The sequence below is a fragment of the Choloepus didactylus genome, chromosome 8 (assembly GCF_015220235.1).
Source record: "Choloepus didactylus isolate mChoDid1 chromosome 8, mChoDid1.pri, whole genome shotgun sequence".
Taxonomy (NCBI): domain Eukaryota; kingdom Metazoa; phylum Chordata; class Mammalia; order Pilosa; family Megalonychidae; genus Choloepus; species Choloepus didactylus.
In genome coordinates, this window is record NC_051314.1 from 73,856,312 (window position 1) to 73,928,400 (window position 72,089).

The 72,089-nt window shown below is 38.4% G+C and overlaps 1 pseudogene; it reads left to right on the forward strand.

The window, feature by feature from the left end:
• Positions 1-5,555: 5,555 nt before the first annotated feature.
• Positions 5,556-50,129, forward strand: LOC119542681 (annotated as a pseudogene).
• The last annotated feature ends 21,960 nt before the right edge of the window (positions 50,130-72,089 follow it).

The following is a 72,089-nucleotide window of genomic DNA, read 5'->3' on the forward strand; positions in this document are numbered from 1 at the left end:
GGGTTTCCAGCATGCAACATACACCCTAATCTCTCTAATTTTGCTAAATTTAGGGAAAATTTCTGTGAATTCAGCAATAATGCTATAGGAATAAAAAAAGTCCAGGAACCAGGTTATGAAAAATAAATATGATCTTGTGAAGAGATTGTGACACCACTTTTCAAGGCTGCAGATAGTAAAAAGGGGATGAGAGGGAAAGATGAGGGTTTCAGAGCAATATCAAATTTAGAGCTTCCTGGTTTATAGTCAAATGAACTTATGATCCCAGTAGGAAAGCTAAGGACCTTGATTATCATCTTGCTTAGGCATTTTGGCTGTTATACTCAGCATGCATCCTATTAATATTTGAAGACTATATTTCCCTTTTCTAATTCTTAATATTTCATCATTTTTCAAATAGAAAAACATAGTCTATATCCCTGTTGAATTTATCAGAGAGAAATTCTTTTAAAGACACAGAGGTATATCAGGAGAATTTGGTTCTCCTGCATTCACCTTAGAAATGGTCCCTATGTGTGCACATCCTTGTGTTATTAATTGATTTTAATACTTCATTACTGAAAAGTTCTTCTAGAAGCCATATTTCTGTACAGCTAGGGGAAAAAAAGTCAAAAAAAAAAGCTGAACTAGAAATAGAAAGGGTTAGTCCTCTGTTATTCTCACATCATAGAAAGCATGGGTTCAATTCTGTCTTAATAGCAGAATAAATGGTATAGTGATAATGTTTCACACTAATAAATTAAATTTGGGTTGCCAGTGTAAAATAGAAATGTTTCTGATAGTTATGACCTGGAATGTGGAATTGTAAAAGAAGTACAATTGCTCTGGAAAATGTTTCTTTGTACTTAAAAAAAGAGGCTATCATTTTAACATTTCTCTTAACTTTGCTAAAAATAATAACCGTGATATAATGCTTTTCCCCCTACTAAAAGGGAAGGCAAGTGAGAAAAAAATAACTGAAGAACCACAGTGACCCCTAGTGGGAAGAAGTAGACTCGGTCTTCAGGCACAGTAAGCAGTAATTACACAGAGCTTTTGTGAGCAAAAATATTATCTTCCTACAAATAAAACTGGAAGGAAATCTTAATATTCTTGGTTCCAAAAAATAATTCAATATTCATGCTTGGACCTGATTCCCTTAGTGATCAGCAGTTTCATATTCTTTTTTTCAACTGCGTTTTATATATTACTGTAATCGTGCTTTATGCACAATTTTGCAATCTCTGATTTAGTTCACAACACAGCATTTCCCCATATTATAAAAAAAGTCTTCAAAAATATCTTTTTTTGCTGTGCCATAATTTACTTAAACTTGTCTTTTTTTCTAAGAAATATTAAAAGACAAAACAAAATTTAAGAAACAATTTTGCGAAGGAATCCAAATATGATTAGCAAAGCATCGGAAAGGTAAGGAAGGTGCTTGAGCAATTGCTTTAGTAAACTCACAGAGATGATTTGTAATCAAAATATTGATTATTTAGAGAGCACCTACTATGTTCAAAGCGCTATGTTAGACAGATACTGTGAAGGATTCAAAAAAAATAAGTGATGGGGGAGCATACAATCAAGGTGATCAAAAGTCACGTGCCTGTAAACAAAATCTGACCAAGCACTGCAGTGGCTACTAAAACCCATCATAAGCTAAGATCTGAAACAGGGAATGCACCAGCCTTCTAGAAAAGCAATCAGGGACGCTGTCCAGGAGATGGAAACCAAGAAGAGATGGGAGACTCAAGACGGGGAGAACAGCAGCCAAATTACACAAGCAGGAGCGCTAACCGTATTCCCAAAGGATGGTGCATGGCGCTTTCTTGTAATACAAAGAGAAGGAGGTTGAAAGAGCATGTGCTGAGCGCCCTCCATGTCGCAGACACAATGCCAGGTGGTTCTGTGCATCACCTCACTCTTCAAAGCCTGGCACTGATGACAGCATCGTTGACCCCATTTCAGGATGAAGAAACTGAGAGGCTCAGAGGGGGATAATTCTTGGCCAGTAAGTGGAAAGTACAAGACTTGAACCCAGTTTTCCTGCATGGATTGTATTTTCTAAAGTGAGAAAATCCAACCCCTCATAATCATGTTTAACCTATTCACTTACTTAGAAGAAGAACACCCTTTTATCACAGAAAGTGAGGTAGTGCCCTTCAACCAAGGTTCTGTCCCAGTGATCACAAATTTAGCATGTGTGGCTTCCGAATTAATCATTAGAGCAATTAAATGGTTTAAACTCTTTCAGACTCCTCAAACCCCCAATTTTCTCTTGTAGGTGGAACTTGTGAAGGCTGCAGACTGTGAGACAGAGGAAGGCTGCTAAACCCACCTTCATGAAATTGCAGGGACAGCATGCCCTCCCTGTCCCTCCCAAAGCCTGGGGGGTGGATGGGTGGAGTGAGAACAAATCAGCAAGGCAGCTACCCACAGTGGCAGTCGCTTATGCTGGGCCAGATCTCAGGCAGCTGCGCACGCCCACAATACACTATAGAGAAGAACACTAACATCTGTGGCATCCCTACCGATTGCCATATGCCCTTTACATATGTTACCCGCTCTTCAGGGTCACACAGGATTTAAAAAGCTGTGACCTGTGGAGAGCCGTCTCCCGGGACGGGCATAGCGCATGCGCTGTAAACCTGCTCCAAAGTCCCCCCGCCCATCGAGTGGTGCCAAGATGGCGCCCACATCCTGCTTCCGGCTTCTGATGTATGTAACCACCCGCTGTATTCACCAATCATGCTTGTGTGCGTGGCGTTAGCCCATTGGATACACGCAAGGTTTATAAGAAAGTTCCCGGGCAAAGCTCGGGGAGACAGCCCACAAGGAGCCGTACCTGACGGCCGCATCGAGGTTGTTCTCCCCCGAGGTGTCTCGCCCCGGGTGGAACCTGTAAAGATGATGATTGCCTAGTCTCATTAAAAGTTTATCTGCTTTACCACCGCGAGTCCTGAGTGATCACAAGTGCTCCGGGTAAGACGTTGTCCGCACCCTCTCTCCCCTTATCTCTCTGGTCCCCATCGCCGGCCGACCGAGGACTCGAGGCGAGGCGGAGAAAGCGCCGGACAAGTGGTGGCCCGTACGGGGAACCTCATTCGCGTTCCCCTCGACCCGACGGAGACGTGCTCCCGGGATCCGTGGTTTGACCTCCGCGACTGATCACCGCGAGAAGGTAAGCACCCCCTTTTTTCGTGCGAGGACTAGGGCCCGTGGGCGTTCAGGTAGCCCCGGGGACTCGGAAGAGCTCTCCGAGTGATTAAGAGATAGTGCCGACTGCAAGCATGGGGCAGTCTGGGAGTTCACCCCTATTAACCCCCTTAAAGACCCTTTTGAAACAGCGGGGTATCTCAATTAAGAGAAGTTCTCTCCAGCGATTTCTTGATGATGTGGCCACTTTTGCCCCCTGGTTTCCTTGTTCTGGCAGCCTTAATCTGCCCTCTTGGCCTTATATGGGAGACTGTTAAGGGCCATATCGCTCCCTCCACGTCACAGTGGAAAGGCCCTGACCCGGTGCTCGGCTGGGCCGGAGGCTCTGTTTGTGTTTTTCCCCAGGAACCAGGACGTCAACCAGTGTGGGTTCCGGAAAGACTGGTGGGAACCGTGGCATCACCTGGGGAGGCCGGGGAGCAGCTGTCAGAAACGCCAACGAATATACGGCCTGGGCCATTGGACCAAGCCTCCGGCCTTCAGGGACTTGAGAACATTAGGGAATTGAAGCCTGTTAGTTTCGACCTTTCCACACTGGGCGAGACTGTAAAAAATCTGTGGGACCAAGTCACCTCTTGGTTCTCTTGGCCCAATTTGACTAATTGGATTCTCTTGATGGTGGGACCATTGGTGGGATTAGTCATTGTTAAATCTTTGCTAGAACGCCTGTTTCAAGCGCGGCAGTACCGTGTTACCACTATGATGGCTATGTCCTCCACCTTTGATACCCCCAACAGCGACCATTCTGATGGCCATACCCCATCCTGGCCGCCTCGGGCGGGGCACTCGGGAGCGAGGTTTGTAGCTAAGCGCGCAGCTATGTCCCGGGTATAACGGGCGACGCCAGCAGTCATAATTTTTGTCTCAGGTAGGTCCCTAAGGCAGAGTCATAGTTGTGGCCAGACTTGACTCTAGCCAATGCATAGGGACGCCTAGTGACGCCTCCGACTCTGGTTAATGCTATCCCTGCCCCCGCCTTTGTCCCCCAGTTGCAAGGCAAAGCACTGCAGGGAGAGTCATGTTGTTTCCAGCTCACGGACTCTCCTGTCTCCATATGAGGTGAGCATTCTGGTCGGTGCTAGAGGCTCCGCCGCTAAATGGCTGAGACCTAGTCCAGACTCCCCAAAGCACCGGAACAAATTGTGAGCCATCTGGGTTCACGGGAGCACACTCATCACTGGGGACACTGGGTCGATATAAATAATAAAGGGGGAGATGTGGAGAGCCGTCTCCCGGGACGGGCATAGCGCATGCGCTGTAAACCTGCTCCAAAGTCCCCCCGCCCATCGAGTGGTGCCAAGATGGCGCCCACATCCTGCTTCCGGCTTCTGATGTATGTAACCACCCGCTGTATTCACCAATCATGCTTGTGTGCGTGGCGTTAGCCCATTGGATACACGCAAGGTTTATAAGAAAGTTCCCGGGCAAAGCTCGGGGAGACAGCCCACAAGGAGCCGTACCTGACGGCCGCATCGAGGTTGTTCTCCCCCGAGGTGTCTCGCCCCGGGTGGAACCTGTAAAGATGATGATTGCCTAGTTCCATTAAAAGTTTATCTGCTTTACCACCGCGAGTCCTGAGTGATCACAAGTGCTCCGGGTAAGACGTTGTCCGCACCCTCTCTCCCCTTATCTCTCTGGTCCCCATCGCCGGCCGACCGAGGACTCGAGGCGAGGCGGAGAAAGCGCCGGACAAGTGGCAGTCGCTTATGCTGGGCCAGATCTCAGGCAGCCGCGCACGCCCACAATACACTATAGAGAAGAACACTAACATCTGTGGCATCCCTACCGATTGCCATATGCCCTTTACATATGTTACCCGCTCTTCAGGGTCACACAGGATTTAAAAAGCTGTGACCCTCACAGTTCGGGTGCTCAGCTGTCTCACATTCAAGAAGTATAGTCCAGCAACCACAAAGTCAATTCAAACTAACTCAAGTTCTTTACTTGAATTTATTTCTCAGATATTCTGAAGAGAGTATGTAGGTCACAGCAAGTCTTTAAAAATTCCCTTTCTTCTTTTTTCCTCTTCCCTCAACAACCACAACTGCTCCAGCACCTCTCATATTTCACAGCTCCTTGCAAAGGAAAGAAAAAAGTCCTTTTTCCTCTCCACTTAGAAGCAGAGACCCTCACCAGATGTCTTGGGTGCCAGAGGACCGGGGGAGATACGTCATCCTCAAGTGCATTTCTCGTGAGCATCTGATCACATGTTTTTTAACCCTCTGTCCTGCCTCTTCACCGCTGTTCTAGTTTGCTTGGAGTTAATTTTCATCCTGTCTCACTGGTTATTCTTATGCCCATGCCACAGGTAACCCTGTGCTCTGTGGGATGCTAGGTGGCCTCATGAGAGGCCCAGAATGCAGACGGTGCACCCCATCCCCAAGGTGGGTTCATCACGGAGAGGCAGCACTGGCTGGGGGGTGGCAGATCGAGTGTCCTTACCTTCTCAGATGGACATCTTGCCAGAGAGCCCAGGCCTGCTTGGTATGGCCTCCAGGTGCCCACACAGGTTCTGACCTGCAGAGGAACCGGAGGGAGGTCAGTCCCTGGGGAGGACAGTGTAACCGACCCGCCCTGCTCTGGCTGGTTGTTCAGAGAGAAATGGCTCTTCTGAAACTGCCTCTTCCTTTGTGTTTTTGGGAAGTTTTGTCAAAAAATGAAACTCAGAGCCCAGACCTCTCCAAACCTTCTTGAGTCTACTTTGGAAAAAAGTCTTTTAAGAAAGATCTACTTTGGGAATCCCCAAAAACAACCCATGTTAAAGTACTCAGGATTTTCTGAAACAGGACAAAACTCAGAATAACCCACTTAACAAAGTTCTCAAAGAAACCTGTGTAGGAGTCTTGCAAGTAATTACGAAGGAAAGAGGATACCAAACCCTAACCTGAAATGGGTCATCGGTCACCCAAAGTTGGGTTCAAAAATAAAGTGTCTTGTTGGCAGAACTCACTTTTTTTTCTTTCTGAGAGTTAAACATGCAGATAACTTCCTGCCATACTCAAGTTTCAAGGGTTAAATTTTTCCTAAGGATCAGAACACCCTCACTCTTCTTGACTGATAATTGTCAGTCTGCCAAATCACTCAAGAGGAAGCGGTTACAATGAAGTACATACATTTTTAGTTTATTGTTTTGCCACCTGTTCATTGAAAACGATGAACACCAGCACATATACATACATTGTCCTTTAGTCTTCCACTACCTAAACAGTAAATGCCAACAGAAGTTTGGCAAAGACCTATTATCCACAGATGACCTTTTCACTTGTGCACAGAATATTGCCTAGGTACACAGAATACACTAGATTAGATAGATGCCAAGTCAATGGATTCATTCCACAGAGAGAACTGCTTTTCTCATAGAACTCAATTAAAATAAAAATATAAAAATGTAGAGAAGACTCTCTAGCTAAGCTAGTTTGGCAGGTGAAATCACTGCCCTCCCGGCTACGTGGGATCTGATACCCAGGGGTGTAAATCTCTCTGGCAACATGGAATATGACTCCCAGGGAGGAATCTAGACCCAGCATCGTTGGATGGAGAACATTTTCTTGACCAAAAGGGGGATATTAAAGGAAACAAAGTAAGTTTCAGTGGCTGAGAGATTCCAAAAGGAGCCGAGAGGTCACTCTGGTGGGCACTGTTATGCACAATGTAGACAACCCTTTTTAGGTTCTAATGAATTGGAGTAGCTAGCAGTAAATACCTGAAACTATCAAACTACAACCCAGAACCCTTGAATCTTGAAGACAGTTGTATGAAAATGTAGCTTATGAGTGGTAACAATGTGATTGGGAAAGCCATATGGACCACACACTCCCCTTTGTCCAGTGTATGGATGGATGAATAGAAAAATGTAGGCAAAAAAAAAAAAAAAAAAGGCATCCAATGTTCTTTTTTACTTTAATTGATCTTTTTCACTTTAATTTTTATTCCTATTATTTTTGTGTGTGTGGTAATGAAAATGTTCAAAAATTAATTTTGGTGATGAATGCACAACTGTATAATGGTACCGTGAACAACTGAATGTATGCTTTGTATGACTGCATGGTATGTGAATATATCTCAATAAAATTGAATTTAAAAAAAGCAAGGAATGTAAAAAAAGATACCTGTCTGATAAGAAGGTAACTATGATACTATTTAGAGCAATATCTATTCATTACAATATTTAGCATGGACATATTCCCTTCCTAATTTTCAAATTGTTATGTAGAAGCTTCTCTTTACTTTTACCAGTAAGAAGGGGTATTAAATTTATTTAACCTTTCTTGAGTGCCTGTTTTGAGATTATTGCTCATTATATCCTCCTTGTAAATATACGGAGAATTTTATAATCCCCTTAAAATACGGTAACTGTACCACAGAAAGAGCAACCAGTGTTCTATGATAACCCCAATTTAAATTTAAATACCTCTGGGTTTTGATCTTTCGTATTATTAAAGATTCATCTCTTTTGTTATAGATTTGATTTAAAGTTCAGCTGAACTTTTCTGAATTTAAACCAAAGATTGATCTAAATAGGGTTGAACAGAGTACACTTGTGGAATCACTGACCTAGGTGACCCAAGAAATGAGCAAATTGAGAAGAGATGGTTAGTTCTGAGCTTATTGAAATGTGACTAAATTTAAGCAAGTTATTACTTCTCTTGTAATATCTCAAATAAAAGTAAGAATGTGATAAACTATTGGGTGATTGTCAATTTCCTGGGCTAGTTCATTCAGTGTAATAATGAGTGTCTTAATGAGACCTGAGGTGGGGATTTGAACCTCAAATGGACCAGCTTTCTTTGCACCAAGAAAACCTCCTTTGATTACCCCTCTAAGCCTCTCAGATGTATCATTTTGGTTGTCATGGGTACCAGGAAAGGAAGCCTGGGTGGATCTGCACAAATCCATAATCACTAATCACTTCTGGAAAAATCAGCCAAAACTTCAGGCCCTACCGAAAATGATTCATAGCACCATTTTGAATAGAAATAAATGTACCTTTCTCATATGTTGAATCAGAAATTCTGAAAGCTGAAAGTCACTGTCGCATGTGTCAGGCTTTGCCTTGCCCACCAACACAAACGCACATTTATGGAAGAGAATAATGTCAATCAATACTAACTGTCTTCACTTTCAGTTCTAAATCCAACTGAAATAAAATTATGGCAAAATGTAATTTTGCATTTTCTAATATGTTGGGCACCTACCTTGATTTTAGCCAGAGACAAAAGAGTAAAATTTTGAAATTAGATTTTCTTTATAATCAAGCAGAGAAATATTTCCCCAAATCCCTACAAGATAAAGACAACAGCAGATGATTCATATGAAGTCACCATTTACAGAAAATCGGAACATCAGTAAGCTAGTCTAGACTTTTAAGCCCCAGCCATGAGCCAAGTATTGAAGTTATTGAAGAAAATTTAAAACTTGCTATTTTCAAAAAGCTTACACTTAGCTTGGGAAAACATGGCATGTGTACGGAAACAACTGACAGCAGCACAAGACTGTGTCTGGACATATTCTAGAAAAGAGGGCAGGCAGGCACTATGGGGGTCAGGAACCAGAAAGATCTTGGTGGAAAGAACTAATCAAAGACAGACAGATATGGTAAGAGTTGAGGTAGCCATTATTTGGCTCGAAGGTAGGTAAAAGACAGGCACTCCAGGTCAGCAGAGGCGGCTTTCTTGCCCTAGGATGCTTAGGGAAGGCCTGTCTGAAGAGATAGTGTTGGAACCGAGACCTAAATTCTGAGGAGGTGTCAATCTGTGGGGAAAATGCTTCAGGCAGAAGGAACAGTAGGAGCATGGGTCCTTAGGGGGGAAACAGCTCATATTCCTTTTCAAAGACACAGAGAAGGCCCATGTGGCTGGGGCACAGGGAGCAAGAGGGAGAGTCGTGCTTGTGGGTAGAGGTCAAAAAAGCAGGCAGGGGCTAATCAAGTCAGCCCTTTAGGGCATGGTAAGGAATTTATCCTTTATTTTAATTACAATAGAAAGTCACTGAATTCATTTAGATTTGAGGCAAGAGATTCAAGCAAACAAGTTAAATGATCTAATTTATATTCCTAAACCATCAGGATGGTAGCTATGAGAAGAGTGGATTGTGGAGGGAGGGGCAAGACTAGAAGCAGGGAAACCAGTTACAAGAGTCCCAAAGCAAAGAGAGAGGCTTGAGTTGGGCAGGTGGTGGCAGGAGTGAGAGAAGCAGGACCTACAGAACCTGCTGATGGTTGTGAAGCAAGAGGAGGGAAGAGGTAAAGGAAGGAACCAACAGTAACCTGTAGGCTTTTTACTTGAGCAACTTGGAAGGTAGTGAGACCCCTTACCAAAATGAGGAAGACTCAAAAAAGAAAAAAATTAGTCAGGGGTGTGGGAAAAATCGAGAGTTCCTTATTAGGCATTGTGCTGGTTTCTATATAATGTGTCCCCCAGAAAAAGTCATATTCTTTAATGCAATCATGTGGAGGCAGATGTATTTAGTGTTGATTAGATTGGTATCCTTTGAGAGTTTCCATGGAGATGTGACTCAATCAACTGTGAGTGAAACCTTTGATTGGATAATTTCCTTGGAAGTGTTACCCCACCCATTTAGGGTGGGTGTTAATTGGATCACTGGAGTCATATAAAGGAATTCACAGACAGAAGGAGCTCAGAGCAACTAAAAGTGACACTTTGGAGGAGCTGCAGCTTACAGAGACATTTTGGAGAATGCAACCCAGGAGCAAGCAGATGCCTAGAGAGGAAAATCATGGGAGGAAGCCATTTTGAAACCAGAACTCCAGAGCAGATGCCAGCCACGTGTCTTCCCAGCTAACAGAGGTTTTCCAGATGCCATTGGCCATCCTCCAGTGATGGTACCCTGTTGTTGATGTCTTACTTTGGACACTTTATGGCCTTAAGACTGTGACCATGTAGCCAAATACACCCCCTTTATAAAAGCCAATCCATTTCTGGTATTTTGCAAAAAGGCAGCATTAGCAAACCCAAACAGGCATATTGGGTTTTTTTTTTTTCCATGCCCGTTGTATGTGTCCGTCACACATGAATAGGAATTACCTTCAGAAACGTAGCTTCTAGGGCCTACCCAATAAGGTTTTCCTTTTTCTCATTTAACAAGGAGTCCAGGGAGGGGTCAGCAGTTCAGGCTTGTATAGATACTCAGGGCTCCCTTTCCCTTCTTGCTCAAGCGTAGTCCCAGGATTACAATATGTGCTTCAGCTCCAACTTCTGTTCCATGTTTCAGACAGGAATAAGAAAAAGGAAGTGAAATGAGGAAGGGTGTATATCTATATGAAGGTGAAAAAATTCCCAGAAGTCCCCAGAAGACTCTGGTTTACAACTCAAATGGCTACCCATAGCTGAAAAGCTGCAAAGAAATCTGAAAAATGTAGTCCTTAGTTGTGCCCGTTGCTATTCCAAACATTAACAGGGTTCTATTGCTAAAAAAGAAGAGATGAGTGGATACTGGATAGGCAGCCAGCTGTGTAAGCTACAATATCCAAATAGAGATGGAAAATAGACAGTTGATTATACGAGTCTAGAACTCAAGTGAGCAATTAGAAACATAAAAGAAATTCATCTGCCTGTGAACAGTGTTTCAAGCCATGGGATTGAATGAAATTAGTTAGACAAAGAGTGAAGAAATAGAAGAGAAGATGACTCCAGACCAAGGTTTGAAGCATTCCTGTGTTCTACGGTCCAATACTGGAGGCAGCAAAAGATATTGAAAGGAGGAGTCTGAGAGGCAGGAGGAACCCAGGAAAATGTGCTGAATACTGTGGAAAGGTCAAGTTAGAGAGGACAGAGAAGTGGCCATTGGATTTGGCAATACAGAAATTGTTGGCAACCATGAAAAGGGTGGTTTCAGTGGAGTGATGACTGAATAATTGATTGAGGGCCATATTGGAGAGGATTGAAGAATGACTAGAAGGGAAGTGGTGACTGAGTATAGATAACTTTTCCAAGAAGTTTTGCTATGAAGAAAGCGAAGAAGTAAAGCAGTAACTAGAGGAAATGTGACTGTAAGAGACATTTTGCTAGTTTGCTTATTTGCTTACTTAGTTGGCAAGTGGGAGATACTACTAAAATATGTTGCTCTGCTAATGGAAGACCTTGAATTCCAAGCTGAGGTGTTAACACATAATCTTAGAAACATTGCAAGTTTTTAGGCAAGAAAATGACAGGATGAAATCAGCATTTTAGAAAGATTAATCTGAAGGAAGATGCCCATAAATTGTGTAAATTGAAAAAGTATACATAGCAATAAATAGTGCTGGATGTTACCCAAAGGAAGCCAACTAATGCAACAGAAAATGTCCTTAAAGAGCATCTGAGGGGAGGTGACATCATCAACATGGCACCATAAACAGCTGCTGAAAACTCTCCAGAGATTTAATGAAATAAAGGACAATTCTGAATTGTTTGAAACTCTGGAGGAGGATATAGACTGGAGAAGGACCCTGCAAATACTGAGTTGAAGAAAGAGAAGAAGTATCAGTCATTTTTTCTCTTTCTTTTTCTTTTTTCTTTTTTCACCTCTTCCTCTTTCTTTATGGAAGAAATGGAAATGTTCTCATGTAGATAGTGGTAGTTAATGCATAACTATGTGATTATACAGGGAACCATTGATTGCTTACTCAGGAGGGAATGTATGGTGTGTGAACAAAACTGCCTAAAAAATAAACAGAGTGATACAAGTGCTGGAGAAAATGTGGAGAGAGGAATGTACCTAATCACCATTCATGGAGAAGCAGAATGGTGCAGCCCACCTGGAGGGCAGTGTTGTGGTTCCACAGGAAGCTAAGCCTGGGGTTGCCATGTCCCGCAACCATGTTATTGAGTATATACTTGGAAGAACTGAAAAGAGGGACATGAATGGACACTTGCATAGTGGGTTATGGTGGCAGTATTCATGATTCACAGTGGTTGGAGGTGGCCTAAGGGTACATCATCTGATGAACAGAATGGCTAACTTTGGTGTATACATACAATGGAATATTGAGCTGGTACAAGAAGGAATGGAGTTGTGAGGTGAATGGACCTTGAGGACAGTATGTTGAGTGAAATAAACCAGAAATGAAAAGACAAACATTATAATGCCTCACTAATATGGATTAACTATAATGTGCAAACTCTGAGAATTGAATCTGAGGGCGTGGGTTGTCAGGGGAAGACTTATTGTAAAGGTTCCTAGATTGTAAGCTCTTACAACAGATACAACTATTTCTGAGTTGTAATGGCTATTTCTAACTTCTGAGATGTATAAGCAATTTGTGTAGAACACGTTCAGTCCCTGGAACTTTGGGTATCTGTGTGACACTTGAGACTCAGAGCCAGGAGCATCAGCATTACCCCACACAGCAAATGTTAAAGAGTCTGAAAGGGGTGATCAGACTTCAATTAGAGATATGAATGAAATGGACTTGGTTAGAACTAAGGTAAATCAGACTAAAGAGTAAAGGACGATAGTGATGGTTGTTTTAGAACTTTAACTTCTGTGTGAGACCAAATGAAGAGATGTTTACTAGCTGCAAAATCTGTATTTTTTGTAAAATACTATATAATTTAACTTGTATGGTCAGTTTATTCAAACAACATAATTACTTGGTACTTTGAATAGGGAGTGAAATCTGGTTGGTTTGTACAGGTTAAGTCCCGGTAATGACTATTTCTAAATTCTGAGATGCTGAGCTCTCGGTGTGTAACCTGGTTGTTCCCTGGAACTTTAGGTATTTGTGTGACATCTGAGACTCAGAGCCAGAGTCCAGGAGCTATGAATGTCAGCATTAACGCATACAGCAACTGTTAGTCTGAAAAGGGGGACCAGACTCCAATTAGAGATACGAACAAAATGGACTTTTTTAGGACTAAGGTAAATCAGACTAAAGGGTAAAGGACAATAGTGATGGTTGTTTTAGAACTTTAACTTCTGTGTGAGACCAAAGAAAGAGATGTTTATTAGGTGCAAAATCTATATTTTTGTAGCATAATATATAATTTAACTTGTATGGTCAGTTTATTCAAACACCATAATTACTTGGTACTTTGAATAGGGAGTGAAATCTGGTTGGTTTGTATGGGGTAATGTGAAGTTCTAATGCATCCCAGAGTAATTTGAGCAGAGAATAAAAACGTATTTGCAAAGTCCCCTGGAGGGACTGGGGGAAAATGTGGAAATATTAAATTTCCCCACCAGAGGAATTACTGATATTCTCACAAGCATTGGGGACTACCAATTTAAAAGACTGAGCCCTCTGTCTTGCAACTTGTCCTTATGAAGCTTGTTTCTGCAAAGAAGAGGCTAAGCCTACTTCTAATCATGCTTAAGAGTCACCTCCAGAGAACTTCTTTTGTTGCTCAGATGTGGCCTCTCTCTCTAAGCGAACTCTGCAGGTAAACTCACTGCCCTCCCTTCTATGTGGGACATGACTCCTAGGTGTATAAATCACCCTGGCAATGTGGGACTTGACTCACAGGAATGAGCTTGGCTCTGGCATTGGGGTATTGAGAAAGCCTTCTTGGTCCACAAAGAAGAAGAGAAATGAAACAGAGTTAAGTTTCAGTGGCTGAGAGATTTCAAATGGAATTGAGAGGTCACTCTGGAAGTTATTCTTATGCATTATATAGATATCCCTTTTCAGTTTTTAGTGCATTGGAATAGCTAGAAGGAAACACCTGAAACTGTTGAACTGCAACCCAGTAGGCTTGATTCTTGAAGACAATTGCATAACTATATAGCTTACACAGTGTGACCATGTGATTATGAAAACCTTGTGGCTCCCACTCCATTTATCCAGTGTATGGACAGATGAGTAGAAAAATGAAGACAAAAAGTAAATGAATAATAGAGACAGATGGGAGGTATGTGATGTTTTGGGTGTTATTTTTTACTTTAATTTTTATTCTTATTCTCTTTTTTTGTGACAATGAAAGTGTTCAAAAATTGATTGTGGTAATGAATGCACAACTATATAATGGTACTGTGAATAATTGGTTGTACACTGTGAATGATTATATGGTTTGTGAATATATCTCAATAAAATTGAATTAAAAAAAAAAAAGAGCCTCCCGGGCAAGTCAGCTGTGGATCTTTCAATAGCAAAAGAATGGGCCCCAGAAGGGGCATTCAGAATCGATGCTTCTCCAAAAGGAGAAATTTATACTTAAAGTCTATCTCTGAGAGACTGCTATAAAAGCTCCAAACATTGTAAAATATCTGAGGATAAAATATTGAAGGCATCACTAAAATATGCTAAATATTAAATGGATGAATGTGTTGAATCAGCACTTATTTTTATTCTGACAATTTATAGAGCCATGTATATATGGTGCTTTATAGAACATAAAGCACAAAAGACAGAATTCCTGTCCTGTGAAGTTTACAGTCTCATTCAGACATAAACTAAAACACTGGGTGATGACCCCTAAAATATTTTTTTAGCCAATGCAATTGGAGAGGATATGAGTGCCTCAAACACAGCCAATAGATATTACACACTTCTCAGTCCAGAACCCCAGTAGAAAACCCTTTTGGAAACTATGATTACATACCAATTTTTTTAATCTGTGTTTCACATACATTAAAAATATTATGAAATGAAAATAAGTTTATTTTCATGGCTCCTCTCTGATACTTCTCTAATAACAGGATTTGTTAGGACTCAAATCACTGAATCATGCATATTATAAGCATGGGAGCCATAACAATCAAGCAACCTAATCGACTTATTTTTCAAATGGAGTGAACAGCCAATAAGGTGAAGTTATTCACCCAAAATCACTCCATTAATTAGCAGAGCTGGGACTCAAACATAAGAACCCCTTTTCACAGTCTATTACTTTCTCTCCTACAGAAACCAATCAACTTACAGAAGTTCCATTTATTTTCCATTTTCCCATTGATTTTCATTTAAAAAATGTGTGACTCTTTTATGCTGTTTCCTCTAAAATTCATCAGCATTTTGCTGCACTTGAACACGAGCTTAGCAAAGGAGATCAGCAGCTGCTTTCTGAGGTCTAAATTCCATATTTTGATAGACCAGAATCAGCAACTAGCCATATTTAACACAAAGCCATCTCTCACAGAAGGCTTTTCTGTTTCTTGGTTCCGTTTTTAAACTATGCTTTCTTCCAAATCGGGTGCCCACTCTCAGCAGTTGCATTTAAATCAATTTAAACATATAGAAAAACATACAGTTTGTGGGATTTTAGTGCCTAAAATGGAAGCCTACAGAAAATGGCATGCAATCTGTGGTAAATTAATTGACTGTGAAATTACAGTTTAAGCAACAAAGCTTTTTAAAAGTGCTAGGAATGTAAAGAAGCATGTAAACAAACTGATTTTCATTTTTTCTGAAGTAAAGAGTTTGCCTTTTCCCCATGCCTTTCTTTCATCCTTTCTCTTTATAAATGTCTTATAAGCACTTGCTCCGGGATCACTTCATTTATAAACCTTTCCTAAACACCACCCCTGGAAAGGGAGATTTATTTGTAGAGGTGCTGAATGACTCTTAGCTAAAGAGATCTGCAGTGGTTTCTGTGGATGTTAAAAGCTACTAAAGCATTGCTCAAATCAAAGGTATTACATTAATATTATTATGATGAATGAGAAAGGTGAATAGTCATTATTGTTGGGCAGCTTAGTGATAGCATGGTACATTACAACTGAAAGGACAATAGAGAAAATTAATCCAGTCCTTTTGTTTTAGGAAGCTATTGCAGATGACGGTGGTTCAGATCAGGGAGATAGCTGTAGAGATGGTGAGAAATTATGGATTGTAGATGTGCCCATTTGGATATACTATGTCCCCCACAAAAGTCATGATCTTTTAACCCAATCTTGTTGGATGGAACCTCTTGATTGTTTCGATGGAGATGTGACTCACCCAACTGTGGGTGGCACCTTTGATTGGTTAATTTCATGGAGATGTGGCCTTGTCCATTCAGGATGCATGTTGATTGGTTCACCAGGGTATTTAAGAGAGAAGCAAAGAGCAGACACAGACTCAGATGCTTGCTGACTCTTAGAGATACTTGGAGATGCGGACAGGACGTTTGGAGATGCGGACAGGAAGTTTGGAGATGCTAAGCTGAGAGATGAAGCCTAAAGTTGGCCCCAGAGAAGCTAAGAGAGGACTCCCAGATGCTTAGAGAGAAAGTCACTGGAATTGGAAACTGAAGGCAGCACAACCTGGGAGAAAAAGACCAGCAGACGCCAGCCACATGCCTTCCCAGCTAACAGAGGTGTACTGGATGCCATCAACCATTCTTCAGTGAAGGTATCCTCTTGTTGGTGCCTTAGTTTGAACACTTTTAAGGACTTAGGACCATAAATTTGTAAACAAATAAACTCCCTTAAAAAAAAAATCCATTTCTGGTATTTTGCATAACAGCGGCTTTCACAAAACACAACAGTAGATATATTTGCAGATAGAACCAATAAGATTGGCAGGTCAATAGGTTGTGGAGTATAAAAGAAAGGTGTCCAGAACCTCAAGGATTTGAGCCTGGACAAATCCTGAAATGTGGAAGACTAAATTAGAAGCAAGTTTGGAATGGATGATCAGGAGTTCAGTTTGGAACAAGTTAAGCTTGAGCTGCTTCTCAGACATCTGAAAGAAGGTGCTGAGTGTAAGATCTGGGTATACAGGTCTACAATTGGAGGAAGAGACTGGTCTAGAAATGAAAATGTCAGTCATTAACGTAAAGTGTTCTACTAGCTGATCCAGCTTCCATGGTATCATGTTCAGAGCTTGATGTTCTCTCATACCCTTTGACTTCAGGGTGCCTACTCCTGAGTAATCTAGTCATCCAATGTTTGTCCTTCTGCAGAAATGTCTTAATTTCATGGCTCACATGAGTAACTTGAAAGGAAAATTTTTATTAGTGTTCAAATTTTTCTAGAACCAGAGATTTTAAGTTTTTTTTTTAATATTAGTCATTGAATAACCTTTAAGGAGACTTTTAATATAGAAAAATAAAAGAATTTCCTGGTGAAATTATTGTAGAATTTAATTCGTGACTCTCTTCATGGTTGGTTGGTGAGATATTTTCAACATTTGTTGACTACAGTGTTGGAAAAAGTCCAGTTTATCCTTTTGTGCAGTGTTATTAAAATGTTGCCTATAGATTCAGCTTCTCAACATGGAATCTTATGCTTCTTTTGAGTAGTTTCTAAAATTTGAGACTGCGTTATGGCTACCTAGGCACTTAGGCCACATCTTTTCCTCCCTTTAGGAATTTGATAACCCAGAAATTGTTCCAAAAATCTTCTTAAATCCACCTATGACTGAATTGTGAAGAGCAGACTCTATCTACACACCAGACTAAAATATGCTGAAGGAGTCAATAAAACAATAGTAGAAACTATTAACCATTTTTTATTGATTCTTTGCAGAATGTTAGGTTGTGTCCATCTTTTATTTAGTAGACACAGCACACCACACAGCGCAGAGAATGGTTGTGTTGTACAAAGGCAAGAATATTCTGCTGGTCTCAGAGTCAGAAGATGTCTGTCCTGGTCACAATAATGTCTCTTGCTTGGTTTGTGACAATGACAGGGGGTTATCACTCAACTCTAAATAAGTAAAAATGGCATTATCCTACCCACTTAACATAGAAGTTGTGAAACTTCTACACGTCCAAAACCAAAGGAATTGATTTCTTCTCACCTACTCCCCATCTGCCAAAAAGGATCCTGTACCTTCTTCTGTAGCCCCTTCCCCAGTTAATTAAAACTACAAATAAGTATAATCAGGTCACTTTCTTAACAAGTTCAGCCAAAATATATCCACTACATATAAATAAAATGTATCTTTCTAATTTACCTTTATTTAGGACTTCAAAACAACATATACAACAGAGGTCAACAAACTTTTTCTGTAAAGGGTCAGGAAGTAAATATTTTAGGTTTGCAAGCCACATAGTCTTTATCACAACTATTCAACTCTAGCATTGTAGGGCAGGCGCAGTCATAGATAATATGTAAATGAATGAATAGAGCTGTGTTCCTGTAAAACATTATCTACAGAAACAGGTGACAAGCCCGGTTTGACCCACAGGCAATAGCTTGTTGGCCCCTGCTCTAGAGCATAGACCTAAGCTTATCTTATTCCTTACCTTTGCAGATATAGAACAACTCTATAAACTAAGTCTTCAGAAAACATACTGAAATCATTTTTTATAACTTTTAGAAAAATTAAAATTCCATATGTGAAACTGTTAAATACGGAACACCAAGATACTCATATACAACAAACTTAATGTTTCTACTAATGGCACACAATCAGTCAAAAAAAAAAAAAAAAGTCATTTACCCAACTAATATCTTGTATCAAACAAAAAGCCTCATTCAAAAAAAAAAAAACAGCCTTTTTTTATGATGTCGTCTGCTAGAATAACAAAACACAATTGCTACAGTTGAAATAGATTTCTGAGCTTTGGGAATTTACCTGCATGCTGCAGTTTCCACTTCTGTTCCATTGCAACACATTATTAGCTCGTAAGTAGAGATATAAGAAACAGCATTTAGAGATTTTAGAAAATATAACCACCTTTCAGTGACCCATCAGTAAGGACTTGAATCACCAGTGAGTGCTTCCAGTTATAATCCTAAAACTTATTGAACAGAATCACAGGATTGGAGCCGCATCTGGAAGATCCTCTCTGAGTCTGTGATTCTTGAATGAGCTCTTCTAAACTAAAACACTGTCTATGCATGCATGCTAATTTGTTTGGGGGTTACAGAAGCAGTGGTAGCCTGTCTCCCAGGTGGCCCCCAGCGATCCCTAACCCTTGGTATCCACACCCTTGTGAAGACTCTTTCTACATTGTGCCAGGGTTGGTCTGTGTCACCAGTAGAATACAGCATAAGGATGGTATGCAACTTCCAATATTAGGTTATAAAAGACACTTCCACTTGCAACTTAGTTGCTCAGTCTTGCTTCCTTCATCTCTCTTGGATCGCTTGTTCAGGGGGAAACAGCTGCCAAGTCATGGCAAGGAACCGAAGCCCCCTTGATTGAGCTTGGGAGTGGATCTTCTAGCCCGTCAGCACCTCTGCCTGGCCAGCAGCTTGACTCTAACCTCATAAGAGACCCAGAGCCTAAACCACCAGTGGAGCTGTCCCCAGATTCCTGATGCTCAGAAACTGTGTGAGATAATAACTGTTTTTTGCTTTAAAATGCTAAGTGTTGAGTAATTTGCTACACAGCAATAGATCATTAAACAGAGATTATCAAATATCTAATATATAAATTAGCTTGCAGAAAAACAGATTATAATCCATTTGCAGTTAGTTTGAAAAGACCGATAATATTCACTCTGAAAAATCTGTGAATGTGAGTTCAAGTAGCCAAAACCTTTGATGATTCTTCCTGCTTAAACCATTTCTTGCCCCTAAAATCTCATCTTCCTTCCTTCCACCTGTGCCAACGTGCAGCTTTTGTTCATACTTAACCCAAGTCAGTGCTCAATTCCTTCCCTAAAATCTTTCCAGACCATTCCAGCACCCGCACATCTCTCTGCACTTTCTTACTTTCCATTGCATTTTAAATCTATACCATAATGTATATGGTTGTGATGGATACAATTTAGGTTCTGCCAATGAGATGCACTTACGTGAGATTTGGAAAGTAGAACAGAGATGGAGTCCCTATTTTTGCAGTTGTGACTGGGGAGAAACAAGCTCCCAGGAACATGTGTTTGCAGCAGCCCATCAGCTTCATGGCTATACGGAAGTTATGAAGGCTGTACTGATGGCAACAGCAGCAGTTCTTCAACCATGTGATCTTCAATCCAAAAATTCACAGACCACTCTCCCTACACCCCCCTCCAGCCCTTCTGATGACTTGGTAAGCACCTGATGGCTTGTAGTAAATCCCTTTCAGCATAAAATGCCAAAATTGTTTTCTGTTGCCTGCGTTGAACCCTGATTAATACATGTACTATGCAGCTTTGTTTTTTTTCAGTCTATGCCGATGACCTGGTAATTTATTTTTTTTTTAATTTCATTCGTTCATCCATAGAACATCTGATGGGCACTTGCTGAGTGAATAAATAAATAAGCAGAGAGGAAAACAAAGTCTCACAGGAAAAATAATTATTTCAGTTTTGATAATATGCTTGTGGGTTCTCCAGGTAGAATCTAAGGCAGTGGAATCTAAGATCTAGCATTAAGGGTAGGAGTCCAAAGTTTCCTTAATACTCTGATGGTGTTAGGGAAATGTCAAGTAAAGGGACTTAACAGCTCTTATAGTTTTCTAATTACCTTAATGGGTCTGAATAAGAGCAAATGCCCTTATTACTTTGAAAAAATAGAGACAGCGGGAGAGGGTGAACAGAGAAAGCAACAGGGGTGGGGGACAGAAGGTTTAACACTAATTTTTTCTTAAATGCTTTGTAGTGAGACAAACAGACGCTTTATTACCATAAAGTCTTCAACAATATTTCAGTAACTACTGAAGTGCTTTGAGGTCAATTTAAGGGAGTAAAATTATTTTCAATGCCTCTGCTTGCCACAGCAAAATTTGGGAAGGGAAAAAAGAAGGCACTAGCACATCTGCCTTGGACAGACTCTTAAGAACATGGGCCATCAAAATCATGCCAGTGAAACTCTGCTAAACTCCCAGAAGGCAGAGGAAATTATTGCTAATTAAATATTTAATGTTAATTAAAGCTGACTTAGTAGTTTTCAATCAAATTTACGATAGAATGGAAATATATTTTTAAGTGTTATGTGTATACTTTATACTACATTAGAGCCTCAACTACAACCAGAGTATATGGCACTTTTATGCCCATTTTTACAGCATTTTTATCACAATCTTATTATTTTAAATGATTATAAATGTATATAGTAGCTGAGTTTTACCATATTGTTAATAATGTCTATAATGCTGCAATGCCCAGAACTGAGTATGAAGCACATTCCCAATTACAACATGTTTTATCTATGTGAAAATATGATTTGGTTTATACACTGGGACATGCTGCAGTCAAACTTGGGGGTGCCTCTACTTTTTGTATGTCTCCCACAGGACTTAGAACAGAACTGTGTACAAAGAAGGTCCTAATATATTCTTTGCTGCTTCACTAGATGTTTCCATGTATGCACATCAGTAAAAACATTCTGTACCTGAAAAAACAGTGATGTCTTGACTTGACACATCTCCTCTCTTCCAACTCTTTCAGCCACATCTTTCTACATATGAGAGGGTTTTCTAACCCCAATGACAATCCCTGATGAATTATAGAAAACTAAAACATAAATCTAGTAGAGATATCAAAACAGCTTTCCCAGAAAATCTTTTTATTCCAACCATCCCTATTATGATTTGAAACATATGGAACTGCTCTCTGAACCCATAATCAGGTCTTACCACTTTGTGTCACCTGCCTCTATCACCCAGTCGTTCATTCAACTGTCATGATCTGAGACCCACTATTTGCCAAGCACTGGTAATGCAGTAGAGTATATGTTACGAGGGGAAGCTCTAAAAACAGAGTTCCTGGGTATTTGTATCTTAGCTCCACTGTTGCACTGTTACTAGCTGTGTGACCTTGCCTAAGTTACTTAATCTCTCTGGGCCTCACTTTCCTCACTGGTACAGTAGAGATTACATACCTACCTCTCAAAGTTTTTTTAATGATTAAAGGAGTTAATATAAATATCTCAGAATAGTATCTGCGATGAATGGACTCAATAAATAGACTCAGTCTTGGGCATGAAATGTTGAATGAGTATTCCTGTCCTCAGTGAACTCACAGTCTAGTAAGAAAGCAGATAGTCAATCAGTCATCACTTTCAGCACGTGTTGTGATAAAGGTAAGCACAGACAGAACGAGGTGTTTAAATGAGACTTCAAGTCTGAATAGCTTCCTACAGGAGTCAATATTTGAGCCACATGCTGATAAAAAAGTTTTTAAGCACAGAGAAGATGCTCCATCTAGAGGCAACAACACACACGGAGACCTGGAGGCAGAAGGATGGAAACGTCCAGGGGGATGACCCACAGTTCATTGCAGCTGGAGGAAGAGCTAAGGCTGAAAGGGCTGGTGGGAGACAGAGGATGACAGACCTTCTGTGCCAACCTAAGAGATTGGAACTTAAAAATAAAAGTCAGGGGTATCATTCAATAATTTGGATTTTGAAAAGATCTTTATGGCCTTAGGGTAGAAATTGAAGTTGTGTCGGGCAGCTCCAAATTTCAAAATCTTCAGAAAAGGATAGGAAACAACCATCTTATCCTCTTTCAGATGGTTATCTGCTATTGTACCAAAGTGTTTAAGTATCTGCTCTGTTCCTCTCACTGAGCCAAACTTAAAACCCTTAGTGAAGTTTAGCCAAAATTAAAATTACACATGGGCTCTAGATTCCACTATGTATGCTATATTAAAAGAGAACCTTACATCATCTATATTTGATCAATTCTACTAGAAAATTAGTAATGTGGCAGCCTCATTGTTTGATGAAATTTCATTCATTCATGAGGTGAATCTGCCCAAAGATATGCATATGGATCATAACTCTATTTTTAACTTCCTATTCTTCCCAAGGGAAAACAGGTTAATTTTATTTCAGAAGTAACCTTTTCCTGCCTTTAAATTGGTAATGGTGTCAAATAATTTCATAATGGATAATAAAATTCCCATTAGTGTTATGAATTATATTAGTATGAATCTTTTCCAAAGTCTTAAAATGCTTTGGCTGATATTTTAACTGTCTTAAAATGATGTTATAACGCACATTTTTTTCTTCTGTCTTGGTTCAACTCCAGCTACTGAAAGCCAGCAGTTTTAACCACTATGCTATATGAGTTCAAGTTCTATATCTAATGCTATCACTACTTCTGTGCTGTATACTGTTAAACAGATTCTTACATTGCAAAAACCAAGACCCAATTGTGCAAGGAGGCTCCGTATAACTCAGAACACTCTATGAAAGTCTTCCAGGATGGTGAATGTTGTGTGGGAAGAGGAATTGCTTCCAGACCAAGTGTTAGTATTTAGTCCTCTCCTGTGTGGTGGTTTCTGGTCTCCCATTATCACTGCTGCATATCACTAAAAGTTATACTTTCTTAATAAAATGCTGCTCCAACCAAACTTTGCTGCTTATGCGTTCCATGCTTCCTGTAAATGTCACAAACACTTAGATGGCATCTAGTTATTTAAAATATTATGAAATCTCTCTTTGGCATTCAAATGAGTAGACTTAGACTGGGACTACACATTCGCAAAACATGTATTTGACAAGTAAAAAAATTCAGTCAGTCCCTGGGGCATTTATTCTCCCAACACAAGTAACAGAATTATTGAAATTTTTACTAATATCAAAAACTTAATATGCTGTAGGTAAATCCTTAATTTTTTTTTTACTTGTCATAGGTTGTATTAGTTTTCTTTTGCTGCATAATAAATTACCACAAACTTAGAGGCTTAAAACAACACACATTTATTATCTCAGTTTCCGTGGGTCTGGAGTTTGGCCACAGTTTTCCTGGGTCCTCAGCTAGAGATCTCACATGGCTGCAACCAAGGTGTCCACCAGGCTGCATACTCATCTGGAGGCTAGGCTGGGGAAGAATCCACTTCCAAGCTCATTCAGATTGTTGCCAGAATCATCACCTTGCATCTATATGACTAAGGACCCAGGTTTGTTACTGGCTGTCAGCTGGAGGCCACCCTCAGGTCCAAGGTCACTCACAGCTCCCTACCACATGGCCCTCTCTATACCCATCTCACAACAGAGATGTTTTCTCCTTCAGGGCCAGCAGGAGAATATCTTCCTCCAGTCTTTTAAGAATGGTGTCTTATATAATGAAAATAATCACAGGAGTGACATCCCATCACCTTCGCCATATTCCATTGGTTACAAACAAGTCATAGATTCAGCCCAAGGGAAGGGGAGTGTAGAAGGGCGTGACTCATTGGGAGTCACTTTAGGGTGCATCTGACACATAGGTGCTTGAACTACTACTTTCTTTCATGTGTGTGATACATGTAGCTTCTGCTTCCCGCCCAAGGGTTGACCTCACCTCTGACCTCACCTCTGCCCCTGTCCCTTCATGTAACACCCTGGAGCACACTGAGCTTTGGCTGTAAACTTGCATGTAGTCCCCCACCCCAGCACACCTTGTTTTGAGAAACGAGCACACAGCAAGATGTTTTCCAAATACTCGCACGTATTCAACACATTTGGTACTTCAGATGTGTTGGTACTTCAACACATTTGTTTCTCAACCATAAATATAATCTGCAGAACAGTTGCCACAGGCGACCTTCTTGCCATCTCAATGTCCACTGTGAGGTAGCTGCAGCTCTGGGTATGTAAAGTCCCCTAATAAATGCTTTTGAACTGATCATCCTGGCATTTAGTGCCTCTTTCTTCAGAATCTCAACTGGTCATATTGCATGGCAGTTTGGGGCAATCCCAGCTCAGTCTTCCCATATTTTTTCTTTTGGGGTGGGTCTTGCTGCTGGTTCAGCAGGACACAGCACCGTGAAATATGTCCAATCTTCCATCTGAAAAGGGATAGAGTACACATAATCTCATTGAAATTTTATTTGCTGTTTGGGACTTTACTAGTGAAAAGCCATTATTAACACAGCACTAAAATAAAATTATTTTAAAAGAAAAAAAAATAACCTTGATTCAAGTACTTCTTCCTTTGTTTTGAGACATGCTGCTGAGGCTTAAAAACATGTGCTCATATAGCTTTAGCATTTTTCTGAAAATAAAACAGGATTTCAAGGTAGAAGAACACCCACTGTGCTTCCCACTTGTCTTACTTAAGGCAGGCTGGTAGCAATTAGCTCAAAACTCCCTATGTTTCTATGGAGTGTATCTTGCAATTCCACCTCATATGCATGCTTACATGTTCTGCATAAAACTACCCCAGGACGTTCTCAAAGGGGCTAATCCTGATGTGGAGTCAGCGCAGCCATTTATCAAGAAATCTCTCACGAGATTCTCTTGGTTAAATTCAACTATGGGCCATGGCAGAAAAAAAAAATTCATTTGTTCTTCACGGTGTAATTTTCCAGCATAACAAATTTATACACTCCTTAGGAATATTTGGGAAGTTTACAATGGCATGTTTGACAATTTCTGCTCTGGGATGTACCACGACTAGAAACCTTACTTTTTCAGATCAGAACTGAAGGTCATTAACAGAGCACAGTGTTCATCCTCATGATTTTTGGCTTTGCCAAATGCAATCTGGGGCAAGAAGGAATCATCAGCAGTCTTATATTGCAGCTTTTAATGTTATTTCAAAAAATTAATGCTTCGGGATATATTCAGCAGAGTACAAAAAGGGCAATGATTCAGTACTCTTTTACTCCTGTCACTTCTTATCACTCGCAACATAACTACTGGCTAGAAGACCTGGTTAAAGAGATACTCAGAATTATCTGGGAAATTTACACAAAGAGTGAAGACCTGAGGCAACTGTCACAATGACTAAATAAAACCAACACAGACCACAAAAATATCTCCTTCTATTAAATCCTAGAGATTTGAAGCTGCTGTGGAGAACAGTCCCACAATTTTTGGTTGTTCCTCAAAAAGTTAAATATAGAATTAACATACGACCCAGAAATTCCTCATATGGATTTATACCTAGAAGAACTGAAAAGAGGGACTCAAACATATACTTGTACGTGCATGTTCATAACAGCATTATTCACAGTAGACTAAAGGAGGAAAAAACCTATGTCCATCAACAGTTGAATGGATAAATAAAATGTGGTATAAGTGTATATCTATATATCATACAATGGAATATTATTCAGCTATAAAAAGGAATGAAGTTCTGATATATGCAACAACATAAATAAACCTTGAAGACATCATGTTGAGTGAAATAAGCCAGACACAAAAGGACAAATATTGTGTGATACCACTTTTATGGAATACCTATAATATGCAAATTTATAGAGACAGAAAGTAGATTACAGGTTATAAGGGGCTGGGTAGGAGGGAGAATGGGAAGTTATTGCTTAATAGGTACAGAGTTTCTGTTTGCTGTGATGAAAAAGTTTTAGTAATGGATGGTGGTGATGGTAGCACGACTTTGTGAATGTTATTAATAGCACTGAATTGTGCACTTAAAAATGGTTAAACTGGGAAATTTTATGCTGCCCCAATAAATTTTCTTTAAACTAGAGAGTTGAAAAAATTTTTTTTGTTTTAATAATGTAGATATATTATGAAAAATTGAGAGGAGAAGCAATTAGGAATATTTTTTTTTCAGATAATTGTCTCAAACGTCTCCCTTACTTCCATATGTAGCTAAGTATAACAGGAAAAAGAACCAAACTCTGAAGGCTGAACATCTATCCTAATGCCTCCATTTCATTCACTTACTCACTCACTCATTCAGTATTCAGAAGCCTGCAAGTTTCTCTGCTGGGCACTTTAGGAAGCACAACAGTAAGTCATGCAGGAATCTTAACCTTACATGTTTATGTAATATGATTTTGAAATATGAGCTAATTTGAAAGTTACTAAATTTTTTAAAAAAGTGAACCAGCAACATAATTCCATTGAAATATGTAGATCAGCATTTACCCATGCACCACTGATATTCAAAAGAAAGGCTCGAACAGGGTTAAATGTGTTTCATCCTTCTCATTTCTTTCTTTGGGATGTACACCAGTTGTGTGTACAGTACATAGCTCAGAATAAATGTTACTATAAAAGATGTTCCCAAAGGCTGAATTCAGCATGTAAAATTTACAAAAGTGGTTACTCTTTACTTCCATACCCTATCTTGTGTTATTTTTAAAACTAAGGATGAGCTCTTGATTTCCAATAGCATAGAACAGTCAATATATAGTCTTTAGATAGAGGGCTTTTAGTCAGAATTCTGCATGCAACTGTCAGGCAATTCAGAGACAGCCTGGGTCCTTAGCCTCTTGTACCTGTGTTTGTTGGGGTGCTGGGACAGAAAGGAAGGGGCACAAGCAAGGGTCGCAAAGAGACACCAGCTTGGAGCACAACACACAGCAGGTGAGACCAGTTCCCTCCACCTGACAGGTTCCCCTGGCACGTGGCTTACCCTCTCTCAGGTTCAGCTTTCTTTCATCTGTGAAACGGGGTGTAAATATTGCAGAGGTAAGTACTAAGTGTGATAATGTATCTGAAGCACTTTGTACATAGAAGACACTCAAAAATGACTGCAACTTCAGCAACTATAAATTGGGAGTAAAAAATACCCACCTTACAGATTGCTGTGGGAATAGCATTGGTTAATGTATGAAAGAAATGCACAGGCATAGCACCTGGTGCTCAACCAATATCAAGAGACATTTACTTTAGGTGAATGTGTGTGTATGTATGTACGTGCACTTGCACAGGTAAATTTGCAAAAGTGAGCATCGTTTTATTTTTTTATTTAATTTTATCTATTTTATTTTATTTCATTTTATTTTATTTTACAAACCATTGGAAAATTGGAAAATAATTAAATTGTTACTTTGGGAAATGCACAAAATTGAAAAGCTAGTTCTACCCCACGTCCCACCGCCTACACAATTGGCACAACCTAATAAGACCCTATTTAATTAACAATGAAAACAATGCCCTAGGAAGCTGTGAAGTTATTATCATCTAGTGGGTAAGTCGGCTTTCATTTTGCCCCTTTACAGGAGTCTATTACTTCATCGTCACACTTTGACTCACTCTCCCTGTCTGTGGTATTCAGGCTTGCCTACTGTTATGGATGAATTGAGTTCCCCAAAAAGATATGTTCAAATCCTAACCCCCAGGCTCATGAATGTGACCCTGTTTGGAAATAGGATCTTTGAAGGTGTTATTAGTTGAGGCGAAACTGGTTTAGGGGTGGGCCCTAACCCAATGTGAGGTGTCCTTATAATGAGGAAATTTGGACACACGGAAACAGCCAGGTGATGGAGGCCGAGATCGAGTTCTGCCAAAGGACACCAGAGCACTGTAGACTTCAGAGAAAGCACGATCCTGCCAACACTTTGATTTCAGACTTCCAGCCTCCAGAACCGTGAAACAATAAATCTCTGTTGTTTAAAGCCACCCAGCTTGTGGTATTTTTAGTAAAGCAGCCCTAGGAAACTGAGACACCACACTGGCTCCTAATCTCCTCATGTAGTTTTCTTTCCCTAAACCTTGCAATATAACCCCAATTTAAAATGATGCATGAGCATGTGTTTAATTTGAATAATAGGGTTTGAGATTAACTACAACTTCGAGGTTGGTTTAAAATCATTTCAAACTATTAACATGTCAGGTCTTCTAAAGGCCTTCACTTGAGAAGGTCACATTCCCCAGCACGAGCAAGTGTTCTTCTCTCAAAAGCAAGATAAATTAGATAGTTGATTGTCTTTGTCATGGTGAAACTGTCCATGGGTAATGCCCATTTCTTTAAATAGAAACCTGATGTAAATGCGATGATCCTAAAAGACTTGAATACTTAATCTTTTCCATGCTGGTATGCAATGAAATAAACCTCTTCACTCTATTTCTTTTTGCTTAGTAACATAAAACTCTTCACTCTAGTTCTCTTTCCTTTTGTCCATCAGTGGCTATTCAAGCCATTATTATAAATTTATCCACTATAGAATATTTGTTATATGGGCAAGAGAAGTCTCAGAGTCTATTTTATCATTTTATTTCAAGCATTTTCCAAGTTAATTTCTGATCTGAAAATAATCTCCCACCTTCTCTGCATTTGTAGCAGGGAATGTATAGACTTGGCTATACGTTTCATAGACAAAACATAATATGATCTTAAATAAGGCAGAAGTTTTTTCCTCCAGAGTCATGGGTAGTGGAGGGCTGGGAGGGCAGCCACGCTGTAGAAGGTCATCAGAGGACCCAGGCTCCATCATCCCTGTTGCTTCCCCAGCCCTAGGCTGCTGCCCTCATCCAGGCGGCTTAAGGTAGGTCCCCTCTAGTCCACATTCTGAGCTGCAGAATGGAGGAAGGTGGTGGGAAATAGGGGCATGCTCCTCCCTTTAAGTTTCAGAGGTCACACCTGTCACTGCCTCAGGTCTCGTTGGCTTGTGCTTAGTCACAAGGTCACCCCTAGCTGAAAGGTCAATCTGGAAATGCAGTCTTTGTTCCAGGAGCCACGTGCACAGCTAAAAGCTAGTAGTTCCATTAGAGTGACTACTGAAGGACAACTTCTGGTCCCTGACACAGCATTTCTTAGAAATCTAGTGATAATGAAATAACTCCACAAAAGAATTTTCTCTCAGTAAGGATTTCTGGAGTTGGGAGAAAAATAAGTTAAACCTACAAGAAAAATAAAGAGTTACCACTGTGGATAGAGGCAAGCTGATAAAATGAGAAGGCAAAGAAAGTTAATTCTAAAAATTTGAATTTTACAAATATCTTTCTTCACTCTCCCTTTTACTAATAGCACTGCGTTTTCTAAAAGTTTGTCTCCTCTTAAATGTCAACAGGAAGGACATCAGCTCTTCTGATTTTCATTTTTCATGATTTGTGTGTTTGGGATTTTTTTTAATGCTTCATTTTCCTAGAATGAGACTGTCAGAAAATTTAAAGAGATCATATTTGCCTGCTTGATCCTACAAAGAAGAAAGCTTTTTAACAGATTCAATATTACTACATCTTATTTGTATGTATTATAGTTTACATAGAACTTTAGGGTACTTAACCTCAAAAGCTATACACATCCCTGGAAACAGGTGGAGCAGAAAACATGGCCCTAGCGTGTCCAGCCCTGAGGCCACTAGTATAGTGAAAAGGGATCTAAGCTAGAGATCCAGAAGCCCGGTCTCTGGCCTTGAGTCTTTCTCTTTCCAGCCATGCGACCTTCAGCAAGTCAAGTAATCACTCTATAATCACTGACCATTTAATTGGTTGTGTCAGAGGTACAAGTGGAAATCTGAGTACTCAGGAATCTGATTTTGCTTTTGATGGATTAAAATAATATGGTGTCTAATGGGACTATTGATTTAAATACTACAGGGAACCTGCACTGAAAGGGATGTGTGTATTTTCTTGAAGGCAGATTCAATAAAAACTCTCAATCTGATCCTGCTATAATTGGCACAACACCAATCTGAGTGTTAAAAGTATTTTCCACCCAAACTGCAGACATTTTTAGTAGTAGGTGCCTCACAAAGCTGTAGGTTTGCTTTAATGTTTACAAAGAGCTATTCTTCTTCCTATTTGTCATGAGGGTTGGGAGAAAGTTCTTAAAGATCCTTTTTGAAGATGGGCTACTTAAACATCTCTCCTTGTGTTTGAAGCCTGAAAATTATTAAAGAAGTTGATTATATTTCTAAAGTTTGTGTACTCCAAAAGTTTGCACTGAAACATTAAGTTCTAAAATGAACCTCAGGAGAGTGATCGTTCACTAAACAAATATTTATGAAGAGGTGACCATGAGCTGGCTAATGGAAACTATAAACCAACTGTTAAAAATACAGTAACATATAAGGCACTGACTCTGGTCTCAAAGAGGTGACAGCCAGATGGGTGGGACCATCACAATTTCAGAGAGCTCTCAGTCCAGGTAGATGAGCAGTGATAAAGAAATGTAGTGAAGAGGAACATCGAACTGACCTGGGGGTGGGATGGAGGAGGAGAGTCAGGGAAACAATTTAACATGGTGCTTAAGAAAGAGCTTGGGCTCTGAGATCAGAAAGACTGGAGCTGGAATCATGGCTTTATTACATAATAGCTGGGTGACAATATAATAATTACTAATAATAATCCTAATAATAATAGGGTAGGTATTTGTCTTTTAGCATTTCTGAAGCACCCTAAGCTTTTCAAAACACAAGTATGATCCAGTTGGGAAATAAGACTGTCTCATCTCTCTTTTACTTTTAAATTTCCAATTAGAATGCCTCTGTCTCTGAACATTCTGACACGGTGCAAATGGCACCATCGAAATGAAAATAACTGAGATGGATAAAAGGATGACTGAAGATATTTCAAAATCCTACTTAAATCTTTTCTGGTGAAAATATGCAAGGAAGAGCTATTTTGACTATGATTTTAAAAATCCTTTTTTTTTGGCAGATACTTTAAGGATTATACAGAGATTAAACATCTATCCTCTTTAACCTCTTCCCAACAGAAAACTGACAGCAAACCTTAGGGAGAGCCAAATTGGGTTTCTACCAAGCACAAAACCTGGGTTGTTTTTCTTTATCATGACAAAGCTTGAGTTGTCTTAAAATGACCTCACAGCCTATAAATGCCAGAACTAAAATGAAACAGAATTATCTTGGGTCTTTAAACTCCATGCTTAAAGGAGAAAGAGAGAGTGATTCTCAAAAATAAAGTTTGTTCTCATCAAACGGCCTCTACTCATCAAGCCAGGTGATGTCAGAGAACAACCATAAATGAAAAATAAAATCAGGGCTATAAGACTTTATTTAATCTTGTCAGTTCTTCATCCTCTTGCTCCGTTTTCAGAAAACCCGATGGACAAAGGATGATAATCTTGAAAAACAACAAAGAATCAAAAACTTGTCTTTTTTACAAATAAACATTTCAAAACTTGTTCTAATTTTGGTATGTAGTGATTTCCATGCTTTCTTTTGTTGTTCCTGGTAGGTTTTGTTTTTGTTTTGCATTAAGATAAAAAGAATTATTTCATTTTCTTGAGCTTTTTTCCCGTAAGTTTCTTTCATCTGTTTCAACATGTAAAATTGACTAACCACTGCATAAATCTAAACATGAGTTTTCATAGTGTCCCGTTTTAAACAGTTGAGATGCCCAGCACGCAGGTCTTGTGTTCATTGTGGAGAATTGCTTTATCCCCAGACCTTCCTGAAGATAAGCCAGCTACTAGCAAATCAAGAAACAGGGTCTCCCAACACCCACTCATATTAATGGGACAAAGATAATTCCAGACTAAGGAAATTACGTACTTGAATCTGGCTCATCTTCAAAGCAAACAGAAATAATTTCAATTAAACAATTTATTTTATTTTAAATAACAATATTTTAAAATATGGATACAGGCAAAACTCCTCCAGAAGGTTGTGTTTGCAAATGTTTTATAAGCTGCCTGAAAAAATGTTTTGGTCTTTGGCTCCAAAGTATATGTCCATTTTTATTTGAAAGTTCAAGGATAGAAAATAAAAACTGCTTTGGTCTAATTTAATTTAATAATTTAGCCTATAAGTCATGGGGCAAGGGTAGAGAAGGTGGGGATAGAAGTGATGGCAAAGTTGGTGATCATGGAGCTGGTGCTATTTTTTAATAAGTGAGTTATTTTTGACATTTTTAAATTTGAAAGTCAGGAAATAGAAGATGAGCCAGAAGTAAATCAACAATCCTAAGTTACTTTGGAAATTCATAAGACTCACGTTTTGCATTACGAAAGTTCAATAGAGGTAGTAAGTCTAAATGCACTATGGTTTTTTCGGGGACGGAACATAGTAATTCAATGAGAGCTGTAGATGAAATAACATATGAGGAACAAGGTATTAGAAATATCACAAAGAGACCTGTATTGGAATTATATTTAGAACAATGGTGGTAGTGGCACAATATTGTGAATGTAATTGATATCAATGAATTGTACACATATAAGTGTTTAAAATTGGAAATCTTATGATTTTATATTGTATACATTTACCACAATTAATTTTAAAAAAAAAAGAGAAAGAACAATAACAAATAAATTGTACTTAGTAAATGCGTGACCTTGTACAAACTATCTCACCTCTTTAAGATTCAGTTTCTGGTCAGCAAAATGGGGATAACATTCCTCGTGGATTGTTGCAAGGGTCAAAATAATTAACAAATATAAAATGCATAACCCATATAAATTACAGAACAATTATTCTCTCTCCTTCTTTCTCCCCATTTTCTTTTCATTTTTTTCATTTTTTCTTGCAGTAGAATAAGACTATTGTGATAGAAGAGGATTATAAAGCAAATCAAATAAACCCACATGTTAATTTACTATAAGATCTATTCCAACTGCACAGCAGTTAGTAAAACCTCAGAATGGAGGAAAGAGATACATAAGAATTGCTATGTTAAAGGCATAGAACTTCTTCAGATATAGGACTAAAGGATACCTCCACATCCGATGAACCTTTGTTTTATCCTATTTGGCATATCACCTGCATCATTTGTTCAATCAATGTCTGCGCTCAAGAAGAAAAAAATTGATTAGATATTACGTCTTAATAACATATGATGCTTTAGTCAGAGCCACTAATTTAGAATTAAGAAAGTAATTTTTTATGTAAGTAATGCTTCTATTTTATCCCTTTCCAAGAGAAGAATGCCTCATCTAATAACCTGTGCCTCTGAGATAAATGAATGCATTAAATCTCTTAACACTTCTTTGATGGACTACAAATGGTCACAATACAGGACAGTATTTGAACAGTAATGATTTGTGCTTTCTTCTTAAGTGTAAGCTGATTGCAAAGACTCCTAGATGGCATGAAGTAAATAGCTAAAGGGGTCATGAATCTTAATAGCTTCCAAATCAGAAAGATCTGCAACTTACATGCTCTGAATGGAGTGTGAATGGAATGTATAAATATTAATAGTTCTAGCAGAGCCTCTGCAGACAAGCTGTCTAAGATTTCACAGTGGGAAGATTGAAGTTGCAGTGTGTGGAGCAGACATGAAGCTCCCACCTGGAAATGAACTGTCAGCATGTGTGTATATACATTTTTCCTGAAGTGATATTTACCACTCAGTGCTGCCCTGACACCCAGCAACACCAGGCATCGATATTTAACTCCAGTCTATTATTGAACACCATGATCCTGAACAACAGACCCATCCCTGGAAATACTATGACAGAGTACCCTATTTTGAGAGCCTCAAAATACAACTTTGAAAATAGCACTATATCCTTGGAAGATTCCAAAGCAAAACTCACCCCCATCACCTTAAGAACTGCTTGCTATCGAGGCACAGCTTTGTTCTAGAACATCTGTGCTGGTTTGGATATATTATGACCCCCAGAAAAGCCAAGTTCTTTAATGCAATCTTGTGGGGGCAGACTTATTAGTCTTTTGATTAGGGTGGAAACTTTTGATTCAGTGTTTCCATGGAGATGTGACTCACACAACTGTGGGTGAAACCCTTTGATTAAATTATATCCATGAGATGTGACCCCACCCATTCCAGGTGGGTCTTGATTGGTTCACTGGAGTACTTAAGAGAGCTCGGGAGCCAACACAGGCACTGACACTTGGAGACACTTGGAGATGCAGACAGAAGGACATTTGGAGATGCTAAGTAAGCTAAGAGATGAAGCCTAGAGTTTGTCCCAGAGAAGCCAAGAGGGGACCCCCAGATGCTTAGAGAGAAACACCCTGGGAGAAAGGAACAAGGACACACAGGAGCTGAAAGACAGGAGCAAAGACAGAAGCCCAGAAACATTTTGGAGAAAGTCATTTTGAAACACAATCCAGGAGCAAGGGACCAGCAGATGCCAGCCATGTGCCTTCCCAGCTGACAGAGTTGTTCAGGACACCACCAGCCTTTCTTCTGTGAAAGTATCCTCTTGTTGATGCCTTAGTTTGGACATTTTCATGGCCACAGAACTGTGAATTTGTAACCCAATTAATCCCCTTTTTAAAAGCCAATCCATTTCTCATATTTTGCATGATGGCAGCTTTAGCAAACCAGAACAACATCCAAGATTTTGTTCTCCATGAACAGGTCACACATGGACATTCATTGATCTGACCAAGACAGAGATTTCAGTTTCATGTTATGAGTAATACAATGATCTTCAAACAATAAAATTAGTAAAAATGATATTACAAAGGAGAAAATTGGACTTAAAATGAAGGTCTGTTGGATGATAAACACAATTTTGTCTTTTCTAACCCATAGCATCCTGGAAAGAATCAGACCTTGTATATCAACTTTTCTATACTTTTTCCTATAAGCAGGGACCTGTCTCAGAGAGTCCACTTTACCAGTCGTTAGGAAAGTCACAGACATCTGTTCAGTGGCCATCACTCAGACCTCACCTACCCCCACCTCTCTGCTGAAGTCACAAACACATGCTAAGCAATCATCCTGTGGCTTTCTGCTACCCCATCTCTTATTCTATTGTTGCCATTCCACAACCTGGGAGAGATTGTTAACAAGCAGCCCCAGATGCTGATCAGAAGAGGAATTTTCAGTGGGAATGCCCCCACCCCTACTCCCAGGTGTATAAAACCCACACTCAAATAGTACAGATTGGTCTGTCTTCCCTGGCATGAAGGGGAGCTTGTGGAGCTGTCATCTATCCACCCCAGTAGACCGGCCATGATGGAACTTCTTTCCCTGCCCTTTTGGACTCTTTGTGCTGTGTAAGTGACAAGGAGATTATTTGCTGTTTCTGAACTCTTTATTCTGCACAAGTAGTAAAGGGATCATTTGCTGAAAGTTTCTGCTGGGTCCTGAAACTTTGTTCCCACGATGTACCATTGTAGCAACTTGCTCCACACTGCGGATGATAAAGAAAGAAAAAAAGCATGAACAGGAAGACAAGAGATTCTCAGGAGTAGTGAAGAGAATTTGGTCAAAATGAAAAAAAAAAAAAAAAAAAAACTGAGCATTCCTTGTAGTTTCAGTATTTATGAGGGAAACAAATGCATGTGCATATTTATTTTTGTATTGATTTAAATATGTTTTTGGTTTTTTCATGAAGGGAAATAGATATTGACTTAAAATTTCTCTAACTTTTGTTCATATTGTACAAAACAAAACCAAAAAGTTTCCACCAGCCACTCCTCTCCCATACCCAAAGTAGTACTGTTCATTACTTCCCTTAAATGAAAGATGGAGGTGATGAAGCCCTCAGGAAAAAACAGGGTCATTATGTTTAAAACTTTATGCATTTGATTCCTCTTAAAGAATTATCAAAAATTTGTCTTCACCAACTTCGGGCCCTCAAAGAGAAACTACTTGAGATTTGTTGGATTCAAACCAAAGGCTTTCATGGGCAACCAAACCAACAAAGACTCTTCTACCCTCTTTTCACCCAAAGGCAATTTAAAATAATTAATTACCCCAAAATAATTCAAGCTGCTAGTAAAATATGACTCTCAACAATAGTCTTCCCTTGAGACTCACAACCGACCTGTCTACATTAACAAAGGCAGGTCCTATGAGGTGCCATGGTGTGGTGTGTTAGGCACTGCTTCTCCTGCAGGGATGGCTCTACTTCATGAACAAGCTCCTGGAAATCCAGGCACATGGCTAACCCGATACTTCCGTTTAATTTCCAACATATTTTGTTTTCATCTCCAAAAGATCTTTCAATGTGAATCATCTCTAACCCTTCAAACTTCCTCTGTCTTTTCCCTCCCTGACCCCCAGCCTCTACTATTAATTGTTGGTAAACCCAAGAAACTCAATTTGAGGCTTTCATAAAACTAAATAATCCTTAATAATAATCACCCCTCAATTTTCTGCTTGCTACATTTGAAGTTTTTTAAGCTGCTACACACCTGTGTGGATATTTGGCAAAAATTGGAATTCCATTAGCATTTTCCAGTTTCCAATTATTTCCCAAGAAAGTTCCATCTCTGTTAGAAAGAGGAGAAGAATGTCTTGTGAGAACATGACACCAAGGATAAATCTGGTTACCTACATTTGGCAAGCAAAATCCTAGAGCAATTATCACCTCAGCCATCTCCAGAATTACAGACTTGTAAGATTAGATCTGCTTTCCAAAACTGTCTGCCTTCAGCCTGGAGCCTTACAGGTAAAAGAACTGTCCTCAGAAGTCCTGTGTTAGGCTGTGTGTGTTAATTACAGCCATTCAGGGACATAAGGACCCTCTGGCTTTTTATATTTCCAGGGAAACTCTATTTTTGAAATATCTGTCTTTATACCCGTAACTTCTGAAACTTGCTTCTTTCTGTTTCAGTGATGTTTAGGACACAGGTGTCATTTTTATCCCCAGGTTTAATTTTCTTGTCTATACAAAGACAATTGTAATTTCAGACTTTATATGTGGTCTCTTTCAAGGTGTATTGATGCCTTGTTCATAATATGGTTGCTAGAAAGAAGATCTGTGGTTAATATTATGCTCTATTTCTTTAAAACACAACAGGACATCTATTAGCACAGAATCACATTTCCAAGATTTAAGATTGCAGGTCTACGCATCCTAAACAAAGGTTTCCTTGTCCCAAGCACTTTCAAAGCCTGTAGAGAACCACACTAAGCTGAATGACAAATGTCACTGACCCCAAATACCTTTTCTGTAGTCATCCTTTTTATCACTGCACAAAGCAGATGCTTTTGCAAGTGGGAGAATGACCTGATAACCAACTGTGATGAGTAATAAAGGATTAGAACACGAGAAAGCTCACAGGTTTATTACACAATAAAAATGATTTTAAAACATTGCACTAAGAAAACTGTCTCCACTAAGAAGATTGATATGAATCTTTCAATTTGGGGACATACAGGGGTCTGCTCAAGTGATCACGGTCAGCAGCTTCTCTTACTCTACTCTTCTTATTTTCTTGTTATAAATTAGTCAGAATTCATTGAATGTCTTCAGTACACCCCAAGAGGCATCAGAGTTAGGACACAGAATCATGTAACCATCTGTAGGCATGGGGCTTCATGACCCCTCCGGGTAAGCATAAACCTTTCAGGTGTTCTACCAGTGGCAAATTCTACAAAATTTCAGACTGGGTGCAAAAGTAACTTTACTGCAAACTGTTCACAATTATACACCCCAACAAACAGGGAGATTCCAAAATCATTATGCCTCATCTTTTATTTTTCAAAATATACATATTAAAATATGTTCTGCAGAATGTTTCCAAATATAATGTTCAAGCAGAGATATACATTGGTTTCCCAGAAGAAGCCATTAAAATAGTCCTTAAATGACTCGGCAATTCTACAGGGCTTATATTTACATATAAATTAGGCCCAGCACATCAAACAAAAAATGTCCTGACATTTAGATACTGCCAATGACGTTTAGATACTGCACAATAACTTAATGTTCTTCACCTTGATAACTAGCAAGCCTGAATCTACAATTACACAAATAAGGCATTTTTCAAACAGTTTTGCTTATCTTTATTTTTTATTAAATATTGCCCCACATTCTAGGAGTTTGATGTACTTTCACAATACTTGATACTTTAATTTCACAGTATTATTGAAAGAAAAGATTGTTTTTTGGGGTTTTTTGTTGTTTGTTTGTTTTTGCTATTTTTGCTGTTTTAAGATTTTTAAATCTGCCCCCACCCCCTTCAAACATGGCCAGAAGAAGGTTTGGTGATGAGTCCACTTAAACATCAGATAGCTATAAGCACAAGACAGCTCAGTTCATTCCTTTTTTACAAAGGAAGAAACGAAGGATTAGAGGGAAGAAAGTCAGAGGAGAGACTCAACTGTGATCTCCTACCTCATGTGCTTCAATGCTCTGTCACCATCTATGTCCCCTCCTCAATTTAGTCATGCAAAATAGCCAAATATATATATATATATATATATATATGGAAATACAAAGGTATGATAGCTATTTCTTAAAGAAATGTGGAATTCTGAAATTTGTCAAAATCAAAGTCAATTATACTAGATATGAATGAAATAAAATACATAAAATGGCATCAAAAGGGTCATCAGTAAACTGGCATTGCAAGAAATGATGTCACCTAATTATTTACTTCTTGCCAAGAAAAACCATTCCATTTTAGTCACACTCACAATGTGGTTAAAAATTAGTCTTTCAGTATCATTCTTGTTATATTAAACTATCCTAAAGTTGACACAAAAGTTAAAAACAAGATTGGACCAACAACAATATGGCAAAGCAGTAGGAAGAACTCTGGGCAAAGAGTTTAAAAAAAAAAAAAAAGCAGCCTAACTTTTCTTAGCAAAGATAATTTAGCAGTATCTTTCAGGAGCCTTAAAAATATGGATGCCCTTGACCCAACAATTCCAGTTCTAAGAATCCAATCTAAATTAATAATCCTAGTTTTGAAACAAAATAATTTGAGCACGGATATGTTTGCTAAAGTTTCATTTATAATGGGGAAAAATTGAATATAATCTAAATGACTAACATAAGACAATGGTTACATAAACTGAAGTGCATCCGATGAGTGGGCCATGCATTTAGCAAAATGATAAATGGGAATATTGCAAAATAGCATAGAAATGCATATGACATAGGTTAAGTTTTTAAAAGATGAAAAGTATATATAGTAGCTGTACTATAGCATAAGCAATATGATAAATATGAAGAGACAACAGACTGAAGGAAATGTACAAAATATCATTAAGAAGTGAGTTTGTAAGAGATTTTCTAGTCTTCTTTCTACTTTTAGATATTTGAAAATTTTCTGAAATAATGATTATTACTTTGAAAATTGAAAACCCTAAAAAAAGGAAAAGGTGACTTTCACTTCTAATAACGGAGTAATTTAATCAAATTTACTTTGATTATGTAATTTGAACCAACTCCTTTACTGAGGACAACAGAAAAGATGGTAAAATATTAAAAACATCTGCTTAAAGGTATCAGAGACTTAAAATAGTGAATAACTAAGCCCACATCTTGGAATAGGAAGAAGTGAGTTTCTCCTTTAAATTCACTTTTGCCTAGGACAAATTCCAGAAGTAACTGAAAGCCAAGCAGCACTTTTGACAGGCTCTTTATCTAGTGGGACCAAGTGGGATGAAAGTTTGGAACCCATACTCCAATTTTGCAAAATGTGGGCATTCAGGTAACTCCCCTAGAGTTTTGGATTGGGTTCCAAAGATCTGCATCATATACATAAGGAGAAAACTGGAGGTAAGTCACCCTTGAAGAGACTACAATCCATCTTTAAATCTTCTAGATGTACCAGAAAAAATCTGAATTCCTAAAATTTGAGTAAGGAGATCCTAGACTAGTATACTCAGGGTCCTGGCAGAAGCAAATTATCTCAAGGTAAAGGGACCTTCATCCTAGAACACAAATTACTGCCACAAATAATTTTTAATACAAAGTCTAGGCACAACCAATCAGGCATTCAAAGAGACAAGCAACATGAACAAAAACTAGCAAAATCAACAGAGTAAAAACAGATCTATAGGGGCTTTAGATATTAGAATTTTAGACACAGATTTTTAAATAAATCTGCTTAAGATGTTCAAGGAGATAACAGATAAGATTTATATTTCAAGCAGAAAGTTAGCAACTGAAAGATTACAGAGTAAATTTGCAACAACAGTAACCAAGATTAAGAACCAACCATTTTAAAAGCAGATTAGATACAATCAAAGAAAAAAAATAGTGAACTAGAATACGTCAGAATAAACTAACTACAATGAAGCACAGAGAGACAAAAGGATGGAAAATACAGAAGACAGGGTAAGAGACACAGAGAATACATATGTATAACATATATTTTATTTGGAGTCCCAGAAGGAAAAGAGAGAATTGGGCAGAAACACTATTTAGGAATCCTGTCAAAAAAAAGGGAAAGAAACTCAAGATATCTGCTGAGTCATCTTTAGTATCAATGAACTACGTGACTTTGAGGAGGGCAATATAACCTCCTTGGATATTTGTTTCATCATTTGCAGAACAAGGGCAGTGGATTATATAATTTCTGAGTCCCTATCGAATCGAAACTGCTATCATATTTATTGTAATGTAATTTTATAGATATTTCAAAACCCCTGCACAAAAACTTGGTGAAATCTAGAGTAATCAACAATTGTGATAAAATGTACAAATATGTTCTTTTACGAGGGAGAACAAGCAAATGTCAACCTTGCAAGGTGTTAAAAATGGGGAGGCATTGGGGGAGGGATGCAATCAGCATAAACTAGAGACTGTAACTAATAGAATCATTGTATTATGCTTCCTTTAATGTAACAAAGGTGATATACCAAGGTGAATGCAGATAAGAGGGGGGGATAGGGGAGGCATGTTAGACACTTGACATTGGTGGTATTGTCTGATTCTTTATTCTACTTTGATTTAAGGTTATTTTTCCTTTTGCTGCTTCCTAGCTGTCATTTTTTTTTTCCTCTTTCTTTTGCCTCTCTACCTTCTTTGACTCTCCCTCCTGCCTTGTGGAAGAAATGTAGATGCTCTTATACAGATAGTGGTGAAGGTGGTGAATACATAAATGTATGACCATGCAGAAAACCATCGACTATTTACTTGGGATGGAATGTATGGTGAGTGAACAAAACCATATTAAAAAAAATGGGTTGATGAGAAAACCTCGAGGGCAATATACTGAGTGAAATAAGCCAGACACATTCGGACAATTATTGCAAGGTCTCACTGATAGGAACTAATTATAATATGTAAACTCATAGACATGAAATATAAGGTACCAAGATATAGGACGAGGCTTAAGAATGGGGAGTGGTTGCTTAGTATGAGCAGAATGTTCAATTAGGATGAACTTAAATGTTTGGAAATGAACAGGGGTGTTGGTAGCAAGATGTAAGAATAACTAACAGCGCCGAATGGTGTGTGAATGAGGTGGAAAGGGGAAGCTCAGAGTCATATATGTCACCAGAAGGAAAGTTGGAGATCAAAAGATGGGAATGTATAAAACTGAATCCTATGGTGGGCAATGTCCATGATCAACTGTACAAATACTAGAAATCACTTCCATGAACCAGAACAAATGTATGACAATACAATTAGAAGTTAATAATAGAGGGGCATATAGGGAAGAACTATATACCTTTTACAAACTATATACTACAGTTACTAGTATTTCAACATTTTTTCATAAACAGTAACAAATGTACTATATCAATACTATGAGTCAACAATTGAGGGGGGTTGGTTAGGGATAGGGGAGGATTAGAGTTTCCTTTTCTTTTTTTCTTTTTTCATCTTTCACTTTATTTCTTGTCTGGAGTAATGAAAAGTTTCTAAAAATTGAACAAAAATTAAGTGTGATGGATGCACAGCTGTATGAGGGTACCCAGGGGCAAGTGATTGTACACTTTGGATCTTTCGATAATTGTATAGTATCTGAACAATCTCAATAAAAATGAAAAAAATAATAATAATAATTTAATATATAAATAAATATTTTTTTCCTGAAAAAATTATTCTCTTTTAAAACAAGCAAGATATTTGCTGAATTTCATATTAAATGGTAGAAAATGACTGTTTTTCATTCATTATTCTGATTCATTTCAATACCATTGTAAAATAAAACATTAAAATTTAAATTATGAAATACAAAAAAAAAAAAAAAGGTAATGTGGTAAGACTGTTTCTACGAGGAAAAAAACTGGTCCTCCTTACCTGATTTCTAATATTTAATGAAATGCAAATTGATGTTTCTCTCTGTTGAACACCAGAAGGGTCAATGTATAAGTTATTCTCTAATATTCAGATTCATGCTGTGAATTTTAAATCTTAATTCCATAGTTCATTTTTCTCTTTCCTCACCACTGACAATATCTGCTTCATCCTTCCCTGGAATAAGGTTCATTTTCTTTGCTGATAAAGGAATTGAAATTTGGCTCTTCCCAGCTTCCCTGAAGCACTGCATTTGCTATTTCCATTTGAGGTCCAGTAGGTCTTACTAATCATGCAAATTTGCAAAAAAAAATTAGAAAGCTCTGCAAAATGTTGGGATAAGTTCAAGAAATTTAGATTATTTCATGCTAATATTAATAAACAAGGATAGGGTTTTTTAAAGTCATTTATGTAGAATGTGATTTACAAAGAAAAATCATCTGTGAAAACCCAAACATAACCCTGCAAAAGCAGTAATGGGAGCAGTTGACATTCAGTAAATGCAAAACCATTGCAGCTGTTATGCAGCTCTAATTATGCATTTTATACTGTGGTGCTACAAAGGATACATTACCAAATAATGCACCAAAGGAAAAAATATTACTGGTAGGTCTTCTCAACTAAGAATATTTACAGGTAAATAAATGGTAATGAGTTCAAAGCACTACAGGTAGAACTTTTAACAATAATCTATACATAAACTCTGGCTATGTAATTTGAGATTAAAAAATTAAATTAGTAAAAACGCTCTCTTACACCACCAAATATACGGGCATTTAGAAATATCAAGAAAACTGAATGAATAAATATGTATTGAATTAGAATAAACAAAGATGAAAAAATGTATTAAAAACAGCTGCAAAAGTGAAAAACCAAACTTTGGTCACCCAACCATATAATCTTCTGATTTTATTGATATAAATCTAAAAAGTAATAGCTAAAGAAACAAAGATAGGATTGAGTATCCAGAAAATTCAGTTGCATGGACTACTTACTTTCCCAGCTTTGCTGAATAAACAAAATGTTCCTCTATTTTGGAAAACTGAAATTTGAAAAACTGATTTTTTTAAAATTTCTGCAAGGTTTTAAGAAAAATAGTATATATAGAATTATATGTAGGATGCTACATTCAAATAGTTGCTACTATCAAGCTAGTGAGAGGCTAATAAGAGTATTTGGACTACATCTACTTTGAACTCTGTTTTCCTGGCTAAAATGAATAGTTGTTCATGGACAATAAAATGGCCAAATCCATTATCTAGAAGAAAGTCCTGAATCATAATTTCAACCATTACAAATAGGCATTATAAAGAGGAATTATTTCTTTTAGAATAGGGCTTTTACTTTCTTTGGTGGACTTTACACCATGAAATGTTAGAGAAAGGTGTCTGTGAGGAAGTTTATAAAAAGCTGACTATAAATGTCTTAAAATGTGCCAGAAAATAATGGTAGCATTAAATAGTATTATGTTTTCACTGAGCTATCTTTGACAATGTTAAAAAGGGCTTTCATCAGTAATTCTGAAGTAATAACTAAAACCCGAGGAGGAAGTTTCATCCTATCTGATTTTCTGTTTTGGAGGTTGTTGATATTGTATACCTTCTATACTAGTTCTCAGACTTGAGTGGGATGAAAATCCTGACTCCACAATCTCTGATGCGGTGGATCTCAGGAGGGACCCTAGAATTTGCATTTCTAACAAGTATCCAGGTGAAGCCTGTAGTACTGTTCTGGGAACCACACTTTGTAAACCACTCTTCTATATAGGTGCTAACAGTTTATTTTAAGAATGTAATTTTCTCAAATATTATCCAAACTAGTAACACCCAGAAAGAACCCACATTTACTTTACACAAGACATTTTTTTAAATGAGTATACAAAACCAATTTATATATTTCAAATTCCTTAATAATAAACTCATGTTGGAAATCACTTATTATTTCACAAAACCTGTGGTGGACTCTAGTAGAGCGAAAAAAATCCTTTGGTAAATCAAAAATCGTGTGGTGGAGACTTGAGTAGAAGAAATTGTACTTTAGTTGATTTTATCCCCCATAGGAACTCATAAATTTGTGGACTATAGTAAATGCTCAACAAATACATGTTGATCGATTAAATAATAATTCTATTTTGTGTGGGATATGCAAATGTAGGTTTTTCTAAATTTAGTTCATTTTAAAAACATTTTCCTAAAATATTTTCCTCATATCCTCTATATTGAATATCTTGAACTCCAAAGTCCCTTTCCCCTCTAATTTTACCTTCACTTCAACCATATTAAAACTGTAAGTTCCTTGACTCCTCCATTTTCTCACCATCTTTTAGCTTCCTTTGGTTTCAAGTCTTTCCTTCCAGCTTGATGATGGATTATTCCAGTCACTCCTCCGATATTTTTCACAGCTTTCTTGTCTTCTTGTACCTGGACCACATCCTTTGAACAAAAGCCCCATCCTGGCTCACACCAATTATCTGGTTTCTCCATTTCTGCTTCGCTACAGCTGAGGGGGGAAAATTGCAGAATCAGGCAGGTTGGTGCTTCTGTACATTTTTGGCTTCCTATCTCATCTGTGCTCTCATTATACTCAACTTTCCTCTCAAAATTCTGTCTCCTACCTTCTCACTCTCAGAAATGACTTTACCTCCCACTTTGCTGAAAAACCTGGGGGCCAGAAAGTTAGCTCTCTTTCTCTTTCTCTCTCAACACCCTTCCGTTTCTCTCACACTCTGTATATACAGAAGCAAGATGCTACTTGTACCAGTTCGTATATATTATATCCCCCAGAAAAAGCCATGTTCTTTGATGAAATCTTGTGGGGGCAGACATATTAGTGTTGATTAAGTTGGAACATTAGGATTAGGTTGTTTCCATGGAGATGCACCCCACCCAACTGTGGGTGATAAACCTGGATAATTTTTGTGAAGGTGTGGCCCCGCCCATTCAGCGTGGACCCTGATTAGTTTACTAGAGCACTGTATAAGCTCAGACAGAAGGAGCAAGCTTGCTAGAGCCAAGAGGGACACTTTGAAGAATGCACAGGAGCTGAGAGAGGAGCTTCAGCTTACAGAGACATTTTGGAGACAGCCTTTGAAAGCAGTCTTTTGCTCCTGAGAAGCTAAGAGAGGACAAATGCCCCAAGAGCAACTAAGAGTGACATTTTTGAGGAGCTGAAGCCTAGGGAGGAATGTCCTGGGAAAAAGCCATTTTGAAACCAGAACTCTGGAGCAGACGCCAGCCATGTGCCTTCCCAGCTAAAGAGGTTTTCTGGACGCCATTGTCCATCCTCCTGTGAAGGTACCTGATTGCTGACGCATTACCTTGGACACTTTATGGCCTTAAGACTGTAACTGTGTAACCAAATAAACCCCCTTTATAAAAATCAATCCATTTCTGGTGTTTTGTGTTCTGGCAGCATTAGCAAACCGGAACATTACTTTAGGGGTCTGTGGCAGCCAGACTCTAAGATGCACCCCAATATATCTTCACCCCCTGGTGTTCATACCCCTGTATATTTCCCTCCCACACTTACCAGAGTTAATCGGTGTGAATAGTATATGACAGAAGTGATGGCATGTCGTTCCAAGATTAGGTTATAAGACACTGCAGCTTCATGCTCTAAGTAAACCTTGTTATGAGCAGCCCTGTGGGGAGCCCCTTGTCAGGAGGAACTGAAGCTTCTGGCCATTAGCCGCAAGCTTCAGACACCGTAGCTCTGACCAACAGCTTCACTGCTGCCTCCTAAGAGACCCTGAGCCACAACTACCCACTTAAGAAACCCTCTGATTTCTGGCCCTCAGAAATTGTGAGACAATAAATGTTTACTGTTTTAAGAGGCCATGTTTTAAGGCAATTTATTACTCAGCAATTTAGATAACTATTGCAGAGTCTAAGGCTAAACCACCGCCTCCTGTCACCCCTTCAGAGACATTACCCATTCATTTCTTTTTCCCATGTTTCACACTTCCTATTCTATCTCCTTTTCCATTTGAGCTTGCTTGGGTCTCCTCTTTCCCAAAGAAACACACACCACTCTCTTGACCATTATGACTTCTCTTGTAGCAACCACCACTCTCATCCCCTTCATATCAAACTTTCTGGAAGTAATGACTTGCTATCCACAATTTCTAACTGCCACTCACCCCTCTATCTCAGCAGCATAACATTCAATGGTACAACTCCACTAAAACTTTCCACCAAGGCTCCCAATGAGCTCCATGTTTCCAAAGAGCAATGGTAAGGAGTTTGGATTTTATTCTGAGTGCAGTGAGAAGCAAACAAGAGAGAGCAAACTAGAACTGTTAGTTAGTAGCACATGCTCCAGAGCCAGGATATCTGGAAAGCAGGGAGACCAGTTAGAGGTTATTGTAAAGTGGACGGGTGAGAAATGATGATGATTTACTCCAAGGTGGTAGCAGAGAAGCTGGAAAGGCAAAGAAAGATTCAGACTACTTTCTGGAGAGTTAAACGACAGGACTTGCTGGTGGATTGCACATATAGAGAGAAGTAAAGGAAGAAATTAAAAACAACTTTTAAATTTGGGGCTTGAGCAGCTGGTAGCTGATTTTATTGAGATATAAAATTTGGGGTGATTAGTTTGGGGAAGAAGGGGTTGAAATTGAAAGTTCTGTTTGACATCACATTTCAGATGCTGATCAGACATCTAAATATAGCTATCATGGCCACTGATAACGCCTGTCCATTTATAAAATATGGCAGGTTAGTTCAAAAACATCTATCAGAAACTGCTCGCTATTTGCATGTCTCGGTAACTGTAAAGAAGCTATCTTCCACAGTTCAGCAGTTCTTCAAATCCTCATTTACAGTTTGGTTCATATTTCTTGAAATTAAGGCTCAACTAGGCTTTAATATTCTATGAGCAGTCTGACACAGCAACAGAGTTCAAAATCAGTGACTTGCAAAAGCAATGTCTGCAGGGATTTTAGGCTTCTCATTAAAATATATAGGCAGCACATTAATTTAGGGTTAAGTTTATCTCGCCTTCTGGTCCTATAACTTTAGCCCCTGAGGAGAAACAAGCCCCTAGCATTTTAAGCATCCATCAAGGAGTCTGAATACACAAGATCCAATCTGAGTGTGTCTGCTACTGGGCCATCATGGCCTAACACTCATGCAAATAATTTCAACTCTCCCTTTTTGTATTAAAAAAGCAAGTGCAGTAAAGTAGAAGAAATAAAATAATAAATTAAAATAATAACACTAGAAGAACTTATGTTAATAAGAGCCACTCAAATAAATAACAAAAAGAAATAATTCTATTATCATAAGTTCATTTTAAAATATCAAAAATTACATTGATAATACAGTGACATCTAGTTAATTCAGAGGACATCAACTAACAAACTGAACTTGCCATAGCACACACAGCCTTACCTGAGAAAGGTACCTGATCAGCTAAAACAGTAGTAGTACCCTGTATTTGTACATTGATTTACTTTGCCATAAATCATTTCATGAGACATGGGTGTCCAATTCAAGTCATTCAGTGAACACCAGTGATATGCCTTCTTTGAGGCAGGAACAGTGCTAGACAATGAAATGAAAGACCCAGGTCTTGTCCACAAAGAGTTTGCATTCCATGCAATAAGTCTGATCTGTGATAGGGAGGCATAGCAAGATAGAGGGGCTTCTACCTCATCCCACAGTAGGTGGGGTAGCGGGGAGAAGGAAGGTAGATATGTATTTCTTCCAATAAAAGAACACTTGAACTGAATGTTGATAGTGAGTAGCAGTTAGGTTCTCGAGAACTGAAAGAAGAATGTTTCAGGCTGAAGAAACACCATATAAGGAAGGCATGACACCATGAACCGGGAGGACACTGCTGGAATGTTTGCATATAATTTAGGTTGGTCGGATCATAGAGTGGGTGTGGGGGATAAAATCTTTGTAAAGCATTCGAGGGGGCTTGGCTCTGATCCTAAAGATCACAGGATGCCATGGAAGGTCTTTATTAAGAGGGGTGATATGCACAGACCTCCATTGTTGAAAGACTGCTCTGGCCACCTTAGGGAACATGTGTTCAAGGGTTTGAGACTCTGGAGGCAGGAAGCCCTTTCTTGTGATTATCATAAAATCCATGCCCTGTAATCTTAGAATAGCCGCTTTGGCACTCAGGTCCCATTCACTCCTGTTGCAAATGTAATTCCAAGAAACTTGAATATTTGGTTTCATAGACTACAGATGATTAAAAACTATCCAGTTAGCAAAGGGATAAGAGGAATATTGCTATAAATGCAAAGATATAGCAGATAACAGCCTAACAAGGGCAAACACAGACATAACTAAGCCAATAAAAGCACGGTAGCTTCAAGTCATTCAGGAAAGAGGCAAAGTGGCTTTCATGCCTCTACACAGAGGACTCAGTGTACAATGGCAGTTGTTTACAATGATAACTCAGTGCATACTTACCACGTACCGCCTATCTGCTGAGCACTGTGTTTCCATCTGTATTCATTTCATAGGGCCACAACAATAAATTATCACAAACAGGGTGGTTTACAACAACAGAAATTTATTTGCTTGCAGTTCTGAAGACTAGACATCTAAAAGGAAGGTGCCAGTGAGGTGCTCTGTGTGACAGCCCTGAAAGTCTCTTTCTTTACCTCTGGTGGTAGCCGGCAGTCCGTGCATTCGATGGCTTGTAGGTGCTTCACTCCAGTCCCTGCCTAACCTCACATGGCCTTCTCTCCTGTCCACCCCTGTCTCTGTCTCTTCTCCTCTTCTCATGGGGACACCACAATCCTGGAAGGGCTCACCCTACTCCAGTATGACCTCGTCTTGACTATTTATACCTATAACAACCCTACTTGCAAATAAAGTCACATTCTGAGATACTGTTGGTTAGGACTTGATATATCTTTTTGGAGGACACAATTCAACACATAAAACCATGAAGAAAAGAATAAATTAATCAAGAAGTAACAAAATAAATGCCTGGAAAATTTTCCTTGAAATTGTAAAAGAAGATATGTCACATGCCCTTATTTGATTGATTAGCTTAGACAATAGGCTTCATCCCCCTACAACGACGTTTTGAAGTTTTGTAAAGTTCTTTTCTCTCTTTCTTTCAAGATCATTTTAAAACTCTGATCAATTTGAGTAGGGACTACTGGCAAAGATTAAAAAAACATTGGGGGACAGATGCTAAGACACTGCTGGAGAATCACTGGTGGATCAGTTGGCGTCGCTACACCGGCAGGTGGCAGCTATGTGGGAGGCAGGGGCAGTGCTTTCAAACCAATGTCAAGAGGATGCATAGACATGAAGGACATGTCCAAATACAAAGCACACATTCTGCTGTCCCAAGAGAACACACAATTAGAGAATTGCAGCAGGAAAGCAGAGAGCTATGCGTTTCCTTGGAGGTACACCAAGATGCCTTGGAACTCACCATGAGCAAGTACAGAAAACAGATGTTACAGTTAAAGGTTCCTGAGAAAGCAGAGGATGCTGAACCAGTCCTGAAAGTTCACCAGTCCCACTCTGCAGAAATTGAGAGTCAGATTGACAGAATCTGTGAAATGGGAGCTGTGATGGGGAAAGCTGTTCAGGTAGATGATGACCAGTTTTGTAAGATGCAGGAAAAACTAGCCCAATTAAAGCTTGAAAATAAGGAACTTTGAGAATTATTATCCATCAGCAGTGAGTCTCTTCAGGGCAGGAAGGAAGATTCAATTGACACTGCATCTTAAGCCATCAAAAAACTTCTGAAAGCTAGCCGGAGATGATCTATCAAGGAAGGACTTGTCTCAGACATGACTTAGCATTGATTAAAGGTACAAGATGACAGTTTAGCATTGCCAGTCAATATCAACTGTCCACAAAACAATTTTCTAGCATATTAATGAGAATACATACTGAATTTCACTATTCCTTTCTTCAAGGGAGTTCTTTTCATTTCTGAGTTTCAATTTATACAAACTGTGTTTTCAGTTCACTTTTGTTTGTTCATATCTCTGAAACTTAAAGCATTTCATTATAAGCCAGCAATCTTATTTTGTGTAGGATTGCAAAATGATAGTCTAAAGAATTTTTTAAAAAATATAACTTTTTAAATCTCTTTGGTATAAATCTGGATTTTATCCGTTTTACAAAAGTAATTTAATTCCACATAATCAGATTGGCACATTTTCTGTTTTGTAATGTCATTCACCTTCTCTGAAGTTTTAAGTCTCCCTGGTGCTAGCCTGGTTTAACCACTCTTAATTTGAGAGAACTTACTGCTAGTCCCAGGAAACATACTTGAAAATAAATCATCTTTTTCTCCAGGTGTATGGTTGTCATATTGTTCAAGGAAGGCTAAGAAACTTGTCCTTATGTGTATGTGCATGCACAAAAGTGAGCTTGGTCCAAATGCTAAACGTAGCATTTATTTATTCTATTAAATATATCTAGTCAATTTTTCTGTCTTGTCCTATGGAAATCTTCAACTTACGTAGCATACCCAGTGAAAGAGCACATAATAGACTTATTCACATTAGTTCTTATCTAATACATAACTTCTATTTTACAGTTAAGTATCACTTATTTAGACCTCTTTCATTGCTAGCACTAGTAGCTGGCTTTCTCTATAAAGCCATCTTTCACAAGGAAACAAAGTTTTACCACCTATTCAGAGTTACTTTAGTCATAATGCTGTGTAGACACAACAAAGCAATGTTGAAATTCAAATGCTGGGTGGTCAACTAGGCTCACTCATAAACTCATTTCCATGTCCCAGTTTACTCACATTCCAGGTTCACAAATTACTTCATGTTATATTATCTACTTAGGTTTGCCCACAAATAGTTTAAATTTTAAATGCTAAATTTGTCAATATTTTCCAGTAACCCTAAGCATGGGAGAGATACAGTATCAGAGGTTTTTGTTAGTGCTCTGTGTGATGTAAAATGTCATTTGTACAGTCATAAAGAATTAACTACAACTGAAAAATGAAATATCTCCAAGACTTCTTAAAAGCCTTTGATTCTAGCAATAGCAATGGACTTTGCCTCGAGTAGTGGATCTTAATGAATATGTCATCTGGTATCACAAGTTTTTATTAATGTCCTGCATAGAAGTTGACTGAAAAGGACTTCTGTCCAGAAGTATGTGCATTTTTATTTCATGTCTGCAAATAAGTAAACTTTTAGACCAGCTGTTTGCCTTGAAGTATGCCCTGAAGTTCTTTATATCTCAGGTCTCAGGATAAATCTGTATGTTAACTTCTGCCCCCCCCCCCCATACACACACACCGGGAAATCAAACCTTGAAGTATGTGCCTAAAGGTAGTATTTTAGGGCTTTCACCACCCTACATAATATAAACTCTGGCTGTTGTTAACGCTATGAAGATAACATATAGTTAGAAAATTGAATGGGAGGGCGAATACTCTTGACTTTGATTTGGGTGGATATTAAATCTACTTTTGCAGTGGATGGAGTAACTTGACTGATCTGCAAAATCTTAGCACAAAATTATCTTTTCTAATAAAAACCTTATTTTGAGATTAGCTAATTTTATTCAGTAATGAGCCTAATTATTAGTAAGTGCAGGGTTTTTATTTCACATAAATACAGCTACTTTGTCAAGTGGTCATGACAGGATTTTTCATAAATTTGTAATTAGCACAATATTAGTATAACTGTACAAATAGTTGTGGCTGAAATGGTTTTAGAGGTTTTCTCAATTCATAATTACAAATCATAAATTATAAAAATAAATACTGGGTTTGAAAGTGTTTGGGGGAAAAAAAAACACTGGGGTGGGGTGGGGGAGATGAACTCTCTCTAGAAAAAGGATGAAGAAAAGAGGAAGACAATTTAAGCCCTACAATTCACCATTCATAACTGTGAGATGGGGGCAACTCATTTACACAGTTGGAATCTTGTTTTCCTTGTCTGTGAAATGGGGATAATATTTCCATCAGAGTTAATGTAACATGCAAATTTAGTAGTAAATAAGAAAGCACTTTCAAACTATAAAGCACTTCTTAACTACAAAGTAATTATAAAATTATTATTCCCACTTTAGCTCATCAGCAGCATCACCCTAGGCCTATCACTGCTTAGGAATTTTCATCACTACCATAGCCAGATCCCTTACCGAGAGTGGTCCAGCCCTTAAACCCCACCATAGTTAACTCTACATGCCACCACCCAAAGGCAGTCGGGGTGGCATGAGGGGACATCTTGGGGACAAAGATGAGGAGCACAGGATAGAGATAAGTGGTAGGAAAGCTTCTAGGTGCCTTGCCTCCATGTTTCAGTTAGTTGATAAAGGTTGATCTTTTTTTTTTTTTTTAATTCAGAGCTTTTATAGTAAAAAAGATGTAGATCACTTTTCCAAACAAACCTATGTCTCTAATTTGAAAAGCAAACAAATCCCAGCTGCTTTAAACCAAGACTACATTGGGACCTCAGGATTGTCTGTCCCTGGTAGAATTAAAGGTTGATCTTTATTAATGCAACTAAATGTTGGTTATCCACATGTTTCATACTGTAAAGACATTGTGCTGAGGCAATGACATCTAAGCTGAGACTTGAAATCGGAGAAGTCTTGAGCCAGAATTCATGTTTTGTCAAATTGTAAATGTCTCTCTCACTGGTCCCTATTCTTGCACCTTCTTTCCACCTTTCTCCATTCTTATTCACAGTGAATAAGTTCATGAAAATAAGAATTTAATTTATTTTAGTGAATCTATTACTTGTAAACATACCAGTGAATAACTACATTATGAAATAAGCATTTTCAAAAATTATGCTATTCATCTGGGGATGATGTTTATTGATCCAATTGTTCATCCTAAGATATCTAGCCAATTGCTCCGTAGAAATATCATCTATCTTTAACCAACCAGCACATACTCACAGATTTTTATTACAAATTGAATTATGCCCATCACCTCCTGAAAAAATTCTTCAATTTTCCTCACTACTCTTTGAGAAAAGCTCACGTATCTTAACATGTTTTCAAACAAGTTAGTGACATGATTCAGTTTATATTTTTAATAGATGGCTCTGTTGACTGTGTAGAAAATGGTTTGTAAGTGGCAAGATGGACATAGGGAGACCAGAGGAATGCAGAGAGGCATTCACATCCAGGTGAAAGAGGAAAGTGGCTTGGTGGAAACAGAGAGGAAAGAAGTAGAAGCTAAAACATTAAAGTTTGCTGTAGACTTGGTTGTGGGCAGAAGGTGAGATAAAAGAATCCGGAATAAAGCCCCACACTCTGGCTTGATCTACAGGGTGAATAGTAGCATCACTTACTGAAATGGAGAAGACTGGAAAGGAATAGTTATCCAAGGGAAATGAAGAGTTTCATTTTGGATAATTTAAGTTTGAGATGTCTATTAGATACATATTTACATAAGCAATTGGGTATATGAGTAGAAGCTTAGGAGAAAGGTCTGGAACAAAAATATAAAAGTAAGACTTATCAGTCATTAGAAATGGATGAGATTATAGAGAATGTGTAGAGGAAACAACAGGATGCAGGACACAGACATGATGCACTCCCATTTTAGAACTGAAAAATACAGTCACTGAATTCAGAACTCGGTGGATGAGATAAACATCTAGAAAACTAAACAGCTACGCATTTTGGATTAGGCCTAACTAAGGAGAGAATTAAGGAAGATAAATCTAAGTACATATTCAGTAAAAAGAGATGAAGAGCTGGGAACTATGAGAGAAAGTCGAGAAATGGAAAACAGAATGAATAGGCCCAAGATATATCTAATAGGAATTCCAAAAGAGATAACAGAGTATATGAGGGAGAGACAATATTCAAAGACTGAAAGAGCATATTGACTTCTAAACAGAATAAATTTTTTAAAATCCATAGTTTAAAAAGTTCTCTCTGGCACTGCAGTAGTTAAAAGATATAAAGATCTTAAAAGTAATCTAGAGAAAAAACATAATCTACAATGAAATGGCAAATTGTCTGCCAGAAAACAATGATCTAATAGTATTCAGGGGAAATACTTCAACCTAGAATTCTTTACTCATCTAAATTAAGACAAAGGAGTACATGTGAAATAAAACATGCTCAGAAAATCAGAGGCTGAGAACACTGACACTCACAGATCCTCCCTGAAAGAACTACGAAAGGACACATTTCAGCAAAAAGGAAATTAAACTCAGAAGAAAAGAAAAGAGAGTAGAAAGCAATGAGCAAATAAAAAAATTGATAAGCATGTCAGTAAATGCAGATTAACATTGACTAATTTTGATATAAAAACAAGGTTGAACTAAAGCAATAGACAAAATTTACAAGTAATATGGTAGGTAGGGAGATGAGAAATGGAGTTAAAACTTTTTAAGATCCCTAAATTATTCCAGAGGATAATAGAGATGCTGATTATCTTTAAATATGATCATTTTTAAGGGAAATTGTAAATTTTAAGGGCAGCCAATATAAGAATAAAAATATTATATTTTTAGTCTTACATAATCTAATATAAATATATAATCTCCAAAACAGCAAAGGGGGGTGGGGAGGAATAGAGACGTCTGGATCATGCAACAAAAGGCAGAAATTTTTTTAAAAACAGTAAACAAAGAACTCCCAGGGATGAGCCTGGACCCGGCATTGTGGGACTGAGAAAATCTTCTTGACCTAAAGGAGGAAGTAAAATGAAACAAACTAAAAGTTTCAGTGGCTGAGAGATCTCAAATGGAGTCAAGAGCTCATTCTGGAGGGCATTCTTATGTGCTACATAGATATTCCTTTTTAGTTTTTAGTGTATTGGAATAGCTAGATGGAAATACCTGAAACTGTCAAACTGCAACCCAGTAGCTGTGATCCTTGAAGACGATTGTATAACTATGTAGCTTACACAATGTGACACTGTGATTGTGAAAACCCTGTGGCTCACACTCCTTTTATCCAGGGCATGGTGGATAAGTAGAAAAATGGGGACAAAAACTAAATGAAAAATAGGGTGGCATGGAGAAGATGGAATGATTTGGGTGTTCTTTTTTACTTTTATTTTTTATGTTTATTTTCATTCTTTTTGGAGTAATGAAAATGTTCAAAAATTGATTGTGGTGATGAATGCACAACTATATGATGGTGCCATGAACAGCTGATTGTACACCATGGATGACTGTATGATATGTGACTATATTCAATAAAACTGAATTTAAAAAAGTAAACAAAGAAAAACCCGGTTAAATAGATTGTATAAATAAGTACAAATATAGCATTAGTCACCATTAATGTAAATGAATTAAATTTTCCTGTCAAAAGGAAAAAATTCCAGATAAATTTGAAACAGAAACAAAGCCATCGATAAACTTCTAAGGAACATTCTCAAAATAAAAATCACATAAAAGGAAAATAATATATCAGACAAATACTAATAGCCAAAAGAAAGCTGGGGTAGAATGTCAATATTGATAATGCAGGAGACATTAATAAAGATAAAAGATAAAGAGAGATGGTGTAATGATAAAAAGGAAAAAAGCATGTTACCTTACACATACACGTTTAATAAATTTTTGTAGAAACCAATAGATCAAGCAGAAAAGGTTAAACAAATATACAAAATTCAAACAACACAACTTGAACTACCAGATCTACAGAAATCCTTCACCCAGCAGACATCAAATACATATTCTTTTCAAATATACATTGCACATTTACACAAATTGACCAGGTCTTAAACATCAAAAGATGTTTTAACAAGTTCTAAAGAATCTATAATAGAGAAAAAATTCACTGTACACAGTACTATATAAACACTTGACAAGATGTTCACTGCTGTATCATTATGATGCCATAAAATTGCAATTAGCTTAAAAGTCCAAAAGTAGGAGAGAATGGATAAATTGTGGCATATGCTTAGAATACGACAAAAAAAGCTAAAATAAACTAACTAGAACTATAATTTGCATGACAAAAGCAAGAGGCTAAGTGATAAATCTGGTAAATTTCTGTAAATCTTGAAGACACATGAAACAACATTATGCTTCATTTATGGTTGGATATACATGTCCTAAAATATTAGCAGACGGATACTCACTAAAATAATAATAGTGGTGGCTTTTGGATTGGAGAAAGAAGTTTGGGTCTGGGAAGGGTCTTTATATAAAAAGTTCTATTTCTAGACAGGTAGTAAAATACAGTAGTTAAGAGCACAGATTCTGTGACTAGACTGTCTGGGTTCAAATCTTGGTTCTGCCACTCTCTCTCAGTTTCCCCATCTGTGAAATTTAGTTAAAATTATTTCCCAACTAAGAAGGCTGTTTGATGGTGAGATAAGGTAATGCATGTAAAACATTAGAACAGTTCTTGGTATGTTGTAGCCACTCAATAAATAAATGTTAGCTTTTGTTATTCTACTTGAGAATTTTAAAAAGTAGTAAATGGAAGATGAGAAATTTGAGAGAGCATGTGTAGACAACTCTTTGGAGAAGTTAGGCTATGAAAAGGCAAAGAAAAACGGGTTGCAGATAAAACAGTATGTGGGGTAAGGGAAGGGTTTATTTAAAACAGGAGACAGTCAAGTGTGCTTTTAAACTAATGAAAATGTCTAAATGAGAGGGAAAGACTGATGGTGCAGGAAACAGAGGATGTGACCAAAAGGAGAGAATCTTTGATAAATCTCGAAGGAAAAGGGCATATGGCACATGAGGAAAAGTAAGCCCTTGAGGAAACGAGAACCAAATCCCTCCATTATTTCAGGAAGGAAGAAAGAGAAAATGGTAAAGACACGAGAGTTGGGGAGGAAAGACTGATGAAGGTACCCTCTGTTGACTTATTTTCTCAATGAATTTGAGGAAATGTCTTTAGTGAAAGTTTGAGAAGTAGGAGCTGTGAGAGTTTATGTGGCAAATAAAAGAACGAGCTTATCAAAAAGCAATAGGATAGAGAGTCAATGTTGGGCTCCCACTGAAGGTGGTGACCATGCATTTACACTTATTCCGATCTTCCTGTCATGTATCTTTTCTATAGTGCAACTTGGCTCCGTGGGCTTAAATATGGGGATGGTGGAAGGCTGGACATTCCAGGGCTATGGGTTTGCCAGAGGATAATTATAGTAATTCAATTACATAAAATGATATAATTATCATTAAAATGTATTCAAAATGAATGAATAGAGAAAATGAAGATAACAGGGTTGCAATATATAAAGAAAATTGATTAGAGCTCTCAATGTCTTTCGAAGACTTGTTTCTACAGGGTGATTGAGGAGCCCCTAAAGTGAAAAGATGGGACATATCAGTCAGAGAATGGGAAGTATGAATTTTTGATTTTGAAATTGGAGCAGTGAAGAGAATGCATGGCTGAGCTGGAGTGGAGGAAATCCTTAGTGGAGGTGAGATGTCCAAGGCACTGAGAGGCCAAAGCATTGGTTAAGTCCCCTACAGAATGCTGTTGACAGTACTCAAAATTGAAGAGGAGTGTATAGAACACCATGATCAGGTTTGGATTTTAGAAAGATTTCTCCAGCTACAAAGAACAGTGGATTAGGAGGGAGTAAGACTGGAGAAAGGGAGGTTATTACAGAAACCTCATAAGAGATCATGGTGGCTCAGATTAACGTAATGGTAGGGAGGCTAGAAAGAATGTGTTTTCAAGAGATCCTAAGACAGCGGAAGGAGCAGGACTGTTGTGTTTTGTAGGGGGGCATGGGAGTTAGGAAGGAGTTGAGGTATCAAATTCAGGTGTCAACTGAGGCAGATGCCCATGCCATTCTCTGAAAAGGGGGAAAGAAAAGGAAGAGCTGATCTGGGGACCACCCAAACCACTGGTGATAAATCATGTAATCAATATGGATATAAATATATCACAGAAATGACAGAAGTCAATATCTTAATATTAAAATTCCAGTAAGGTTTATAGTTTATATGTTGACAATACATTTCAGTGGGAACCCAGTAGTTTGATGCAGTTTATAACAGCAGCAGACAATGAAGTCTTTCAAGTGTAGAAAAAAAATTGAATTATTAATAAATATGGTCTCATCAAAATTGCTTTGCCTGGAGATTAAAGGACTCCTAAACATCATAAAGATTAAATATTAAAATAAATTACCTCAGTTTAATAAATGAGGCAATATCTGATTTTTAGCTTTGCTTTCTAAAAGTCAGTTAAAAAGCATAACATCAAGGAAACTTGGTTGAATTAATATATTGGAAATCTCATTCAGGAAATCAACATGTGCTTCGTAATAGTTTAAATATTGAAATATTGAAGAAATGAATATATAATTTTGTTACATGTTATATTTTTTCAGTGACAAGTTCATATTCACTGTGATCACAGTTTTTAGAAAAAGCAACTTTTTCTAGTTACTTGGATACATCTCTTATCTTCTGTTTGCAGAATCTCGACCCTCTGAGTCTCGTGGAAAAGTCAAAAGATCAACCTGCTTAGTAAGAATTTGTGATTCATTCAAATCATAAGCCAGTATCCATGTTAATTACTGCGATTTAATTATGGCATCTTCCCCTTTTCCAGAATATTTATGAATTATTTTTTGTAATCCCAAGGTACATTATTAATACACATCAAAGGACTCCATTTAGTTGTAAATATTAATGACCCACGTAAGGTAAGTCTGGGCATGAAATTTCATGACACAGTCAATTTTTCGTTTAACTCCTCATATTGCTTGATTATAGATGAGTTGCAATTTAGGTATGAGTAGTATTTTGTCCTTTTTGATAAAAGATTGGAAATTACAGTATTATAATCAAATCTTTAAAAAAATACAACATCATGTAATCCATGGCAGTTCTTGAAATTTCCTTTTGGTTGTAAAATATGTCTTCCTGTAATAATTAAGTACATAATGAATTTTAGGGCTAGAGAATAATTGCCTTATATTGTTTACAAGAAACAATTTACAACAGTAAGAGGAAGTAAGAAATGTTTAACATAATAAAATTAGAATCTGCTGGACCCCTTTTCTATTCATCTTGTAAAGACAGGACTGTCTGATACAAATTTTGCAATATTTATTAAAGAAACCCAATGCTTTCTTTCCCCACTTGTAGAGGATATATGGAATTCTTAAGGCACTTTATTTCAGGCCCCCATGGCTAATTATCAGGGTGGCTATTTATAACTATTATAGTCTCAATAATTTATAAGTATTTCTCAATTTTTAATTTACATACCCTAACTGTAAACATGGAAGTACACACCAAGAATGTCTGCAAATATATATTGGTTAGCATTTTATCACATGGAGTGCTAAAATTTAACAAGGATATCAAGGACTTGAAGAGCTCTGAGAGGGCTAGAAATGAACTAAAATTTAATAAATATTTATGAAAAAGAGAATGCCAGTTTTTGCATTAGTTTCCCACCAAATAATTAAAATGTGGTTAATAGCAATCATATTTGAAATTCTACTAAAGTTGTTGACCATCCGTGTCATTCCTACCACAAGAGTGCAGGAGAAATGGTTATAACCATCACTATAGTAAGTAATATGCATTGAGAGCTTGTAATGTGAAGGGCACTGTGCTGAGCACTTTATATGCATTAACTTATTCGGTACTTACAACTAGCCTATGAAGTATGTACAGTTGTTACCCTCATTTGGGCAATTTATCCAAGGTCTCCAAAGCTGGTAAGTACCACGGTCAGAAGATCACAGCTGCCTCAATCCAAAGCTTATTGCTCTTCAACCCTTGCTTCTCACCAGGCAGGATTCACTGGTGGTGAAGAACCCAGATAGCAGGCTCTCCCAGTTCTTCTGCAGTCATTTTTAAAAATAGGATATGCATTATGGTTGTTAAGAAATTTAAGGAATAGGCTAAATGACTTCATAGGTCCCTTCAAGTGTAATCCAATTGCTGTCAAGAAACTCATCCTAACATCACAGATTCTCTTGACTAGGCAGACCAATAGTAGCAAAGGAGGATTCATAATCAATAGGATGCAATGAGAAGAGTGTGTCCACTTTTTCTCATAAACCTTCATGGTACTTTGAACACCTGATGCTGAGAACTTTTAACTGTCTGGCCACATCTTTTATTCTGGTTTGCTAATGCTGCCTTATGCAAAATACCAGAAATGGATTGGCTCTTATAAAGGGGGTTTATTTGGTTAAAGTTACAGTCTTAAGGCCATAAAGTGTCCAAGATAAGTCATCAAAAATCGGGTACCTTCACTGGAGGATGGCCAATGGCGTCCGGAAAACCTCTGTTAGCTGGGAAGGCATGTGGCTGTCATCTGCTCCAGAGTTCTGGTTTCAAAATGACTTTCTCCCAGGATGTTCCTCTCTAGGCTGCAGCTCCTCAAAAATTTCACTCTTAGTTGCTCTTAGGGCATTTGTCCTCTCTTAGGTTCTCCAGAACAAAAGTCTGCTTTCAAAGGCCATCTCCAAAATGCCTCTGTAAGCTACAGCTCCTCTCTCAGCTCCTTTGCGTTCCTTAAAATGTCCCTCTTGGCTGTAGCAAGCTCGCTACTTCTGTCTGAGTGGCCTAGTGAACTAATCAAGGCCCACGCTGAATGAACAGGGCCACACCTCCATGGAAATTCTCTAATCAGAATTATCACCTACAGTTGGGTGGGTTGCATCTCCATGGAAACACTCAAAGAATTACAATCTAATCAACACTAATATATCCGCCCACACAAGATTGCATCAAAGATAATGACATTTTGAGGGACATAACACATTCCTACTGGCACACCTTTCCACAGCTGGATACAGCCTCCTTGCTCAAGGGACACAGATTCCTGGGATCCAGTAGAAATAGGTCCACTTTTGCAGAAATTTTCCATTAGTCTTAGGAAGCACTAGCATAATGACTGCTACTTTTTCTTTCTGTCCTTGTAGAATTATTTCTTAAATTTTAGAGTCAAAAAGGTGGACCTTCCAAGGTTATGTGCTCTTCCAACTCCAGGTAAAACTGTCCTCCTCAGTGTCTCTGATAATTGTGTTCCAGACTCCATATGACTCTTCCAGGGACAGGAGCCCAACCAGCTCATAGAAAGGACCATCTGAACTTAGAGCAGCTGTAATTATTAGCCAACTCATTCTGGAACATAATCTGCTTCCCTGTTATTTCTAACCATTGCACCCAGGCAAATCCCTCTTCACAAACACCCCTTCAACTTTTGAAGACAGCAAGCAAATTTCCTTTCAGTCTCACGTGCTCCATATAATCCCCAGCTCCTTCAAACATTTCTCATTTGTCATGAATAACCAGATCCTCTCCCAATTCTGTCAACCCATTCTGATATGTCAATGACCTTCCTAAACTGTGCCCCCATTCCCAGAACTGTTCAGACATCATCTAATGAGAGTCAAGTACAATGGAGGTAATAACCCCTTATAATCTGGACATCATGCTTTGACAGATACAACCTAAGATTGTATTGGACTTTGGGACAGACAGATCACACAGGTGAGGCAAAGAGCTCACGAAGTGCTTGCCATGAATTCATATTTGCATATTTACAGCAACTTTATTATGAATGAGGTGTGCATTATCAATAATCTAGGTATCCCCCAGCTCTACAGCCAAAACTTTTGCTTAAATTTATTTTATCATTATATTGTGCAATAAATTCCTAGAGTCTTGCCTTTTTTAAAACTGAAAGCTAACATATACTAAACTATTATTATGCTGTGAAGCAGGTGCTGTGCCAACCACTTACATACCTGATCTCCCGGGAGCTCCATAGAAAAGGAACTGTCTCATGATATGCATTTTTCAGCAGTGGAAAGTAAGGTTTAGAGAGATTAGTGATTTGCCCAAGGTCACAAAACTAGTCAGTGGCAAAGTCAGGATTTGAAACCAGTTTTGTCTAAGTCCCAGAGCCTCTATTAATCTATTCCTTCAGTGTCACACCCGTGCCATCCTCAAATCTGTTCTGTTTTGCAGTTGCAGCTGCTTGTTTTTCCCTTCTCTGTTAAATTACAGTGTAGAGGTCTCTGGATCTGCCAAGTTCTTCTCTCATCCTCCAGGAATTGTCTGAAAATAGCAGAAAGCCAGCTTGGGAAAGGTTGAACACCAGAAGCTATTTACTATACAGTTAATCCATGCAAAATTATATACAACAAATTATAAACAATATAAAGAGAGGTGCTAGTATTAACACCTATTTCTTAGTCCATGAAAACTCTCCCCTAGATGCCTAAGACAAAATTTTTACCTTACTGAAATGTCTAGATTTTTCCTCTCTTCTTTTTGCTCAGGTTTTGCTGAGCCTCTTCTGCTCTTGCCGTTTACCAGCCTGCTCTGGGACATTCACTGCCTATTCTATGGGACTTGGCCACTGTCTCTCTGAAGTCAACAGTCTCTCCATCTGCAATTGTAAGTACAAGGTATTTATCAACAACATTTAAGGAAGATTTCCTTCCCTACCATGTGCTCAGCAAGACACTAAGTGCTAGTCCTTGCCAAGGAATGTCTCTCTTTGGTTCGTGGGGCTGTGGTTCTTCTGCCTACTCTATTACTTCTGTGTTCCATTACTTCTGTGTTCCCTCCCATCCCTTGACAAGGAGGGAGGTTAAGTCCTCCATTTGGTCAAAAATAATAATAATAAGGTGCCAGCTAAGACTGATTCCCCATTGGGCAAAAACTCAATGCCATGAAACTTCCTATGTTTTAAAACTCAGCATCTTTGCTGATTGCAGCACTCCAGTGGTTTGATGATTTAACCATTTTATGCCCAGTGCCCGTGTGGTCTATTTATACCACATCAGACTGTACATGACAAAATGATGAGCATATTCTCATCTCTTTATATATCCTTCCCTCCTCCTGAAAAACTACAGTGAATTAAAAGCCATAGAAAATATGTCACAAAATCAGTAGCACATTACACCAAGCAGTGGACAATTGTATCTTTGGGCTGATGAGCATGTATTTCCCCTTCCTTTTGATAATATCACTCTGGTGTTGGTTTATGAAATTACTTCTCCTTTATTGGGTACAGTGTAGTGGGATCATCAATCAAGGAGCCCAGCTGGCACTAGCCATTGAGGGGAAGGGTGTGGCTGTAGTGGTCCAATCAGATGTCCTCCCTGGAACTTGACTTCTGAGCCCCCAGGCATTCTACCAACAGCATCTGATGAGCCCGAAGAGGCGTTCCTGCTCCATAGATTCCTGGAGGGCCCTCAGTCCCCAAACTGCTTTGAATCGAACTCTCCAGTCTTCTTGTTCCTCCATATCCTTACAACAAATTTTCTTTTACCCAGTTTCTGCTACTTCCATCCAAATAAATCTTGACTAATACACATCTCCTTAGTGCCACCTCTTGTGGACATCTGCCTGGTGTCTTAAATAACATCGTGCATACTCTATCATGTCTTCATCTATGGATGTTTTGCAGCATCTGTGGAAAGAAAATGAAAACCAAACTAAACATTTCCATCAGCTTTAGCATTTTGTCCGATTTAAGATAGATGTCATGTGAAGTTAATCTTTTGCTTCCTCAGGGCATTTCTTAAGTAGTACACTATTTTGTGTTATGTGTCTATTTGTTCAGTGTCTTTTAACTGTTGTACCTACTGCTTAATGGTCCCTTGGGAAAAGGACACCAACCTTCTTTGATTTACACTCTCATAGAAGCCACCTGTATTTGATTTCTGAGCTTGCTGTTTGTCTCTCCTTCTGAAAAGAAAAGCGGTGACATGAGGGAAAGAGAAAAGTTTATGACATTCTATTTTAAGTAACAGAGGAAATTAAAAAGCCTTACCCAGAACACCAAGAGATAAGGAATGGAAGGTAAGAAGACCTTACCTTCCTGCTTGTTTAATTTGCTTCAAAACAGCCTAAAGCTATTAAACATCTCCAGGCAGGTTGAACGATTTTCTATCAAGATAACCATTGCCAGTTTGGAAGCCTGAAACAAACCTTCACTCTCTTCTAGAGGCCTCCAAATCACCATCTACCTCCTAAATTGTTTAACCAAGTGAAAAACAAATTAGTGCTAGGCGTCATAACCAGAGGCCAAGTCCCTAGGATTGGTGGAAGTGAGAATTTAGCAAGCAACCAAATGTTTATATTCATTCAGTACTGTTTCCTCCCTATCAGAGAAGTGTCAAAGACAAGGATTCACTTTATTAACTCACTGTAATCTGGTTTCTATCTTTTCCCTCACACCTGAAACACCTGCTGTCAGTTTCTATCTCCACAGCCACATATAGGAAACTTGCCATTTACAGAATGCAAGGAAGCCACATCCATTGTCCTAAAAAATAAGTCTCCTTTTTATCCACTTGAGAAATTTTCTACCTCACTCTTAAAACTCTGGCAGAAATATAGCACAAGAATATTGCAGTATAATAAGGCAATTAATAATACTAGAGGTCAACAAGAGATGTAATGTGATGTTATGCTTCTTTCACCTCTAAAACATTAGGTTTAAACTGTAGAATTTGAACTACAGTTGCCTTTATCTTTATGCCACCAAAGGAACCCATAAAGATAAAGAATGACAGCATCTGAAAAAGAGTTAGTGTTTCCAAACCTACCTGTCATTTCAAATGGCAGATGAAACATGGAATCAAATTGCAACGGAAGCCAGCATACAGAGGAGTGGAATTGGGAGAAAACCTGATGCCCCTCATTTCCTAAGAAAAATGGTTTTAATATTATATGGTTTTATATTCAGTACAAAGGAAAGTAGAACAATATGCCTTCACACACCAAATAGGAAGAAGAGACTGACCCAGAATCTAGAAAGATATAACACAGACATTCCCTGAAACAAAGGATGAAAACATCAAGCTCTGGACCTCCATGATTCTCAGCAGCCGGCATTATTGCTGCATGGCCTGCCCTGATTAACATATGTACTTACTGATGCCTCTTTTTTTAAACAGTCTTGGCCTGTGAAACTTTCCATTTTTAGAGAACAGGTATAAAATCTGAGGTTGGAACACATCAAAAGACAGAGCACATTGTGTGTCTTTTACCATTATCTCATTAAAAATTATAGAGACTAGCAGCTGCTCATTCGTTTCTCCCAGGCAGAACTATTATAGCTAAAATCTGTGAACAACAACAAAAAAAAATCAGATTCTTATAGTAGAAGAGTATTTAGTAGGAATTTAAGCTCCATGGATCAAGATCCCTCCCTTTCTTATTTTTTAAAGAAAACAAGAAACAATTGCATATGAAATAACTGGATACATTTTGTCAAACATTTGATTGTTCTGGGAAAAATGGCATCTTTTGCCCCTGCTGATTCCTTTCATTCATCTAACATTTTCTCTCTCTTTTCCAGTGCTCATAATATTTATTTTAGGAGTCATGGTCTAATTTCTGCAGCAAGGTTAATGCAATATTCTGTATCAATAATATGTACTCTACCAAACAGAATCAATACATCCATATTTTATAACTTGGCTTCTTTATCTATTTGGTAGCTAATCCTGTTTTAAAAAGTAAATTTTAATAATCCATCACTTTATTCAAAATCCTGATCACCCAATAAAATTGAAGTCATTTTAGATGCATTTTCTCATTTTAAAAACATACATAATGTGTCAAACAACTTCCCAAGTTTAGAAATGCTTAAAAACACATTAACAAGACCGTGTAGCCTAATGGTTATAGGCACAGATTTGGGGTTCAACAAACCTGGGATCAAATTCAAGCTCCACCACTTACTAAAAACCTGTGGCAAGATACTAAACATCTCCAAACCTTTGTTTTTTTCATAATTGAAGTAGGCTGGCTAATGCTTACATCACAAGGCATTGCAAGGTTTATGCTTAATACAGTGCCTGGCATGGGGAAGGAATCAAGATACAGCTATGGTGGGGGCTGTTTGGGCATAATGGAAGGAGAACTGGGGCCTTCCCCAGGATCCCTGGTTCTATTCCTGGCCCTACCATTGACCGAGAAAGTGCAAAGTGGAAAGGGATGGGCTAGATGATATCTAAGGACACTGCCAGGAGTGGCATTCTATGAGTCTTTGATAAATACTGATTGTGCCTTAGCACATTGTCTCCTCCATCTGAACACTCTTCACAGAACATTCCTCCACTGTTTTCAGGCCTCAGTTCAGTGTCATCTCATGGAGGCCTTCCCTGCCTCCTGGTGTGATAAAGAAGCGATCTTCCACTGTCTCTTCACAACCTCCCCACCATCACACCTTCACTTTTCATCACCTCACCCTGATTATTTCCTTCCTAATGCATGTTATCATGTGCCACCTCCCATTAGATTGTTAGCTTCACGAGAGCTGGTGTCTCTTCTACTTATTCACCATTTTATTGCCAATGTTAACAACTGTGATTGGCACACAGTAAGGGCTCAATAAATATTTACTGAATAAAGAAATATTACATCTAGTTATAAACTCAGGAGAAATGAGTGCACATGTCCACAAAATATTTCCACAAGAATGCTCTTAGCACCTTTATTCAACCCAGATGCCCATCAATAGGAAAATGGATAAACAAACTGGATTTTCAAACATTAGAGTAGTATTTTGGGTACTATAAGCAGGCAAAGAACTGGACCATTTTAATTGATATACAGCACCCATGACTGAATTCCTTCTCTTCAGTTGGAACACCTACATGTGAGAATGTCCATTTAATTCACAGAGCCACGGGCTTGATGGCAGCATTTGATCTAACCCTCTCATGGACTTGCAGCACCATGCTGAGGTACACAGCTGCTGGCAAAGTCAAGGCGAGAACGCAGGCTTCCTGGCTCCTAATTCAGTGCTCTCTCCACTGCATTTGTCTCTTTGCCTACAACATTGTGAAAGAGCTCTGGAATTAAACTTCCATCTGCCACTTAGCAGCTGTGTGAACTCCATGTGACCTCAATCTCTCTTAGCCAATGTTTCTCCATCTGTGTTGTGGAAATATAATAGTTTCCACCTCGGAGATTTGCTGTGAGGTTTAAGTGAGATGATACATGAGTCAGTGGCATAGTTCTCACTCAATGAATATGATGATCATATTGGAAATCAAGCACTGTATCCTTTGAAATCCAGATGAACACTACCTGGTAGGAAGTAAGACGGGAACTGAGTCACAGCCAATTCATAGAAACCAGTAGTTAGAAAGAAGACCAGCAAATTTCATAATGTTCTACCTGAAAGTTAAATGTATTTAAATATTGGTTTGCATTGGCCTTTCCAAGAAAATTCCCAGTTTCTTCTAAAAATGAGTCTTTGAGTAAGGTAGTAAATATTATATTTTATATTCTAACTGAAGGAATTGATTTATTTCTTTCATAAAGTACTATATCTGGGTTTTGAAAGTTAGATTATCTATAGATTTATGAGTGTTTTTAAAAGTTCTAGTACATTTTTTTTCTGTGCATAAGTGAGTGGTCTGATTTTAGACACAATCACTGGAATTCTCATTTTACAGTTTTATTAAATTATTTGAGCTTACATGTTTCTGAACTGAAGGCTCTTTGGTTGAGATGAATATGCAGAGTTAGTAGGGGATGGGAGAACACTTTGAAAAAGCGACCCAAATAAGACAGATATATATAGTCTAAAACCATAAGAGGAAATCAACATCAATGCCTCCCACACAAAATGTAAATAGTTGTTTGATTCTTTTTCAATAAAACCAGTGACTCTGCAAATAGTTCCATTTCTTCATCTCTGCAAACTCTGGAGTTGTCTTTTGTTTTTACTAAACAAAACCTAAGTTGATCGGTGCACAGGCCACCTTTTGATGTTAAAACATCAGAAAACGGCATTGCATTATCACTGAAGCCTCAAACGGGGTGGGGTGGAAGGGGGTGGTCTAAAATCCCTGCACAGTCTGAAGGTTTCTCTAACATACCAGATGTGTGTGATGCTGAGAATGAGCCATATCGGTACATGAAGAGCCAAGTGCTTTTCTTATCAGAGGACAATTTGATAGTGGCGAAGACTTTATATTTCTTCTGTTGTTTCTGAAAACAAATAGGAAATATACGATTTAGATTCTAAGGCAACTAAAATAGAGGCATTTTGTGGCAGATGGGATTTTTATGAGCTGTTTGTCACCATATACCAGTCTTGTTAAGAAGCAATCGTTTTCTGCTTCATTACACTAAGATAGCTCTGTTTAGGGTTCCACTCAGCTGTGAAATGATTTTAAAGCTTCTATAAGGAACAGAGATGGAATTTTATATATATATATAATAAAAGATTGTTGACAAAAATGTACTAAAATACAAAGAAAGTGGTCAAACACACTGTTTTTTGTGTCTGGGGAATAGAGATACGCTGAATCTCCTACCTATGTTTAATTTGTTCATTTATGCCAACTGAGAAAACTACAAAATACCCTTATTTTCTTTGCCTGAAAAAAGGTAGGGGTACCTTTTACATTTTTACTTAGTCTTCTATAAATAGAAAGAGGTGAGTACTTGGATGAAGATCAATTTCAGATTAAAATATATAAAAGGAAAAATGAACTTGGGAAATGTAAGAAATAAAGAAATTCATCACATTTTTTAATGGATTTACTTTCCTGAAAACTAATTTACTTTTAAGTTTCTTTTCATATTTGACCATGTTTTAAAAGGTTCAATGTTGGGGGCAGAGGGAGCCTAAGTTTGTTATTTTAAAGATCATAAATTTGTCATGTCACCTTTCCTGGCTCTAAGACTCCACACGGTAATTCAGGGGAGTCAGAAGAGCTTGGGTCAAATCCTAACCTAGGCACCTACTTATGTGACCTTAGGTACCTTAGTTAACTTTTCTGAGCCTCATTTTCTTCCTTGTAAAAAGGTGATTCGTAGCACAAATCTTGTATCGGTTATCTATTATACCAATAATGTTGCATGACAAATAACCATGAAACCCCCATGGTAGGCAACAATAAACACAGCTTTAGTTCACAAATCTGTGGGTTTCAGCTGATTTAAGCTGAGTTCAGGTAGGCTCAGCTGTTACACTGACATACCTGCAGTTTGGCAGTCCTGCTCATGTCTGTGGTTTGGCTCATCTAGAGGTTAGCGGGCTCTAGAATGGACTCAACTTGTTCAACTGGGGCAATTTTTCTCTGTTTCATGTCTCTCCCATACTCCAGATGCCTAGCTTGGGCTTGTTCTCATGACACAGCAAAGATGCAAAGCAAGAACAAACCCAGTCACACAAGAGTATTTCAAGCCCTTGCTTGCACCATATTTTATCACATCAAATGGGCCAAAGCAAGTCACATGGCCCTGTGCAGAGTCAAGTGGGAGGGAGCTACAGTTACATGGCAAAGAGTGCAGAACTGGGCTATTAATGCCATCAGTCTGCACTCTCGTTGATTGTTTTAAAGACTGAGTATCATGGAAGTTTACGAAGTCACTAGCATGGCACTTGGTACCCACTAGGCACTCACTTTCCCTCCTAAATTATCCAGTCTCTTTATATCCCACCTCAATAAATGCCCTAAGATTTTTATTTGCCTGTTCAAAGGGCCAAATGAAAATAAAAATTATTATATAAAGGACTTGTACTTTTCTCTGCTTTTCAAACCAAGGTTCTCACACTCTGGGAGATAAGAAATCATGTGACACCTTCAGTAAACATTTTATATAAAGACTAGGGCAATAAAATATGATTTTTTATACCAAAATGCACACAGATATTGTAGTGTCTGCCTTGGGTTCCATTGGAGGGGAGTGGTTTGCAACAAGGTCACTCTACTCTGCCTTTTGGGGTGAGGTTACTTCAAAGGAAAAGTTTGGCAAACTCGAGAGATGAACCTCTAAGTCTGAGCCTGTTCTGAGGGAGCAGATGTTCCCTATACACATGCTGCTTCTCAAAATTTCCCTCAAAATCCAAGGTTCAGGGATGGGGTGGGATGGCAGCATAGGGAGGTGTGGAATTAGTTAGTCCTCTAGAGCAACTAGTAAATAGCCAGAAACAACTAGTAAATAGTCTGGAACAACTGTTGGGAGACATCCATGACTGGACACACATTGTACACCAGCCTGGAATGGGTGGAACAGCTGAGATTGCAGCACAGAACTGTAAGTAAAGCTCCCCAAACTGCAGAGCTGACACCCCTCCACCACTGACATGGCAGGCTAAGCTGAAACACTTCCTCATGGGAAAAAGAAGCAGGCTACCTGGAGTGACGGGAAGTAACTCAATCAAGCTCCAATTTGGACTACTGGATAAAAACTACAAGCACAGATAAACCTGGAGCAAGCAGGAAAGAAACCCTGAGGTCTCTCCTGGCAGAGAGGAGACAGGGCTGATGGAAAAAATAAATAAATATAAACAGAGGCTTTTGGAGATGGCTGAGTTCAGAATACTAGAAAAACAGCTGTGCTCCAAGAAAAGGGGCACAGAGAACCAGGTAGCAACACCAGTCAACTGGCAAAACTGGGGTCTGGGGACTGGCTCTGGAAAGGGGCTTTCTCTCTTTTTCCTTTTTTTTTTCTCCCATTCTAAGTAGCTCATTAGAGAAAGCCTCAGGCATTTTCAATTGTCAGTATTGACCCAGGCAAGGGTGGAGTTAAGAGAATCAGAGAGACAAAGGAGGAATTCAAGTGTAGAAGATAACTCCCTAAAGGGTATATCTTCCCTAAGAAAAGGGGGTGGGGCCCAGCTCAAGTGGCTGTCCTCCCTCAGAGAATTCAGACTCCAGGGCCTGGGGGTTGGGAGGGGGGACAGAAACAACTTAATCTTGGCTTCTGACACCCTCCAGCCCTGGCCAGGATAGGATTTGCTGAGAATTAAAGGGAGTGCATCTCTTTACACCAGTGGGGAGATACAGGCTAACAAGCACCACCTGCTGGACAGGATAGGAAAAGCACAGAGCCTAGAGTCATCACAGGAAAGTCTGACAACCTGCTCCTAAGAGAAACTTGATACTGATTGCACCTTCCTCCTGAAACCTGGGCCCATCTGGTCTGGGAAAATATGGTTGGGGTAATCAAGAAAACCAGATGTGTAGATAACAAAAAATTATGAGTCACATTAGGAAAAATGAAGATATCATCCGGTCAAAGGAATAAACTTACACATCAAATGAAATACAGGAGTGGAAAAAAATTAGCTAAAGATCTTCAAACAAATATCTAAATCAATTCAAAAATCATATCAGTGAGTTGAGGGAAGATATGGCAAAAGAAATGAAGGATATTAAGAAGACATTGGGCAAACATAAGGAAGAACTCAAAAGTTTGAAAAAACAATTGGCAGAACTTATGGGAATGAAATGCACGATACAAGAGATGAAAAACACAATGGAGACACACAACAGCAGATTTGAAGAGGTAGAAGAAAAGATTCATGAACTGGAGGACAGGACATCTGAAATCATACACACAAAAGAACAGATAGGGAAAAGAAAGGAAAAATATGAGCAGTGTCTCAGGGAACTGAATGACAACATGAAGCACATGAATTATGTGTCATGGGTGTCCCAGAAGGAGAAGAGAAGGGAAAAGGGGCAGAAAGAATAATGGAGGAAAGAATCACTGAAAATTTCCCATCTCTTATGAAAGACATAAAATTACAGATCCAAGAAGCACCGCATACCCCAAACAGAATAGATTCAAATAGACCTACACTAAACACTTAATGATCAGATTATCAAATGTCAAAGACAAAGGGAAAATTCTGAAAGCAGCAAGAGAAAAGAAATCTATCATATGCAAGGGATGCTTGATAAGACTATGTGTGGATTTCTCAGTAGAAACTATGGAAGAGAGAAGGCAGTGGTATGATATATTTAAGATACTGAAAGAGAAAAGCTGCCAAGCAAGAATTCTATATCTAAC